General features: G+C 36.5%; 3 protein-coding genes across 4 annotated transcripts in view; all 3 read right to left on the bottom strand.

Moving 5' to 3' along the window:
• Positions 1-235, bottom strand: part of klhdc3l (kelch domain containing 3-like) — a 23,156-nt gene extending 22,921 nt beyond the window's left edge. The window contains exon 1 of one of the 2 annotated variants that reach the window (XM_028436088.1): positions 107-235. The gene's annotated coding sequence lies outside the window, so the exon portion shown is untranslated. The remainder of the gene's footprint in view (positions 1-106) is intronic. The other variant, XM_028436089.1, reaches the window with a different exon arrangement.
• A 10,198-nt stretch (positions 236-10,433) lies between these two features.
• On the bottom strand, positions 10,434-16,612 carry slc10a2 (solute carrier family 10 member 2). The gene is made up of 6 exons (XM_028435165.1): positions 16,154-16,612; positions 15,080-15,198; positions 13,224-13,312; positions 12,418-12,593; positions 11,439-11,596; positions 10,434-11,376 (listed from the first exon to the last, which is right to left on the bottom strand). The coding sequence occupies exons 1-6, from the start codon at positions 16,540-16,542 to the stop codon at positions 11,192-11,194; spliced, it is 1,116 nt and encodes a 371-aa protein (XP_028290966.1). The 5' UTR covers positions 16,543-16,612; the 3' UTR covers positions 10,434-11,191.
• A 20,066-nt stretch (positions 16,613-36,678) lies between these two features.
• gtpbp8 (GTP binding protein 8) lies at positions 36,679-49,479 on the bottom strand. Its single transcript, XM_028437010.1, has 8 exons — positions 49,370-49,479; positions 47,706-47,875; positions 45,439-45,592; positions 44,368-44,466; positions 43,991-44,121; positions 42,628-42,727; positions 39,352-39,470; positions 36,679-37,787 (listed from the first exon to the last, which is right to left on the bottom strand). Exons 2-8 carry the CDS (start codon positions 47,867-47,869, stop codon positions 37,694-37,696), a joined length of 861 nt encoding a protein of 286 aa, XP_028292811.1. The 5' UTR covers positions 47,870-47,875; positions 49,370-49,479; the 3' UTR covers positions 36,679-37,693.
• Positions 49,480-72,089: the final 22,610 nt, after the last annotated feature.

Genomic DNA, 72,089 nt, shown 5'->3' with positions numbered 1-72,089 from the left:
TGTGTGTCTAATACACAGTTTATAAAGAGTCCATGAGTCCGTAACGTGTGTGTTTGTCAGTTTAAAGCCGTTGTTTTGTAGAAAAGCAAGAGTTTTTTTTACTTACGTTGAGTTCACGGAACCTCATCCTCTGTGTGGCTGTGCTGCGTTCACTGCCGCCTCGGAAACAGTACCTTCTTCATGTGGAGCCTCGAACCAGCAGCTATTGTTGGTATGAAAGCAGAGATGAGCAGGGGCCACAACAGTGTGACTTTTAAGATCCAAGGGCCAAAATATCACCATTAATGACATTATTTATAATATATTATATAATATTACGGCTGTGAGTCTCTCTACTGTTGTTTTGTGTGTTTGTCTCTCATGTGTTGTTGTTGTTTGTTGTGTTTTTCTGTCATTTTTATCTATTTATGACGTTGTTTAATATATTTTTACTGTTGTTTTGTGTGTTTTTGGAGTAATTTTTTTGTAGTTATTTTGTATATTTTTCATTAATTCATTTGTAGTCATCTTGTGTGTTTTCTTGTGTTTTCCTTTTTGCATATTTTTCTGTAGTTTTCTACGTTTTTTGGAGTTATTTTTGCTGTTTTGGGTTTTTGGATTGAGGGCCACATGTGGCCCCCAGGCCAGGAGGTGCCGATGTCTCATATAAGGTTTGATTTTACAATAAAAATAATCATCACAAATGCAAACACAGTATAGTTTCTAAAAAAAACACAAAAACAAAAAAAAACTAAAAACAAAAAAACCAAAAAAAAAAAAAAAGTTATACAGACGAAAAAAGGGAATATTGAAATGTTTTTTGTTCATTTTTCCAATGATATATATATATAGCAATAAATAAAAACAGTTTTATTTTTGAAAATTTATAGCATCCTAACTACTGTTTTTTCATGTATTATATTATCAACATATAATATCTTATTAACATATTTTTTGTTTTATAATTTTTATGCAGCTTATTTTTTAAAAATCTATATTATTTGAATTATTTATGTTAAAAATGTTATTGTTTGTAACTTTTACTGTTTTTATGCTAATTTTGATGTTTTATACTTTTCTGCTTTTTCTGTTTTTTTTTTATATCTCTGACTCTTTGACAGATTGTCATCTTTTTAATGAATTTAATAAATGACATTTGTGTGCATTAATCTCTAAAGCTTTTTATTTTATCATTATTCTACTTTTTGTTAATCACTATAATTACGTTTGTAAAAAGGTGCAGTAGATTTTTTTTAAATTAAATTTAGTCTGATTTCACTGAGCAGTGTCTCCCAGTGAATAAAATACTATAGAGTGTTTAGCAAGTTTAATGGTTATTGATTAATTGGCAAATTGAAATGCATTTATTTTTCCCATTCACACATATTGGGACATTGAACACAGCGCCCTCTGCTGTTAATCATTATTAATACTGACTTAGAGCCCATCCATCCATCCATCCATCCATCCATCCATCCATCCATCCATCCATTTTCAGACCCATTTATTCCTGTTTGTCAGGGTCGTGGGGGTCTGCTGGTATCAATCTCTGGCTCTCATTGGGCGCTGGGCGGGGGTACACCCTGGACAGGGCGCCAGTCCATTGCAGAGCTGATTTAGAGTTGATTATTATAATTTTTAATACATATTTGATTCTTGAGGTGACTTGTGTGTTTTTGTGTAGAAGTTATTCTATCACAGAAACAACACAAAAACTGAAATATAATTCCACGTATAAATCATATATAAATGATAAAGTATCACTCCCTGCAGCTTCTTTACTTTAATTTCCCTCATTTTGGGAATTTGGGGAAATTACATAAAATAATTTGAGGAAAATTTCCCAGATTAAAAAAAAATTGGAATTCTTTAAACAATTTGAGATTAAAAATAACTGCCGTCATGTGATATAAAAACTGGAAAACTGAGCTCTGCAAATTTTGTGGATTTAAATTAAATTTGTGTGTTTGGAGGAGCTGAGATATTTACAACTGAATTAGATATAGTCATTTACAAAATCATTTTTACTTTACTTTTTGATGTCCTAAAGGGCCGGATTTGGCCCCCGGACCTTGACTTTGACCCTGGTTAATGTTTGTTATGTTTGCAGAGCGGTGCTGTGTGTGTGTGTGTGTGTGTGTGTGTGTGTGTGTATTATGATTACAGTGACCAGATTTTTTCAATTACAATTAAATTACAATAATTTTGTATCCTCAGAAAGTCAATTACAATTACATTCTCAATTACTAAAGTTCAATTACAATTAATCACAATTAGTGAGCATGAAATAAATAACCTAATAAAAGTTAACCTTCCTCTTGTGTTAGCATCTCTAATGCTAACAGGTCTTAAATCAGCTGTAAAATACACTAAAAACAAATATCTATCATCTAATTTATTTCCAATCTATTGATTACCTTGTTATCAATCAATCAATCAATCTTTATTTGTATAGCGCCAAATCATAACCAATGGTATCTCAAGGCACTTTACAGTAGAGCAGTCTTAAGGACGGACTCTTCATTTTATGGATACACACATATGCATATATACGTATATACACATATATATGTATCCCACACCCAACATGAATTCATCATGGCGGCAAGGAAAACCTTCTGTTAAGCAGCAGGAACCTTGTGTGGATCCCATTCCTATGATGAACAGCCATCCACGTTATGCTGTGTTGGGTTGTTAGACTTCCTAATTAATTAAAATATAGTTTTAATATTTATGGTGTGGACATCTGAGCCTTTTTTGTGTCAGTATACCCATAGATTTACAGTATATTTATATTTTAAAATGGTAAAAATAGGGAAAAGCTTGTTATGAAACATATTTAAATAATTATTAATTACATATGTGTAGAACTGTACATAGAACTGTAACGTGGTTCACCAGTTTAGCGTTAAATTATATGTGACAATTTTTATTTAATTTTCATGGCAATTACAATTACAAATTCAATTATCTAAAACCAATTACAACTTAATTATAGCAATTAGTAATTAATCATCAATTACAATTATAATTGATCCCAACCCTGGTGTGAGGGTGGGTGAAGAAGCTTCTAGTGAAGGTAGTGGGGATTCCTGCGGTCTATGAAGGCAGCGTTGAAGCCCTCCTTCCTCCTGAGGAGGAGTCCCTGGAGCAGAAGAAGAAGAACTCATGACTCAGCATGTTTATGAGCTCACAGTCACATGACCTGACAGCAGGTACAGACATGTGAGGACTTTAACCAGAGTTTGAACACAACAGAATGTATTCTAGTGCTATTAAAACTCTGTAAAGTTGTTCTACAGCTGATAAAAAATAAAGCCTGATGGCAAGTGTTAATTTAACAAAATCAACATCATAAACACCATTAAAGAAACATAAACAATTATTTAATATAGCCTCCATACTCTCCAACAACATATATCTCATGACACGGCAGCACATCTGTTGTTTGTGTTGGAAACACAGAAACATGGAGAAAAAGACAACAACAACAACTCAGAACATCCTCAGTGAGGAGCATCCACAAAGTCAATCCTTCCTTTTGTTCCATTCACTGTAGAAAATACCAGCAATGTTCTGACCTTAGCTTTGCTGAAGGTCTGGTAGCTCATGTGTTAGCGTAGCACCTGTCCAGGTGTTTCTCCAAGTTACTGCTGCTGTTTTTCACATCTCAGGTTAAAATGTGCTGTAACGTGCTTTACTGAGATTTGTTATGGGTATAATATTACCGAATGTTATTAGTAATGCGTTACATTACTGCGTTACAGCAAAAAGTAATACATTACTGTAATTGTGCTACTTTTGTAACGTGTTACTTCCAACATTGCTAGTGAAGTCAAAAGTGTCACTAATATTAAGCCTTATATGCTAATTAGGAGGTGAGAAAAAACAAACTTTACAACAAATCAGGGAGATGAATTCTAAGTTATTTATTATTTATTTTCATTTGATCTACTAGTTCTACTAATCAATCATTTGGCTTTACTAGTATTACAGGTAGACTAAAATCTGTCTACTAATATGATTTAAAGCTGATATCCGGAGTTTCTGAGAAACGTCTTGATGCCCCGCCCTAAACAGCTCCACTTCCTCCGCCAATCTACCAGAAGCCACGCCTCTACTTTTCTGCATGCGCATAGCGAAACATAACAATGTTCCTATTGATATATGTCAATGGGTCAGGTAAGAGACAAAACTCACATTCACTTTGATTGACAGTCAAATGTATATCAATCAATCAATCAATCAATCAATCAATCAATCAATCAATCAATCTTTTATTTGTATAGTGCCAAATCATAACCAATGGTATCTCAAGACACTGTACAGTAGAGCAGTCTTAAGGACGGACTTTTCATTTTATGGAAACACACATATGCATATAGACGTATATACACATACATACTGTATGTATCCCACACCCAACATGAATTCATCATACAGTATATGATCATATGAATGACCACCAGCAGTAGACCACAGTAAAAGAATAGTTAGGGATTTTTATGCATTTCAAAAGAATCATATAAACAATGATTTCTCAGAAACTTCAGATATTCTGACAACCCGCCCGTTCCTTTAATGCCAATGACACTTAGACTCTCGTAGCGAGCGCCAGAACATTTACCATATTTTCAAATCCAAAAATGAACAGATCTTATTGTATGGTTATTAATGACATTTGTTCCAAGCCGTGAAAATAACTGTCACGACCCAAAAAAGGTTGTGAACCACTGCTTTAAAATGTGAATGATCCTGGTGCCATGATCAGTATTATTGATCCATATCACAGGAGGATTTATGACTTTTGTTCATAATCGTATCTCTAAAGTTATAGAAATGTTACTACATATACAATCAAGTCAAATCAGTAAATGTAATAACCATAACCTCAGTCTTAGTTTATTAATAATAATAATAATAATAATAATAATAATAATAATAATAATAATAATAATAATAATAATAATAATACATTTTATTTCTCAGGCACCTTTTAAAACCTAAATCACCTTAAATTGAAAAAAAAAATATTCAACTATAAAATATGAATGAAAACAATGAAAACATGCTTTGCTATAGAGATCTGTTTAAATAGGCTGTAGATCATCAACATGTAACTGTAACTGATGAGGATTTTATGGAATCATCTACACTTAGAGGGTGTACCATGGTTTATACTGTTCAAATAAAAGATTTACTAAACTTTATATAAAATAATTATAGTTGCTCCAAAAACATTTAAATATACATCTCAGAGAGTTTATATTATATTATGTCCCTAAACTAAAGTGAGGAATGCTACGACTATAACAATTCTTCATCTGGTTCATAAAAATATTCAACATCTGCTTTAATGTAAAAATTCTTCATATGATTGAAAGATGTTTATTTTATTTCTGTCCTGTTTAATGTACGTCTCAGGTCTGACACACGTTGTGATATTCACTTTTCACGTATGCCTATGATAAATATAAATTTAAATGTTAAACCTAAATGTTTCACCTACTGGAAATATACTGGAAATGTTAAATATAAATCTAAGTGTTAAAAATATCTTGGTGGTGTTCGTCTGCATCAATTACCTTTTTAGTTTTGATACTTAATGATACTAAATGTGTTTAATATTCCACCAGTGATATTTAGATTTAAAAATGACATATTTTCACAAGAAAAAAAACTTCAAATATTGCTGTAAATCTAGTCAAAAGCAACATAAAAAACTCACATATGTTTTTTTTAGCATGAGCTACATTACAAACATCATCCCATGAAGCACGTGTCTGCTAAAACTGTACTTGTGACAGTAACTCGTGTAGAGAACCAATAGTGTCACCATCACCAGACGTCTGTCTCCCACTGTGACATGTGAACGTGTCCCCAGAAACACCTTCCCCCACTTCCTGTCTGAGCAAAACACAAAAACAGTAGAACCCAAGCAGAGTTACTGTATCATCTCTCTTTACCTTATGATCAAAAGGAAACTGTCGACCAATGTTTACAAGTTAGAGCCAAAATGAAAAGGAAATGCATGTGGAAATATAAAGAGAATCAATAATAAAAATGTGGAAATATAAAGAGAATCAATAATAAAAATGTGGAAATATAAAGAGAATCAATAATAAAAATGTAGAAATATAAAGAGAATCAATAATAAAAATGTGGAAATATAAAGAGAATCAATAATAAAAATGTGGAAATATAAAGAGAATCAATAATAAAAATGTGGAAATATAAAGAGAATCAATAATAAAAATGTGGAAATATAAAGAGAATCAATAATAAAAATGTGGAAATATAAAGAGAATCAATAATAAAAATGTGGAAATATAAAGAGAATCGATAATAAAAATGTGGAAATATAAAGAGAATCAATAATAAAAATGTGGAAATATAAAGAGAATCAATAATAAAAATGTGGAAATATAAAGAGAATCAATAATAAAAATGTGGAAATATAAAGAGAATCGATAATGAAAAAATATACAAATGTAGTTTATTCTTTTTCCATTTTGTCATTATTTTTTCTGTTTTGTCTTTGTCAACCACAACTCTGTCAATGCACGTCTGAACTTTATCACGACTGTAAATGATCCACGTTATAAAGATTATCTCTTGATTGGATTAAAATGACACCAGCAGTAAAAGACATGTACACAGAGCTGTGTGAGTGTTAGATGTTTGGATCATAAATAAAACCAAGAAGCTGAATTTCATTAATAACTTCAATGCACTTTGTGTTTTAATTAGATAAATTATTTAATGTATGAGTGAAATGAAATATGATGCAGGAGTTTCCATTAGGGATGCACCCACTTTATTTTTTTGGCTGAAACATCAAAAGAAATTGTTATTCAAATTATGGTAACACTCATATTGACTCTTAATTAGTGATTAAGTATTATTTATTTTTATTATTTATTAATGCCTTATTCTGAATGGCCTTAATATACAACTAGTAAACCATTAACTAAGAGTTTTCCCTCAATGACCTCAGAATTATTACTTATTAGTATTAAGTAAGGAAGTTATTGTATATGAATTACAATCTTAACTTATAATAAGGCATTAATAAGTACTTAATAATTACTAAGTAAGAGCCAGTATGTTACTAATGCTAATAAGCACCTAATTCATGGTTAATAGTGTTACCCAAATGATTATTCGCACATTGCATTTATGGCTCTGAATTTGTACTAATCACTCAAATTAAAACATTTCAATTGTATACATTAATATTAATGCTTAAAAGAATAAATCAATTCAAAATATTAAAATATTGATTTAGCACGGACATTCCAACAATGCACAATATAAAATAAGATAATTAAAAGTTTAACCTGACCCCACTCATACATTAAATAATATTGTACAGACCTATAACTGACCGAGAGTCACATTAAATATGTTATCTAATTAGAACACAAAGTGTTCTAATTAGTGTACACAGTGTACACAGCTCTGTGTACATGTCTTTTACACGCTGGTGTAATTTTAATCCAATCAAGAGATAATCTTTATAACGTGGATCATTTACAGTAGTGATAAAGTTCAGACGTGCACTGACAGCAGAGTTGTGGCACAAATATAACACCATACGTACTGTGCTTCAGATTGTTGTGTAGGGTTCCCACGGTACTACAGTGATGACGTGACAGAAACATAAAACACACGTACTGATCCATCAACTCTGCTTAGAAAACTCTTCAGTGATCAGATTATTAAATCCAGCGTACGGTGACCGTGCTGTTCACGTCATCACATTATTACAGTTAGTTTTACGTGTTCTTTTGTTGTGGTGAACTGTCGTTAAGTGTCTAAATGCGTGTGTGCACACTGTGTGTTGATGCACTGATGCATATTCTGCTTGATTTTAAAATATAATCCCCTGAAATAATTCCAGTTTTATACAAACAAAAAAAACCAATCTGATTAAATGTTTAATATACTGTCACAGATTACAGTTACATGTTTTTTGTATACTGATTATGTAACAGTGTTACTTGTAACCTGTTACTCCCTGAGCCTGTTAATACATAGCGACTGTAAGCAGAAATCATGTGAACAGGTATCGACTAGTCAGCCTGGACAGAAAGACCCGCCCACAGCAAGAGCTGTGGGCGGGTCTTTCTGTCCAGGCTGACTAGTCTTTACTTTGACATTGCTTTTACCGACTGCTTGAGTCATGAATTAAAAACAAAGTCAAAACACAAATGAAAAAGAATATACTACATTTGTATATTTTGTCATTATTAATTCTCTTTAAATTTCCATATTTTTTTATGATTGATTCTCTTTTTATTTACAAATTTGTATTATTGATTCGCTTTATTTTTCCACATGCATTTCCTTTTAATTTTGGCACTCCTGTGATTCCATACGACACCCTGTGGTGACCTTTCACCTCCAAAACACGAACCAGAGGTCCCACAAAACAAAGAAACTGTTACTATGTTTGAAAAATCACAAAAAAAAAAAACATTGGAATGGTTCCTGTAGAAATTATAAATATTGTCTGTCATATGGTTCTCTTTTCAGGTAATTCTATATAAACACAATACTATTTTAAATGTTTCATCAATTAAAAAGTGCTTTAAATACCAGAAAACTTCACAATGTTAGTTTTAAAGTATTTACTGTTAACTTATAATGAAAAGAAGAACATGATGTTTAATAAGAATATTTCACTATTAAAACTCAACCAATTTCTTAAGCAATATTTCTTTACGTCCTAGTGATCAATCACCAACCAATGACCGATGTGATCGGTCATTGGTTGGTGATTGATCACCAGGAGCTGGTGACCAGCAGGAGAAAGCTGCTGGGAGGGAGGTCAAGAGTTCCTGCCTGCCCTCCAAAATAAAACCCCATCCTATCAGTTTCACACATCCACCATGTCATATATGTCTGTATTTCCCTCGTTGTTTTATGAGCTCGCTTTAAGATTTTATTCTTTGATTTAATGATATTTTTTTCAAATAGCATAGTTACCTCTTTATACCATATTTAGTAGACTAACTTTCTTTAGAATTGCCTTTTCTCTTATTACGAATAAACCTTGTTCTTATTAGACTAGAAATGTATTTTATCATGATTTAATTATCCCATTTGAATTGATATTTTGGACAATTGTTGCATTTTTAAATAAAAGGTTTAAAGTAATCTTTGATTCCTCTTTATTAAAACTGTGTATTAAGGTGTAGATGTTGCTGTATGAATCTATTTCCCTGGTTTCAAATGAATGGGTTTAGTCTAAAAACATAGACATATTTCTCCTGTCAAAAGAAGTGGCATCCTTTGAGCTAATATTAATATTAATCATTCATATAAACTACACTGAAGTATTACTCTTGTCATCTGATCTCAAAGCCGTTAATTTAAAGATCCAGGAAGAACATTAGTAATTGATCATGTATTTCACCTTAGCTATCGTCATTAATGATGCAAAGCAGGAGTTCAATTACAAACAGGAAGTTAGCGTTTGTAGCATGTTTAAAAAAAAAAATAAAGCATTGGATTTTATACAGCACTTTTAATAGTACTATGCTCTGTACTACGAAGCTAGATAATTATACCAAACCAAACATTCAGACAGAAGCTGTCCTATGAATCTAGATATCAACACACTAAGTTAACCAGGTAATTTCAGCTTGGCTACGTGCGCGCTCTGGTGACAGGGGGCGGAGTTAGCAGCGTTAGACCAATCACAATCACTGAAGAACTGGAGAGAAACTTACATCACAATTGAGGAATAATTCTTTAAAAATATGAAGAAATAAAATCCATAATTCAGACCAAAAACAAAAAGTAATTAATGCAGGAATTGATGAATGTTAATGATTAAATTAATAAGAATATAAACAGATCATACAGATCTACATCATTAGGTGGAATATATTTATATTTATATTATCTACAGGACTGAGGCTCTCAGTGTCACCACACAATACATGAATTAATGAATTAATGTATCTGAAAGTGTCTAACGCACAGGTTTTATCAGCTGATTAATGTAGATATTAATCTCTGTGTTTCCTATAGGATGTGATGGTAAATAAATAAATATCAGCGTCACATCCACACAGAGACGTGTTCACTCGTTTTATAAGAGATCTGATTGGTCAGGAGGCGGGACTTTAGTTCTCGTTAAGATCCTAGCCAGAACAAAATCTGGTCCCGACTGGGTTGGTCGTTCAGCCTAAGTTACCATGGTGATATTAACTAAGTTACCATGGTGATTTAGCTCCATAAGTCGTTATCCAGCTTCGTAGTCCAGCATTCACTGATTCAATTATGGAAGTTAGCGCGATAAGAGGAAATCCATTTTCATAGTACAGGACCTTAAAGCTCTTTACACTGCATTATTCACCACTCCACACATAGTGGTGGTAAGCTACTGCACGATGCAACATCATGAAACATCACAAAGCAGACACATGGATATTAGTTTATTGTTTTCAGTGTTAGTGACGGTAAAGTCTTTATGGTGAAAAAACAGATGAAGATACAAATAGAAAATAACACAAAAACACAAAGTATTTTCCAAACACAAACATTTTTCCAGTCAAGATTAAAAAGAATCAGTGACTTCACAGAGTTCAGGTATAAACACACATTATTATTTATTTTACAACCAGTACAAAAGGAAACGACCCAAAGCAGCATTATGAGATCACATCTGGACTTCAAACAGCTGGACCTGCACACTGATGTGTGAGCTGAGCCTTATTAAGCTAGTGTTAGTGAAGCTAACCTTAGCTAACCATAGCTAAACTTAGTTAACCATAACTAACCATAGCTAAACATAGCTAACCCTAACTAACAATCACTAAACATTGCTAATCTTAGCTAACCATAGCTAACTATAGCTTACCCTAGCTAACCATAGCTTACCCTAGCTAACCATAGCTAACTATAGCTAACCATAGCTAACTATTGCTAACCATAGCTAACCATAGCTAACCATGGATAACCCTAACCTGCTTTAACCGTGAACGTACGTTCCAGCTGTGCTCACACACACCCACAGCAGTGGATGTTCCTGAATGCATCATTGAATAGTGGTTAAAGATAAATATTTAGACCTGAATGAATAAATTAACAGAGTAAATCTGTATCATCAGTCTCCTATCGAAGGCTCAGAACCTCGGTTTGAGGAGCATGTGGGGACACGTCCATCCTGCAGAGGGCAGTGTGTGTTCACGCCAAGCTGTTACATGTGAGTGTTCTTATCGCTGCTCTTCACGTCCACGCAGCTCTCTTTGCTGTCGAAGGCGACGTTCTCCAGGGCGTATTCTTTGTGTTTGGTCGGCTCGGGGCCGTCGTCGTCCATAGACGGAGCTTCACTGTCTGTGCGCCCCAGCTTTCCTACACAGTGCCTTTTGTAGATCTGGTAAGCTGTGGGAGAGGAACAGCAGTGGGTGGATGACTCTGGGTCTTAACATCTACTGGACCCTTACCTCCAACAAACATGATCGCCACCACCAGCTGGAAGATGCTGTAGATCAGAGGGAACGCAAACATCACCTCCAGCTCTTCTGGGCTGAACGACAGCTGCACTATGGTGCTGCACAGCTGGGAGTTCTGGAAACCAGTTTCTAACGCAATGGTCCGACACCTGGTTAGACAGAGAAGAAATCAATCAGATTTGGAAGAATGTTCAGCTTTAAAACAGAAGAAAAATAGTCAAAATGCATTAAAAAAATTAATGAAAAGCAGTAAAAATTAGGAAGAGTGAACAAATTTTCAGAAAGTAGCAAAAATGAGTAAAAAGTGACAAAAATGGTCCAAAAGTGGCAAATACTTTGTGAGAAATGTGACTGAAATTGGCAAAAATCCTTCATAAGTGGAAAAAAATGAGCAAATAAAGAGGAAACAAGTGGTATGTAAAGGCAAAAGGTAATATAAATAGGTTAAATATGGTAAACAATAGTGAAAAAGGGAAACAATATGGAACAAAAAGAGGCAAAATATAAGATGAAAAGGAAACAAGTTGTATTTATTTGGAAAGAAAACTGTAAAAAAAAAAAAAAAAGTGAAAGAAGGGCAAAAATAAGATAAAAGTGTCATGAACCACTTGCAAAAATGGACAAAAAAAGGAAGAAAAAATATATTTATTGGCAAAAGGAGCAAAAATTTAAAAAAGTGTCAGAAATGTGGAAAAGGGGCAAAAATGGGACAATAAAAAAATAGGTAAAAAGGGGATAAATTTACCCATTTTAAGGTTTTCTGGGGAAATAATTCTAATTAAGACATGAAGAGCTACATGAGTATTACTTAATAACAGCTTCATCACAGTTTTAGTAAATATTTGTAAAGTCTGGTCATGACATCACTTCTGATCTGATCTATAATCAATAATGATTGATTGATTGATTGATCAGTTTGAGTCATTGTGCTTTGATCATGTGATCATGTAGAGTAGGATCCATGCTGTACCTGTGCCAGGGCTGACCCACAAAACGGGCCAGGAGGAGACCCAAGCCAAAGCCAATGAAGGGGTAGATGGTACCAATGATCCACAGGGAGGGGGCGATGGTCCAGGAGGACTGGTAGAGGACTCCTCCCACCACTGCGATGATGACGATGAGACAAAAACCACCAATGGAGCCCACCTGTACACACACACACACACACACACACACACACACACACACACACACACACACACACACACAATATATTTAATCACTGGTCTTTATTCCTGTACCTTGTGAAAATCATTTCTTTATAATATAAAATGGAGTAGTTTATGTGGTGGGAAAAGAGTAATTTAAATATTTCCACATGTAAATGATCTTTATACAGTACAGGCATCAACAATAATAAGTGATACATGACAGGTATCAGTCCACGAAGGATCATAACTTCTGATTTTATGAACATTTTTTGTGTAATTTAAAATAAATTTGTGTGATTGTGATCAATAGCAGGATCAAAAAATAAAATAAACTAAAATAGTTCTTTGCACGATTTGCGATTAAAAAATGACTGTAGTCATAAAGTAATAAAAGCAAAATGAAAACTGTATATATTGTGAAGTGTAATTAAATCTGTGTATTTTGAGAGTATATTGAGAAATGTACAACTTAATAATTTGGTCATTTACACAAATATTCATGTTCTCTCTGATGATTTGGCCCTTGGACTTTGAGTTTCACATGCGTTCTACAAACTGAAAACAAGAAACACCAACAAAGAAAGAAAGAAAACGTATATAATTCAGTTAGTGTTGAGTTCTCTACCTTCAGGATCTTCTTAGCGTGGTGGGGCCATCGACGCTTCATGTATATTCCTGCAGCGATGGGGATGAGGAGGGCAGCTAGCGTGATACCTAGCATAGCAGTTAGCACAGTTAGCATTTAGCATCAGGTTCAACTCTTTAAGTCGCTCAACGACTTCCTTCAGAAAAACTACAGTAGATTCCTGAACCTCATTCATTGTTTGTTGAATGATTTGAATCATTAAAAGTTAATCAATCAGAGAGTTTGGGCCTTTATTTGGTGCTGGCTACACCACAGTTTGAGAAACACTGCTTTAAAACCATATGAAGATGAGTTAGAGCAGGGCTTCAACTCATTTTAGTTCAGGGGCCAAATAACGCCCAGTTTGATCTCAATAGGTCACAGATTTCAGGTGCGAGAAAAAAAAGAGTAATTTTAACATTATTGTGCTCTAGAGCGGTGTTTCTCAACTGGTGGGTCGGGACCCAAAAGTGGGTCGCGGCCCTGTACTGGGTGGGTCGCGGACAGCTGGTCAAAAATAAATAAATGCTTAATGTCTCTCATGTTGGACTTGTATTTTACTGTTAAATACATTTTTTTAACAGGCATGCTGTGAAATGCATGTTGCACAGGAAAATATATAGATTTATGTTTAAAAAAAGGTTATATATGTGTGTTTTCAACAGCTTTTTTTGAAAAACAAAATTTTGTTGGTTGAATTAAAAAAAAAAAAAAAGTGGGGTTGTGATATAATGTACTTGGCAAAATGTGGGTCCCAGGGTGAGACCAGTTGAGAACCAGTGCTCTAGATATCAGTCCCTGTAAGAACTGTTTGTGCAACTAAGTGGATTCGTGAAAAATTGCAAGATTTTTTTTGAAAAATTTCGATTTCTTACTATATATAAATATATGTGATTTAAGCGTGGGAAAATATTGTTGAGTGTCATTGAATTTGTGAATTTGAAATATCTCCAACTGAATATTTTGGCAACTTTCACAATAATTCATGAATTCACACATTGGATGCTCTAAAGCACATGTGTCAAACTGAAGACCGGGGGCCAAATATGGCCCATTAGAACATCCAGTTCGGCCCGCAGGAGAAGGTAAAAAACTGAAAAAACATAAATCATTGTGTAAATTACCAAATAATTCAGTTGTAGATATCTCAGCTCCTCTAAATACACAAACTCAATGAAACTTCACAATATTTGAAGATGGCAATTCTCCCAATGATTTTATCACATGGCTCCACTCATTAAAAATCTCAAATTGTTCAAAGAACTCAATTTCCCTCAAATTATTTTACATAATTTCCACAAATTAAATACAAATTGGTCACAAAATCAATAACATTTAGAAGTAAAAATCAGCAGGGACTGAAATCTGTTACTTATTGCTTGGATACAGTCAATGCTTTACATTACATTACAATTATATTAATCAGACACTTGTTTGTAAAGTGACGTTAGTATTTAGGGACTAGGTCAACATTTAACACCAGTTAGTTTTAGGAGGAAACGTCCATCTAATGTCTATAGTTGACTCTTTAAGTAGCTTTGTGAATAGACAGTTAGAGGAGGAGCAGTAGTTTTCATCTGTAGCACCAACATTGTTTATTTACTGTTTAATTCTGTATATTGTGGTTTCTTTTTGTATATTCTCTATATTCTGTACTTATATATTATTTCAACCCTGTTTGTTGCTTTTCTGTTCTTTCTGTAATGCTGCTAAAAAGTTAATTTTCCCAATGGATTAATAAAGTCTATCTGATCTAATCTAATGACAAAGAACGAGATGTCCTAACGCTCCAACCAACAGATGGAAACCTTTACCAGGTCTCACCAAGGACCTTAAAGCAGTCCTTCTCCACCTACCGATGCTGTCGTATGGGATCTGGATGGATCCACTGGAGGTCCAGACCGTGGTGTAGATGAGCAGACACAGAGGCATCATCCCCAGAGCCAGGATAGAGGAACAGGCCGTCATGCTGATGCTGGCAGAGCAAAGAAAACACACACACACACACACATTAATACAGTCGTTATAAAAACATGGGAACATTAAATATGTTATTAAACACTGACCACTGCAGAATATTAGGACCAGCTCTGATTCATAACTACAACATTAAAATAGATTTTTAATGATTTCACATTGTCTCATTGTGCACAGCAACACATCCTAAAACATTATTGATTATTGGATTTAAATACATCTGGTCACATGTCACCTCATGTTAACACATGTCTGACCTATGCTATGCTAACTAGCTAACTCAATACTCACTATCGCTCTCCATTCACTATTCTCTCAGTCCAACCGACTCACACAGAATAAAGAGTTCACAGGTGATAAAATGAAAAAGTCTCATAAAGAAAAATAGTTTTATATCCCAATAAAGACTAACCTTTATACTATAAAATAAAACACATCACATTTTATTACATTTCCACACGCAGTTATGCAAAGTATATGTTCATATTTCCAGAGTGTGTGAGTCTAGAACCAATGTATATCTGTGACTAATCATTAGTGATGTGAACAGTCTATGTTCATAGCTCTAAGCTGATCACATTACAGGGAGCTGAGACATATGCTAAGTAGTTTACTGAACATGTTCCAGACCCAAACACACACATTTAGAGGAGCTGACATGTCCACCAGATATGATGGATAGCAGATCTACTTCTATAGGTGGAGCTTATTACTATACCATATTTACCTTTATATGTGATGGACTTATGTCCATATCATTAATGTCCATATCTAAAGTACTGATCAGATCAAACTAAACATTTACAGTGTGAATATTAAATAAATATGGAACTTGTTAAAAATATCAGATTATTTTGAAACTAAAGTACGTGGGATGTCCTGAACATGTGTTTAAATGTCATGGAACAACCCTGAAGCTGTTTAGAACATTGGAGAATGGAGATGGTTCTTACCTCAGGTCCATGTCTCCATCCAACCAGTAGCAGATGATGTTGGATCCTGAGCCTCCAGGACAGCAGCCCATGATGATGATGACCACAGCCTGCACCGGCAGCACGTTGAAGGCCAGAGCCAGGGCGAAGGCCGTGAAGGGCATGATGCCGAACTGGCACAGGAAGCCGATGATGATGCCCCAGGGCCTCCTGATGTGGCCCAGCAGCTTGGAGGCGTCCACGGTGCAGCCCATGGCGAACATGACCATGGCTAGCATGACGGTGAGCACGGTGCTCAGAACCAGGCTCAGGATAGCGTTGAAGTCACTGGGCGGAACCAGACAGTCTGAACCTGAGCACCGCGTGGCCCTGGGGTCACAGCTGGAGGGAAGCATGGTGGTGGACGACATGGTACCGGAGTGGAGTGATGAGTGGGAGAAGCTCCTACACGGTTCCTCCTTATGTTCTCCTCTCTCCAAGCATCAAAAATTAACCAAGCACATGCACGCACGCACGCACACACACACACACACACACACACACACGCACACACAGAGAAGAAGGTTTGGAATAATGAGGCGATTGCACCACAGCTCAGAGCTTTGACAATGATTAAACTCTGTAAACTTTATTAGATGCTCATTGTTCCCAGCATCTTCATCATCACCATCATCACTGAGTCTGAAAATACCTCAACACACCTTGATCTTTTACAGGATGTTAAACTGCTGCTTCTGATCTACACCAGAGATTCTCCTCAACAGTTGTATGGCTTTTAAAAGATTTTAAGTTGAAATCTGCAGATATAAAGTCAATACAATTAAAATGTATTATTATTATTATTGATAAACATTAAAGATGCACTGTATGCTGGACGAGCAGATGAAACCTGACATCACAACCTCCAGGACTTGGATTTACTGCTGATAATTCATGTTCATATTTTTCCCTGCTAAGTTTGGCCCTATGTTAAGTTAGCCCTTATGCTAAGTTCATCCCTATGCTAAGCTAACCTTTATGCTAAGTTTATTTCTATGCTAAGTTAACTCCATGCTAAGTTTACCCCTATGCTAAGCTAACCTTTATGCTAAGTTTATTTCTATGCCAAGTTAACTCCATGCTAAGTTTTGCCCTATGCTAAGCTAACCTTTATGCTAAGTTTATTTCTATGCCAAGTTAACTCTATGCTAAGTTTACCCCTATGCTAAGCTAACCTTTATGCTAAGTTTATTTCTATGCCAAGTTAACTCCATGCTAAGTTTTGCCCTATGCTAAGCTAACCTTTATGCTAAGTTTATTTCTATGCCAAGTTAACTCCATGCTAAGATTACCCCTATGCTAAGCTAACCTTTATGCTAAGTTTATTTCTATGCCAAGTTAACTCCATGCTAAGATTACCCCTATGCTAAGCAAACCTTTATGCTAAGTTTATTTCTATGCTACGTTAACTCCATGCTAAGTTTACCCCTATGCTAAGCTAACCTTTATGCTAAGTTTATTTCTATGCTACGTTAACTCCATGCTAAGTTTACCCCTATGCTAAGCTAACCTTTATGCTAAATTAATCCTTATGCTAGATTAATGAAGAATAACAAACCTGTATTGTTGACTATGTGATGAATGTTGTTCTGCTGTCATTCAATGACACACACACACACACACACACACACACACACACACACACACGCACACACACACACACACACGCACACACACACACACACACACAATTTAAAATCATCAGGATTTTAAATTATATATCTCAGGTCTCTTCATTTGAATTAAATCTGTGAAATAAAAGCACTTTTCAATACTATTCTAATACATTAAGATGTACCTGTGTGCGTGTGTGTGCGCGTGTGCGTGTGTGTGTGTGTGTGTTAGCCCAGCATTAACCTAGCATCATATATGTTTACTTTATCTATGCTAATAATAATAAATTTGATTTATATAGCACCTTTTTGGACACTTATATTGAATAATTCCTTCACTCCAGACAGTGGTGGTAAGCTACTATTGTAGCCACAGCTGCCCTGGGGCAGACTGACAGACTGGGGCTTCTTAAAATAAGTGAACAGGAATTAATGAATTAATGAATGTTTAACGAGAAATCAAGACTGACTGAACACATAGATTTAATTAACTTGTAAACATATTAAGATGTGGTGGGCGGGGCCTATCAGAGCCAACATGTTAGACTCCTCCTCTGTTCAGCTCATTATTATTATTATTCTGTCAATCAGCAACTTTTTAAACATTGATCCATATACTGATCAATGTTTTAATGATAATCATTCTGTCAATAGTTCAATAACTCAGATTTAAACCTGCAAAAAGATTAAAACTATTGACTCAGCATTAAAACTGATTTAATTCTACTAATGTTAAACGTGTTTAAAGCTTAGAGCCAATCCTGGTCCTCTACAGCCACTATCCACATGTTCTAGATGTTTCCTCTTCCAACACACATGATTGAAATGATGACATCATCAAGCTCTACAGAATCCTGATAACCATCCTGGTCATTTCATCAGGTGTGTTGGAAGAGGAAACATCTAGAACATGTGGATAGAGGCCCTAGAGGACCAGGAAAACCCCTGTTTTAGAGCAGGTCATGTTGTGTCTCACTGACCAATGAGAGCACAGCGTGGACACAGCTGACCTAGCATAGCTAACGCTAACCACTGACATGAAACATAAAGTCATTAATAGGATACAGAACATTTTATAGAATTAATGTGATTTTAAAGTGTTCACAGCAGCATTTTATAATAATAATAAATGTATTTATAATAATTTGTTCAGATCTGAGAACAAACAATGATCAGATCTTACCTTGAAGCAGTGGAGAGTGTGTGTGTGTGTGTGTGTGTGTGTGCGTGTGTGTGTGTGTGTGTGTGTGTTTGTTAATGTGTGATCAAGTTAAAATTCAACCACTGAACCTCAGCTTTTCAAAGGAAACACAACAACTTTGGAGTGAAAAGCTGGAGATCATCATCATCATCATCATCATCATCATCATCATCATCATGTCTTTTCTCTGTTTGTCTGAAAACAAACATGTTCACTTACATTTGACCACATTTGTCTCCCTTTGATACAAAAACCAGTGAAAGTTTCATTGGACCAGTAAAGACTTCCTGGTCCTACTTCCTACTTCCTGTTGCTACTTCCTGTTCCTGATTCCTGCTCAGAGCAGCTTCATCACACCTGATCTGATCAGTCCTTATCACTGCTGAACCAAATCATCTGGAACATTCCTTTGTTTGGTCAAAAAGCTTTAGAGAAAGAAGCTACTTTTTAAATATTTGATGAGATGGAGGATCATTTAAAGAGAAACTAAAGCCCAAAACTAAATAAATTGTATATGAAATAAGGGTGTTTATTGATCCTGATCCAACTCTCATCATTTCAGTCAAACTATTTACATTTGTGTTATTTAGTTGTAAAGTGTCAGAGTTACTGCCCTCTATGGGTTGAAACCAAGTTATTACAATTGATTTTTGCTATTGGCTGAGAATGAGATCATGTGATGTTTTGGGAACAGGCACTGTTAGCCCCGCCCCTTTTATACAAACTATCACCTGTGGGCTCGACAACCTGTGTGAGTAGGTTGGACTGAGATCATACTGAATATAGAGCTATAGTGAGTAATGAGTAGCTAGTTAGCATAGCATAGATTGTTCATTGTTTATAGTATGGAGTGGGCGTGTCTTAACTCTTCCAGTAGCCCCACTTTTTGAATTTCCCTCCTAGTGGCAGGTCAGGAGAAAGCAGGAGTTTAGTTACTCTTTAAACACCCAGAACACGTGTCCAACTAAAGGCTTGGGGCCTGAATGTGGCCCTTTAGAGCACCTGACGTGGCCCGCAGGAGGAAGTAGAAATTATAGAAGACATGAATCATTGTGTAAATCACAAACTAATGCAGTTGTAGAGATGTCAGTCCCTATAAACACACACGACTACAGATGTGATGGAATAAGCAGAAAGAGCAGCATGGTGAAGGTCCTTCTAAACATCTACACACGCTGAGCTTCTCCATGTCTGAAAATGATCACTTTCAAGTGTTTGATGGTGTTTTTTACTTTATTTGTGCTGCAGCTGTTCGTCAGAGCGATGAATTCCATTATGGAATATAAATAATAAATAATGGTAAATAGACATGATTTATATAGAGCTTTATCACCACTGAAACAGTCCCAAAGCTTTACATATCAGCTCATTCACCCAATCACTCTCACATTCACACACCAGTGGGACAGGACTGCCATGCAAGGCGCTAGTCGACCACTGGGAGCAACTTAGGGTTCAGTGTCTTACCCAAGGACACTTCGACACATAGTCAGGTACTGGGATCGAACCCCCAACCTCTCGATCAGAAGACGACCCTCTACCACCTGAGCCACGGTCGCCCCGTAATAATAATAAATGCTGCGAGTTCGGCCAAAACAAACACTCTGGAATTGATGATCCGTTCCAGACTCCGTGTTCACACTGAGTCAAAGAGAACCAGGAGGGATTCACAGAGTAAACGCACATAATGGTTCTGTGTGAGAGAGGAAAGATTTAGAATAATTAAGAAAAAATAAAAACTACTAACTGGAGACAGATGGACAGACTCTTCTGCTGGAATAGAACACCTGTAGTTGAGGTCCTGGTAGGAGATGTGAGCGCTGATGCAGGTCAGCAGGTCATCAAACTGGACACGAAAGGTACAAATAAAACCAAGTCACTCTCTGGATAATGTAGAGCTGATGAACGGGGGTCAGAGGGGGCGTGTTCATCAAGGAACTCCAAACTTTGTTCTCCATTCACCCACACTTCTCTATAACCCTCTGACATCACAGTGAACACGCTGAGTCACACCTAAATACATCCAACCTGAAACAAAACGCTCTCTTCCCAACTTAGAGCATCTTTGATGCTGGAGACAAGTTTCTGATTCAATGAGAACAAGTGTCTAATTACGGTTAGAACGCGTTTAGTGTGAACGTGTCAGAACTCAGGTGAGAGTTTGAACGACCGCTGCTGCTGTGACGTGTCGTGACCACTAGGGTTGGGTAGGCAGGACGTTCCAAATGTAGACCACCAATGACAATTACATATGTTTCTGTTAATTCTAGTGTTAATTCAATTCAAATTTATTTGTATAGCGCAATTTCCAACAAAGTCATCTCAATGCACTTATCAAAATATAAAATTCATAATAATAAAGAAAAAACCCAACAAGATCCACATGAACAAGCATTTATCATCTAATAAAATCAACATCATAAACACCATTAAAGAAACAATTATTTAATATAGCCTCCATACTCTCCAACAACATATATCTCATGACACGACAGCACATCTGTTGTTTGTGTTGGAAACACAGAAACATGGAGAAAATAACAACAACAACAACTCAGAACATCCTCGGTGAGGAGCATCCACAAAGTCAATCCTTCCTTTTGTTCCATTCACTGTAGAAAGTACCAACAATGTTCTGACCTTATCTTTGCTGAAGGTCTGGTAGCTCAGGTGTTGGTCTCCATCTTTTAAAAGATGTAATTTCTTTATCGTTTCTAGCGCTGTCATCCTGACTGTAGTGTTATCCCGCTCACTAGCTAGAGAACGTAGCAGCAGCGGTCACATGGCATCAATTCACTAATGCACTGTGAACGTACGTATAGCATTTAGCATAGCACGGTTACGTCCAAAGGAAGCGTAGAGAGCTGCCTTTGGACGTAAATGGTTTTTATCTTGGGGACCTGACTGAGCATGTGCAAACACATAAAAACACACAATGAGAACAGAGGCAGATCAATCAATCAATCAATCTTTATTTGTATAGCGCCAAATCATAACCAATGGTATCTCAAGGCACTTTACAGTAGAGCAGTCTTAAGGACGGACTCTTCATTTTATGGATACACACATATGCATATATACGTATATACATATACATATGTATCCCACACCCAACATGAATTCATCATGGCGGCAAGGAAAACCTTCTGTTAAGCAGCAGGAACCTTGTGTGAATCCCATTCCTATGATGAACAGCCATCCACGTTATGCTGTGTTGGGTGTGTGCAGAGGAAAGGGTGGAGACAGAGTTGTTGAGACTCTGTAACTCCACACTGAGGATCCCACGGACCTGCAAGACAAAAGCCAGAAGGAGAACAGGAGCAAACACACAAGGGAAGAAGCAGACATAGAGGGAGTGTTTGAAAGAGGAATGGGACCCTCTCCGGTCCCTCTCTAACCTAAATGACCTCTCTCTTAACGCCCTCTCCAACCTCTCTCCAACCGAGCATGCCAGCCCCCCCCCCCCCCGGCAGTCTATGCCTATTGCATCTTAACTATGAGCTATGAGCTGGTTCCTAACTAAAAGCTTTACCAAAGAGGAATGTTTTGAGCCTAACCTTAAAGGTAGAGAGGGTGTCTGCCCCCCGAACCGTGGTTGGTAGATGGTTCCAGAGAAGTGGGGCCTGATAACTGAAAGCTCTTCCTCCTATACTACTTTTAGAGATGAATGGAACAACGAGTAGTCCAGCATTTTGAGAGCGTAGTGTTCTGGGGGGATTGTATGGCACTACAAGCTCCTTGAGATAGACTGGTGCCTGTCCATTTAGGGCTTTATAAGTGAGAAGAAGAATCTTGAATTCTATTCTATATTTTATGGGAAGCCAATGCAGAGAGGCTAATACAGGAGTAATGTGATCTCTTCTCCTAGTTTTAGTCAGTACACGTGCTGCAGCATTTTGAACCAGCTGAAGTGTCTTAAGCGACTTGCTCTGGCAGCCTGCTAAAAGAGAATTACAATAATCCAGTCTAGAGGTAACAAAAGCATGGACTAGTTTTTCGGCGTCGCTCTGAGACAGGATAGGTCTGATTTTAGCAATGTTACGGAGATGAAAGAAGGCAGTTCTTGAAGTTTGTTTTATGTGAGAGTTGAAGGATAAATCCTGATCAAATAGAACCCCAAGGTTTCTAACAGTTGTGCTTCGTGCCAGAGTAATGCCATCTAGGGCAGTTAGGCTAGCATAGGTTTCTCTAAGGTGTCGTGGGCCCAGTACAATGACCTCAGTCTTGTCTGAGTTGAGAAGAAGAAAATTTTGGTCCATCCAGGCCCTAATGTCCTTTAGACAGGCCTCAAGTTTAGATAGCTGATTTGTCTCACCTGGCTTCATTGATACATACAGTTGGGTATCATCAGCATAGCAGTGGAAGTTAACAGAGTATTTTCTCATAACATTACCAAGGGGGATCATATAGATACAGAAGAGGATTGGACCTAGCACAGAGCCCTGAGGAACCCCGTAGCTTACTTTAGTGTACACAGAAGACTTATTATTCACGTGTACAAACTGGTACCTATCAGATAGGTAGGACTTAAACCAGTTTAGGGCAGTCCCTGTGATTCCAAGTAATTTCTCTAATCTCTCTAGTAGAATATAGTGATCTATAGTGTCAAAAGCTGCACTAAGATCTAATAAAACCAGCACTGAGAGTCGTCCTTCATCTGAAGCCCAGAGTAGATCATTAGTTACTTTAACTAAAGCAGTCTCTGTGCTGTGTTGAGCTCTAAAACCTGACTGGAAGTCCTCGAACAGGCTGTTGTTTTGAAGAAATTCACAGAGCTGAGCCGCCACAACTTTCTCAAGAATCTTTGAAATAAAAGGAAGATTAGATATAGGCCTGTAGTTTGCTAAAGTGCTGGAATCAAGAGTAGGTTTTTTGAGAAGGGGTTTGATTACAGCTACTTTAAAGGACTGTGGCACGTAGCCTATTGATAGGGATATATTTATTGTCTCCAACAAAGATGGGCAGACCAGGGGAACAACTTCTTTAAACAGCTTAGTTGGGATCGGATCTGAAAGGCAGGTCGATGGTTTGGAGGATGAAATAATAGAGTTAAGTTCCTGAAGTCCTATATGTGTGAAACAGTTTAGGTTAGGTCTATTTACATTTAATGGTACAGCAGGCCCAGGTGAAGGCAGGGAGTGGCTAATTTTATCTCTAATCTTATGAATTTTATGGTTAAAAAATGTCATAAAGTCCTCACAGCTGAGGGCTAGAGGAATCATGGGCTCAATAGAGCTCTGACTTTGTGTTAGCCTGGCTACAGTGCTGAAAAGGTACCTCGGATTATTTTTATTTTCTTCAATTAGTGAGGAGTAGTATGTAGATCGACTATGTCGTAAGGCTGTCATGTATTTACTATGGCTTTCTTGCCAGAGTATTCGTGACTCCTCTGTTTTATTGGAGCACCACATTCTCTCTAATTTACGGGTTGTTTGTTTGAGTGTGTGAGTTTCAGAGCTAAACCACGGAGCTTTCCTCTGACGTTTAATAGTTCAGTGGGTGACTTGGGGTGTGTTCATGTGGATGGTGGCAGAGGGAAAGAAGATGTTTTTGTGTCTGGAGGTTCTGGTCCTGATGGACCGAAACCTCCTACCAGAAGGGAGAGATTGAAACAGTTTATGACCGGGGTGGGAGGGGTCGGCCACAATCTTTCCTGCACGCCTCAAAATCCTGGAGGCGTACAGGTCCTGGAGGGAGGGCAGATTGCAGCCGATGACCTTCTCTGCAGAGTGGATGATACGCTGCAGTCTGGCCTTGTCCTTGGCCGTAGCTGCAGGTACCAAATGGTGATGGAGGAGCAGAGGATGGACTGGATGATGGAGCTGTAGAAGTTCACCATCATCTTTGTTGGCAGACTGAACTTCTTCAGCTGCCGCAGGAAGTACATCCTCTGCTGAGCTTTTTTGATAAGGGAGCTGTTGTTCAGCTCCCACTTGAGGTCCTGAGTGATGATGGTCCCCAGGAAGCAGAAGTTCTCCACAGAGCTCACTGTAGAGTCTCCCAGGGTGAGGGGGGTGAGGGGGGCTGGGCTCTTCCTGAAGTCTGCTATCATCTCCACTGTCTTTAAAGCATTGAGCTCCAGGTTGTTCTGGCTGCACCAGGACACCAGCCGGTCTGTCTCCCACCTGTAGTCAGACTCGTCTCCATCAGAGATGAGACCGATGATGGTCGTGTCGTCTGCAAACTTCAGGAGTTTGACCGACTGGTGAGAGGAGGTGCAGCTGTTGGTGTACAGGGAGAAGAGCAGAGGAGAAAGAACACAGCACTGAGGAGATCCAGTGCTGATGGTCCGGGGAGCAGAGATGGTTTTTCCCAGCTTCACGTGCTGCTTCCTGTCAGACAGGAAGTCTGTGATCCACCTGCAGGTGGAGTCTGGCACGTTCAGCTGGGAAAGCTTGTCCTGAAGGAGAGCTGGGATTATTGTATTAAAAGCAGAGCTGAAGTCCACAAACAGGATCCTGGCGTAGGAGCCTGGGGAGTCCAGGTGCTGGAGGATGAAGTGGAGAGCCAGGTTTACAGCATCGTCTACGGACCTGTTGGATCTATAGGCAAACTGCAGGGGGTCCAGGTGGGGGTCGGTGATGTCCTTGATGTGGGAGAGCATGAGGCGTTCAAAGGACTTCATGACCACAGATGTCAGAGCGATGGGTCTGTAGTCATTAAGTCCTGTGATCCTCAGCTTTTTAGGGACAGGAACGATGGTGGAGGCCTTAAAACAGGCTGGTACGGTGCACGTCTCCAGTGAGGTGTTAAAAATGTCTGTGAACACTGGAGACAGCTGATCAGCACAGTGCTTTAAGGTGGAAGGAGAGACAGAGTCTGGTCCACAAGCCTTTTTTTGTCTCCTGAAAAGTCTATTCACATCTCTCTCTTTGATGGAGAAAGGTGTCTCTGTAGGAGGGGGGGAGGAGGGGGGGGTAGATAGGGGAGAGAGCCTCTGTAGGCAGCTGGGGTGAAACTGTAGCTTTGATGTGGGGGGTGAAGGTGTTGGAGTGAGGCTGGTCAGAGGTGTGAGGAGGGTTGGAGTCAGGTCTGTCCCATTGTCTGTCAAATCTACAATAGAACTCATTCAGACTGTTGGCCAGGCAGAGGTCGTTAGCAGCAGCAGGGGCTCTGGGCTTGTAGTTTGTAATTTACCTGAGCCTCTCCAGACAGAAGCCGAGTCATTTGCAGAGAACTGATGTTGTAACTTCTCTGAGTACAAACGTTTGGCTTTTCTCACCTCCTTTTCAAACGTGTACTTTGACTCTCTGTACCTGGCTCTGTCTCCACTCCTGAAAGCGTCCTCTTTGTCTGTCCTCAGCCCTCTGAGCTTAGCTGTGAACCAGGGTTTGTCATTGTTATAACTCACCCTGGTCTTTGATGGAATGCAGCTGTCCTCACAGAAGCTGATGTAGGACGTCACAGCGTCTGTAAACTCATCCAGAGAACTGTTCGCAGACCTGAAAACATCCCAGTCAGTCCAGTCCAAACACTCCTGGAGTTTCTCCACTGCTTCACTGGTCCACTGTTTAGATTCCTTCACCACAGGTTTACAGAGCTTCAGCCTCTGTCTGTATGAAGGAATCAGATGGACCATCAAATGGTCCGATTGGCCCAGTGCAGCACGGGAAACGGCGTGATAAGCACTGCTTAGTGTGGTGTAACAGTGATCCAGTGTCTTCTCCTCTCTGGTTGGACATTTAATTAATTGTCTATATTTGGGGAGCTGGTGTGAGAGGTCCCCTTTATTAAAGTCACCAAGCACAATGATAAAAGAGTCCGGGTAGGTCCGCTCCATGCACAGGATCTGGTCGGCGAGTGTGCGCTGTGCCTCGCGCACATCAGCTGACGGTGGGATGTACACACCAACCAGGATGAATGAAGTGAACTCACGGGGAGAATAGAAGGGTTTGCTGTTGATAATAAAGGATTCCAGGTGAGGAGAGCAGTGCTGGAGGATCACTGTCACGTCGTTACACCAGTTACTGTTCACATAAAAGCAGATTCCTCCACCTTTCCTCTTCCCGGTGAGCTCCGCGTCTCGGTCCGCTCTGTGAAGTTGGAAGCCGGCCAACTGCAGCGCAGAGTCCGGTACCGCTCCACACAGCCACGTTTCCGTGAAGCACAGAACAGAAGATGAGGAGAAGTCTCTGTTTCTACCCAACAGCAGCTGGAGTTCGTCCACTTTGTTACACAGTGAGCGCACGTTAGAGAGGAATATCCCCGGTAACGGTGTGCGCCGGCCGCGCTGGCGGAGGCGCACAAGCTCTTTTTCCTCTCCTCCGGCGCTTCACTGCGTGAGCAAAGGTGAGCGAACCTTTGAGTAAAATGTCCAGTAAATCCACAGAGGAAGCGATGAAAGTGGGAAATAAATCTCTCGGGGTTGTTGCCCTGACATTCAAGAGCTCTTCTCTTGAATAAGAGCAGCCAGTTGCGGATTTTACAACAAAAACAAGACAAAAAAGTGCGGACCAACACACCACAGCAGCCATCCGTGGCGCCATCTTGAGTTACTCTAGGATAATGTTAAAAGATATTAAAAAGTGATCTGATAGCAGAGGATTTTCAGGGTAGACTTTTAGTTCATTAATATCAAGGCCATATGTTAGAACAAGATCAAGAGTATGATTTAAACGATGAGTAGCTTCATTAATAGTTTGAAAAAAGCCAACTGAGTCTATTAGGGACATAAAGGCTGAGCTCAGGCTATCACTATCTTTGTCCACATGGATATTAAAATCTCCTACTATCAGTATTTTATCAGAACTGAGGACTAAGTTTGATATAAACTCAGAGAATTCTGATATAAATTCAGAATAAGGGCCTGGAGGACGGTAAATTATCACAAATAAGACTGGCTGGCAGGTTTTTGATTTGGTATGAGATAAATTTAGAACCAGGCTTTCAAAGGAAGTGTAACTGGCCTTTGGTTTAGGATAGATTAGGAGAGAGGAATGATAAATAGCTGCTACACCACCTCCACGGCCTATGTCTCGTGGCATATGAGTATTTAAATGACTGGGAGGAGTGGCTTCATTTAAACTAACATATTCATCTTGATACAGCCATGTTTCAGTTAAACAGAATAAATCAAAGTTATTTTCTGAGATAAGGTCATTTACTAGTAGAGATTTGGATCTCAGTGATCTAATATTTAATAGAGCACATCTAATGCTTTTATGTTTTGGTGTTTCTAGATTTGAGATTTTAATTTTTTTCAGATTTTTATAATTGATAGCTCTTTTATTTGATTTTATGTTAAAATCATTGTGAAATATGGGTCGAGGGACAGGCAGAGCAGCAATGTGCATTTGGGAGGGGGTGTGGCCTCCTCCTGGCTCCTCCTCCTGCCTTACAGCAGAGTGAGACTGTGCAGCGTCTCTGCCGTACTAGGAAATAGTGATGTTTAGTCATTTAGGCTATGAAACACACAAAATACTGACACTTTCAGACTTATAGGTAGTGTAGGATATTGGAAATGGAAAAATACATAATTTATAATTATAATATAATAAAAAAAAATAGAATAGAAAGAGTTTGATCCAGTCAGACTCAGTCAGGACATAAAATAAAATATTCTGCTGTAAAATTAAACAACAGTTATATATTTTATACGCTGGGACAGCTTGAACTTTCATAAAACCTCTGGAGCTCAGAGAGGAACTTTGACCAGCTGTTGCCATGGTAACCCAGTGTTTTAATGTACACACCCATAGCAGAGCAAGATGGAAGATGAGACCACATTTATGTCACATTTACATCTCTGACCTGCCCACTTTGTATAATTTATAAACATTTAGCTGTACACTTGACGATTGATTCAATATTTATATTTAGATTTAAATTTAACATTTTTATTTAACATTTAGATTTCACATTTACATTTAGATGTAACATTTACATTTAGATGTAACATTTACATTTTGATGTAACATTTACATTTTGATTTAACGTGTAGATTTATATTTACATTTATATTTTGCATTGAGATTTCCACTTAACATTTCCATTTACAATTAACATTTACATTAAATACTTACATTTAGAGTATTTTTCATGTGTGCACATTTTTAATAATGATATAAAACAAGCTGTTTTACATAAATTTGTCTCAAATTAAATGTTAAATGTTTGAAATATATCAGCTATGAAATGTTGAGTGAGTTTTTACGTTCGGTGCATCATAGAACGGTAGAACGTGTTTAACATCAACCTGTTTGTTTCTTTACTGAACCCAGTCCTCATTGTGTCCATTCTAGAACCTAAAACATCTAGAACCATAGTGTAGGAACCACAGGATGATGTTGGGTTAACAGAGGAGAATACTGTATACACCACAGATATAATAGGAACAATAAAGGCTCCTATTGGATCCTGACCTTTGGGTCAATGACATATTTCACTGCATGATATTTAATAAAATGTTCATCATAGCAAAAGTTTGCATAAATGTTGGGATGGAAATAAGTATAGAAGTATTTATAAATAATATAATAATAATTTATATATAATAGAAGAAAATACATGTGAATGGATTTAGAGTCATTTCTAAAGATGATTTTATTTGCGCCACATGACATTTGGACATTTTGAATAAAATACAGAAGTTTTAGTGACATTTAAAAAACAAACCAAAGTGATCATAATGTATTTACTGTTACTACATATTTGGAATCTTTTTATGCATTTAAAGCTTTTTTTAACTTAAATAAATGCAGTTGTACAGTATATGTAGGTGTTACGTCATCAACCCATGTTCAGCATAATTATCTGTGATTATTCGAGGAACATTTCTTTATTGCTTTATTTGTAATAATGTCTATGGTACATTTAAGTTCTCTTTGTAAACATTGGAAACTTTCAGTAAAAACAGAAACAAAAGCACTGATTGTGGTTGATTTAATCCTCCTTTATTAAACATGTCAGTGACATTTTATTCTGAAACTCAGACAGAACGTTTACAGCAGTAGCTCCTGTAAAGCATTCTTATCACTTCTTATCTCACTGTCCTTCAGTCTCTGCTATAAAACTTTACATGTGTGAATCAAGGACGTTATCTGGAACACACACACACACACACACACACACACACATACACACACACACACACACACACACACACACACACACACACACACAGAGAGACACACACACACACGCACACACACACACACACACACACACACACACATAGTGTTTCACAGCGTGACCTTGACCTTCTGCTCACATATGTCTATAAAAGTCTTTATTGCATCTTCATCTTTAATGTTCTTCATGAGCTCACATGTGTTGGTCAGATATGACGTCCTGTTAGCGACAGCTTCATAAAACACTAGAACACAGTGAGCCGTTGCATGTTCTCCAGATTCTATAAAAGCCTTATTTTAACCATTTCTAAACTGGACACGTCTCATTCTATAAAACTAGTTCTGATGAACTATGACCAATAGCACGTACCACATTCCTGAGCATTCAGTCAAATACTCGGTTCCACAGAGTAAAAAAAGGTCTCCTAGAGGTTCTAGACATCTGCTCATAGAACATCCATGTCATTTTACAGCCTGATTAAACCAGCATTACTGGAGGAGGAGTCATTTAAAAATGGGCCCCTGATGCCCCCATGGCACACATAGAGTAATGGACCACAGTTATATACTGTATGTAGCAATGATTCTGTACCATCTGTAACTGTTGTAATATTTCACTCACAAATAAATGAGAAAATGACTTTTGTGTATTTTTTTATTTAGATGCCCTGGAACATGAATGGGTTCACCTGAACTGTTCAGTATATCATAAACTTAACAATGAAATATTATTTTTCAAATAATAATAAAAAACACAACACTATTTTAAATGACTGTTTTCTACACTTTCTGAAATATAAATATAGTTTAACTAAAATACAGTGTGAAAATATGTGAGTTATTGTGTAACTTTGTGCATTAATCAGCTCAGCTGCATTTCCGGCAGCTGAGCTGACAGCAGCTAAAGAGCAGAGCGGAGCTCACAGAGGAATTTATTTACTAAACATGAACTTTTTCTTCTGAGAAATGATACGATACCTCAACATCAAACTCTATCATTTACCATCTGACTCTGGCTCTGAGGTAATCATCTACTGCTTTTTTATTTGCTGGCTCAACTGGAAAGCTAAGTAGCAAGCTAGCTAGCTACAAGTAGCAAGCTAGCTAGCTACAAGTAGCAAGCTAACTAGCAGAAGAATGGCTCTTTCCACAACAGAATACAGCAGTCTCCTCCAAAAGATTACTGAACTGGAGACTACAGTGCGAGGAATACAAGTAAACATGGACACTGTGGATATGATAATGATACGACTGTGTCACTGTTTCAAAACAGCGGAGTGGATAAAGCTAACTCGCTACCAGCCCGTGCTAACAAAGCTATCAGGCCTAGGGAGGATCCTGTTCCCGTTGATAAGCCAACAGGTGTGAGTCCTCCCTGGAATACTCTGGGAGCTAAGCCTAAGAAAAAGTCATATCCACTTCAAAGGCTAACGGGCCGAGCAAAGCGCCCTGATATCAATAATGAGACGGACTGGCCTGCACTCCCTTCTCAGACTGCAGCCTCAACATCAACTCCCTTGTCTGCCCAGGCACAAAAGTGGACATCTGCTAAAGGCAGGAGTATCACCAAGTCACAAACCCAGTTTCATGTAGAACTGGGTAATCGATTCGTCCCACTGCTGAATGACCAAGGATCTGCTCTAATGAGGTCAACACACAACCTTCTGGAACTGTGAAGACTGAAAGTGCTTCAGGAAAACAAAAGCGACATGGTAGGCCAAAGCAACAACCTCACACACTGATAGTGGGAGACGTTTCTGTTAAAGATGCTCAGAAGATGTTTAGCAGCAACGTGAAAGTGATCTGCTTACCTAATGACACAGTATCAGACCTGGCTGACAAAATCTTGCATATCGTTGCAGATTACCCACATTTGAAAAATGTTGTGATTCATTTTGGGTTAAATGATTTAGCCAAGGAGGAGTCTGAGGTGTTAAAGCAGGATTTCACCCATCTGCTAAAAACTGTGAGCTGTTTACAGCCTAAAGTGTTCATCAGTGGCCAGATACCTCCAGTCCACAAAGGAGATCTGAAATTCTCAAGGATTTACTCTTTGAATAAATTTCTGTCTTCGGCTTGTGCTGCCCTTTCACTAAATTTTATAGAAAATTTTCCTATTTTTTGGGAACGTGGTCATCTTTTTAGAGCAGATGGACTGTGTCTAAACAAGGCTGGAGTAAAACTCTTCACATCCAACTTGTTTTACTTCACCAGTCACACTGCTATCAGTTCTGATAAAGACAGAGGACAACATGTACCATCGGAGAACAAAACAACAAGGAAAGAACATGGAGTCCATGAGCTTCCAGCAAGAAATAAAAATCACCAAAATGAAGAGGTCAACCCAACCCCCGCATCTCAGGACCCACCTGCTTCACCCCAAAATTCACCTACTTCCACCTCATCCAGCTTCTCTCCTACCCCTGCCTTCTTGGATTTAACTGCCCAGATGAACGAGCTGGTTCTGGCTGGCACAAGACTGACACCCCACCCTTTACCCCACCATGGTCCCATCTTATCTCCTCTAAAGAACCAATCAGCACCACCCATCCCTCCTCAGTGATACCAGGCCCAGGATCACTCTTCTCCTCAGGCCAGATGTGTTCATCTTAGAGCGACACAGGTCTGATGTGTGCTGGGTCTAGACTGCAATAGCTCTATTTTTAGGAACAACCAGAAAAAGTCAGGGCCTTATGGAGTTAATGCAGCTTCTTTAATTCCTGTGGTGACAGGTAACACAGGTAAAATTGTGAAATTAAAGAAAAACAAAAAGCTTAATAGAGATAAAAATGTGACTCCTATAACATGTCATCCAAAAAGTCCACCAGTGTCTCCAGTAAAGTCTTTAAAATTAGCTCTTCTTAATGTTAGATCTCTTGTTAACAAGTCACTACTAATTAATGATATTATTTTAACACATCACTTGGACTTTTTATTTCTTAATGAAACATGGTTGAATGATGGTATCAGTAATACTATTCTCAATGAAAGTTCACCACAAGACTTATTTATTTCAATAAGTGTCGTACTTACAGGAAAGGTGGTGGAGTTGCTGCCATTTTTAAATCAATATTTCAGTGCAAAGAAATAATATTTGGTGATTTTATCTCCTTTGAATATATGTCATTCTTACTGAAGGGTGATTCAAGAGTTCTGTTTTTAGTCGTTTATAGACCCCCAAAATATTCTGGAGAATTCATGGATGAGTTTGCTGAACTGCTGTCAGTTGTATGCACTGAATACAGCTTTTTAATAATAACAGGTGACTTAAATATTCATGTAGACAATAACATGGACAATACTGCCAAAGAACTGTATGTTTTAATGGATACTTTTGGTCTTATACAACATGTGACTGGTCCGACACACACTCAAGGTCACACTTTGGATCTGGTTATCTCTAAAGGTGTTGATATCTCTGCTGTTGATGTAAGAGACTTAGCTCTATCTGATCATTTCTGTGTCTTTTTTGACCTAGAGACTGTAACATCTGTTCCCCCTAGTTATGTGTGTTTAAAGAAAAGGTACATAAACGAGAACACAAGTGCACAGTTTATGGAAGCCATAGCAATGACACCAACATTGAGTGCTGAGACAGTTGATGATCTTCTGGATGAGTATAATAGAAACGTCTGTAATGTCATAGATGTGGTGGCTCCAATCAAAACTAAGAGAAAACCAAACACACAGAAAACACCTTGGAGGAGGACTGAGATAATGCAGAATTTGAAATCTGACTGTAGAAGAGCTGAGCGTAAATGGAGATCAACAAAACTCCAAATTCATCTAGAACTGTACAAAATAAGTCAGTGTAAATTCAATGATGGCTTGTTCAAAGCAAGGCAGCAATACTTTTCTGAAATTATTGCCAAAAATGTCAACAACTCTCGCACGTTGTTTTCTGTAATTGAAAAGCTCACAACCCCCCCAGATCAGATAGCCCCTGAATTACTGTCAGCTGGAAAATGCAATGAATTTGCTGTATATTTCAATGAAAAAGTACAATCAACAAGGTCAAACATCAGAACAAACCAGCAAAATCACAAAAAGCTTGAACAGCTTCAACCACTGAGGGAGGAGTCAACTACAATGTTAGAGTTTATTACAGTGAACCCAAAAACAATAGAGGAAACTGTTCAGCAGCTGAATCCATCAACGTGTTGCCTTGACACAAAACCCTCAAACTTCTTTAAAACTGTTGTAAAGTCATTTGTCACTGATTAGTGTCAGATAATTAACTGATCATTCCAATCAGGCACCGTACCAAAATCCCTGAAAGTAGCTGCTGTTAAACCTCTGTTAAAAAAAGAGAACACTGGATGCCTCTATACTGGCTAACTATAGACCAATCAGCAACCTTCCATTCATGGCCAAGATCATTGAGAAGGTGGTCTTCAACCAACTGAGTCAATTCTTAACATTCAACAAAATATTTGATAAATTTCAGTCAGGTTTTGGTTCTCATCACAGCACAGAAACTGATCTGATCAAAGTGATCAATGACATAAGGTTGAACACTGATTCAGGAAAAGTATCTGTTCTCATTCTGTTGGATCTAAGTCTACATTTGACACTGTAGATCATACAATGTTGTTGCACAGATTGTAAACATGGGTTGGACTAAATGTTAAAGTAATGGTTTAAGTTCTACTTGGAGGAGCGAAGCTATTTTGTAAGTATTGGAAACTTTGAATCTGACAGATTACCAATGTCCTGTGGGGTTCCTCAGGGATCTGTTCTTGGACCTCTTCTGTTTAACCTTTACATGCTTCCTTTAGGACACATTTTACACAACTGTAAGGTTGATTATCAGAGCTACGCAGATGACACACAACTATATCTATCACTGAACCCAGATGACTATGGTCCCATTGAGGTGTTGTGTGACTGTTTAGAAAAAATAAACTGCTGGATGAGTGAAAACTTCCTTCAACTAAACCATGACAAGATGGAGGTGATTGTCTTTGGTAACAATGAAAAGAGGACTGCTGTCAGCAAGTATCTGAGTCTGGATCTTTAGAAGATAAAGACCAAGTCAAAAACCTTGGTGTTCTGATTGACTCAGATCTGACATTCAGCATCAGATCAAATCTATCACAAAAACATCTTCTACCACCTAAAGAACATCTCCAGAGTGAAAGGTTTAATGACTCAGAAAGATCAGGAGAAACTGGTCCATGCTTTTATCTCCAGCAGACTGGACTATTGTAATGGTCTTCATCAAACATCTACAGCTGGTTCAGAACGCTGCAGCTCAGGTCTGAACCAGAACAAAGAGGTCAGAACACATTACACTGGCTCCCAGTCAGCCTCAGAGGAGACTGTAAAGTTCTGCTGCTGGTTATAAATGTGTGAATGGTTTGGTCCAGAATACATCAGTGAGATGTTAGTCAGGTATGAACCCAGCAGGTCTCTGAGATCTATGGACACAGGTCAGATAGTGGAGCCCAGAGCTCACAGTAACCATGGTGATGCTGTGTTTAGTTGTTATGCTGCAAAGAAGTGGAACAAACTGCAGCAGAGCTGAAGTCAGCATCACATGTGAACATTTTTAAATCAAAGTTAAAGGAACTTTTTTTCTCTACTGTGTATGATTGAGAGAGATTTATGGTCATGATGATGATGTCATGATGATTTTACTGATGATTTTAATTGATTTTACTGATGATTTTAATTGATTTTACTGATGATTTTAATTGATTTTACTGATGATTTTAATTGATTTTACTGATGATTTTAAATGTTCTTATTGATTTTAAACAATTGAATGTTTTATCATGTAAAGCACATTGAGTTGCCTTGAGTATGAAATGTGCTATACACATAAATTTGCCTTGCCTATGGTAACACAGCAACACAAACATGATCAAAAAATAATTCTGGAGAAAAAAAAGTTTTTGGGATCAAATTAACTTTCAAGTTTTTAATTAAACAAATAACTACATTATTCATGTGGTCGTTACATCATAGACTCCATGAAATGATGGATTCCTCCTAAATATGTGGTCACATGATCAATGTTTTTACCGTTTCCTAGCAACAAGGGGTGGCTCTCCCCTACTTTATGATTTCCTTGTTCAGGATTTAAAGAATGTTCATAATATTGATCTGATTGGTAATAAATAGTCACTAATAGATTAACAGATACAATGTTTTACTAAAACATTTATTTCATTCCATCTTCACACATTTATACTTTTCTGATAGTTTCACTACGTTACATACGTATACGAGCGTCAGTAAAGCTCTTAAATAAACCATCTTTAAATGTTTATTTTCACTGAAACATGAAACGTTGATATGATTTTATTAAAGAAGCTGCAGATTGTAATGTTTAAAAAAATGCAAATAAAATATTTGTAAAATATGACAAAATTTGTAAACTGTATAAATGTTACATTTTGGTTAAAATATTGTTCGTGGCTGGTCAAATAGAAATATAATAAAAATGAAACGACTGCATGAATATATAATTAATTTGTCTTTTAATTAAAGTCAAACTGTGATCTGTGCTAAAGTCATAATAAAATATGTCTCAAAAATGATTTCTCCATAGTTTGTGTAAAAATGTACGATGACACATTAAACGCTGTTTAATGTCAGAATAATTTGACACTTTATGAATCTGATCATAAACCAAACATGCTTTTATTTTGACAGTTTACACAGAGAAGTACTTTATAAATACGACAGAATAAACTGATAAAAAAAGTCTGATTGTTTCCTCCAATAGAAACAGACCTCCCTGTGTTTCCATGGTGACTCAGTCTTCTTCTTCTGTGGTGTTAAACAGAGGAACTTCACTGCTTCATTGTGATCTCATTAGACCTTCGTTAGTCCATGTTTAACATCTGATCTGATCAGAACGTTCTGACTGATATGTGACATTCTTCATCTGATCATGGAGCTGTTTTCAGACATTGTGTCCTCGTTGTTCACTTTGGTATAAAAACATGACGTTTGGCTCAGATTCTCTGTAAAAGCCACTATTTTAGAAAAAGGCGTTCGTCACTCAAAAGTTCAATATGACGGCCATTTTTCAAGATGGCCGCCATTGCTATTCAATGGTTATATATAAACAAAAAATGCTCGGATCGGACTAAACGAGGTGTCAGCAGAAAGGTGTGGTCGTCCTGAGGCAGTGGAAGTTTAGTGTTTTCTTGCACCAGGGGTAACCTTAGAGGAGTATGAGCAACAGGGAGTGACTGATACCGCTTTCTCCCATTGACTGAGGTTACCCCTGGTGCAGGAAAACACTCAACTTCCACTGCCTCCTGTGGACACATTTCAGCCTCTATTAGAAAACACACCACATATTCAGACTCAGGGGAATAGAACACGTCTGCTGGTGCCACATTTTTTACAAAATAAGCAATTTTATTAGTGTTTGTCCTCTAGTGGGTGCAGTTCTAACTCTACACATCTATATCTACAGTATCTATGTTCAGACTCAGGAGGACCAGACCTTTCTGCTGACACTTAGTTTGGCCTGATCTGAGCATTTTTGGGTGGCCAACACCTTTTTCCTAAATAGTGTCCCTTAGAGAGTATCTGTGCCAAACGTCATGTTTTTATATCAAAGTGAAGTGAATCTGCTGCACAAACCCTGCTGAGAACATCATGTAGTTCTTCTTGTTCTTCACTCCTGTGCAGACGTGTCCTGTAAGGTGATAGCTCCTGTGATGTGGCAGATGAAACATCTCAGATGGTAGATCCCCTGAAAGCGCAGCGAGCTGCAAAAAATAAAAATAATAATAAAACACACTTTGAAAGAAAAGATTAAAAGCTAAAGCATGTGATGACGTACTGTAAATGCTGAGCCTGCGCTCCAACAGATAACTCAGAATAGGGCTGGGCAATATATCGTGATTCAACATATATCAAGTTTTCTACTTTACTGATATAGAAAATGATAATGTCACCTATATCTATATTGTTTTACTTGTTTTGATTTATTCAATCAATCATACAAGTATTATATAATAATTATTCACGGAGTACAGTCCTTTACAATATTTCTATATTTCTGAGATATATATTTTATAGCTTATTGTGTATTAAATAGTGCTTTCTTTCTCTACGTCTCAGAACATGTAAAGATCAGTTAAATGGTCTCGTCATCTACAGAACTCACTCACACGTGCTGTCCCTCAGATCAGAAACATCCTAAAGTGGAACATATTGATCAGATGTTTGTTAATAAATGTGTCTGTGACATTTATCATCAGCAAATTTAACCCAGAAATGTTTTTATGGTCAGACATTTATATCATAAATCACTGTTTTCAGAAATTATGAGTTTTGGTCCATATGGCCCATCCCTAGCTCAGCTTAAATATTGGTTTCACTGACAGAGAGAGAAGAATTTATTTAAAATAAAAATGAATGACTTTAAACACTAATAATCACAGTAATAATCAATAATAATCACAGAGATAATCAATAATAATCACAGAGATAATCAATAATCACAGAGATAATCAATAATCACAGAGATAGTCAATAATCACAGAGATAATCAATAATCACACTCTTTATTGGTCTTTGATCTAAAAAATTTAACAGTTTATTTCAGAACAAAGTCTCAGTCGGACTCTGTTGATATGTTTTGGCTCCACCCACTCTGCTAAGAACCAGGAAGTGATAACATCGTCTAGTTTACTGTAAATCTGTAACACTTCCTTCCTGCACTGGATCAATAAATGAATTAACACGAGCTGATGGAAACTCATTATGGATGTTTATGCAGCTTCATAAACCTCTTCCTCTATTTTTATATTTTATTTAATTTCATTGATTTATTTTTTATTCAAACAAACAAAACAAAAAAACACTAAAAATAACCACAAACAGTTATAATTATGAGACATTTAACATTTGCAGCTTAATTACACTTTGAATAATAAATAAATAAATATAAATATATTTTGTCTGTTTATTCAGTTTTTAGAATTAAACACAAAGATTCTGCAACATTTTTCTATGTTTCTTTGCAAATTTACATTAAAAACAATGTTCTCATAATTATGAATTGGCAGTGATTTTTTATTTATTTTTTAGTGATGTGTGTAACTGTGCTTACAGTAGATATCATATATTATTATTATTTATAATATTAGATTAGATTCTACTTTCTCTGCTCTGGATGTATTTACAGTATATCTATAATAATAATAATATTTTAGTGATATTTCAGCTGCTCTGTTAATAAAAGAAATCATTTCAATCCTTTCTGACAGATAAACACAGATGATGGTTAGAATGGGAGGAGCTATGAACATGAGTCATGTGACTGACCTGATGAGGAAAGGTTGAGGGAAGCAGCAGCTGGTCTGTGATTGGATCAAATCCCTCAGACGGATCAGGTTCTTCAGCAGTTCTCCACTTCCACATTTATCTACCTTTGTCGCCACAATCTGTCAAACAGGAAACAGGAAACAGGAAGTGAGTAATCTCACATGTTTCTCATCATTATAATGTTCTCTGACGGTAGAGAACATGAGCCACAAACATTAAAAAATTACTGAATAAAGGTTAAAATGTTATTATGTTATAATGTCAGGTTGTTGCTCAGGATTTATTGATCATTTTGTCTAAATGACTTTTATGGATCAAAGTTAAAATAAAAATGTTTTTTTCTGTTTTGTTGCTTTTGATCATCATGACTTTGATTATTTTACATTTTTGTCATTAACAGTAAATCACTAATAAGTCAGAGTTAATAACAGCTCACTGCTGCCCCCTGCTGGTCTACAACTCAAAGGTTACCAATCAAATCCTTTAGAACAGTGTTTCTCAAATGGGGGTACGTGTATCCCTAGGGGTACGCCATGGCACTACAGGGGGTACTAGAGAGGGGAAACAAATTAAAGCATTAAAAATATGAGCTTTTATAACATTTATTTTTAGTCTAAAAATTATAATCAGAATAAATATTAAACAGCAACGAGCAAAACAACAACAAAAACACAAAATAAGAGACAAATATACTGATTAATAAAAATAACAAACAACATAACACACAAACTGATGATAGAAATGATTTGATTAGAATGTTCTAATGTTGTAGTCGGTGAAGTTCGAGACCCACTGTCAAACTCAAGGCCCGGGGACCAGATCTGGCCCTTTAGAACATCTAATTTGGCCCAGAGGAGAAAGTAAACATGTATCATTGTATACATTTCTAAATAATCCAGTTGTAAATATATCAGCCCCTCAAAATACACATTTACTAATGTCTTACTTTTATATCACATGACGGTAGTCATTTTTTAATCTGAAATTCATCAAAAAAATTATATATATTTTTTTACATCCTGCAAATTTCCCTAAAATATTCTCCTAAATTAAGTTACAACTGTTGATAATATCAAGTAAATGTCAGTGTAAGGTCATTTATATATATTATACAGTTGTGTGCGAAAGTCAGGGCACCCCTTTAAAAACAGCATATTTTATATATTTAAAAAGTTATATTCATATTTACTGTCTCTCTGGTATATGTGAAAAAAAAGACAATATTGTCAGGAAACATTAATGCATAGTTACATTTTATTTTATAAATTGAACAAAGTTACAAAAATGAAAAACATAATTTTGGCATGTGCAAAAGTCGGGGCACCCTGAGAGTTTCAAAGTGTCAGATTCTTTTTACAAGCTCAGACCTCTACCAGCTCATTGGTCCTGAAGCATGTGTCAACAATTGTCATTAGGGAGTGCCAGTTGGTGAATATTTGAGGGTTTCTTAAATACGGCGACTCCACAAACCTTGTACAAACACTCAGCAACCATGGGTTCCTCTAAGAAGCTGTGTAAGACAGAAAAAATGAAAGTAATTGATGCCCACAATGGCGGGGAGGGCTACAAGAAGATAGCAAAGCGTTTTCAGCTTGCAGTTTCCACAGTGCGAGGCATAATTAAGAGATGGCAGGTGAGGGGAACTGTGGAGGTCAAGAAGAGATCTGGAAGACCAAGGAAACTCTCGGAGAGAACAACTCGTAGTCTGGTCAGAAAGGTAAACCAAAACCCACATTTGACTTCAAAAGACCTCCAGGAAGATTTAGCAGACTCAGGAGTGGTGGTGCACCCTTCCACTGTGCGCCGATACTTGCACAAACAAGACCTTCATGGAAGAGTCTGTAGAAAAAAACCTTATCTACGACCTCATCATAAAATACAACATCAAAAATATGCAACAGAACATCTACAGAAGCCTGATGACTTTTGGAAACAAGTGCTGTGGACTGATGAAGTTAAAATAGAACTCTTTGGCCACAATAAGCAAAGGTATGTTTGGAGAAAAAAAGGAGCAGCATTTCATGAAAAGAACACCTTGCCAACTGTTAAATATGGGGGTGGATCCATCATGCTTTGGGGTTGTGTTGCAGCCAGTGGGACAGGAAACATTGCTCGGGTGGAGGAAGAATGGATTCAATTAAATACCAGCAAATTCTGGAGGCAAATATCACAGCATCTGTAAAAAAAGCTAAAGCTGAAAAGAGGATGGCTTCTACAACAGGATAATGATCCTAAACATACCTCCAAATCCACCATGGACTACTTCAAGAAACGCAAGCTGAAGGTTATGGAATGGCCTTCACAGTCTCCCGACTTAAACATTATCGAAAATCTGTGGGTAGATCTTAAAAGAGCTGTGCATGCAAGACGTCCTAGGAATATTGCAGAACTGGAAGCCTTTTGCAAGGAAGAATGGGGAAAAATCCCAAATAATAGAATCCAGAGACTTGTTGTTGGCTATAAGAAGCGTTTACAAGCTGTGATATCTGCCAGAGGGGGTGTTACTAAGTACTGAAGGTACTGATGCTGTAGGGTGCCCCGACTTTTGCACATGCCAAAATTATGTTTTCCATTTTTGTAATTTTGTTCAATTTATAAAATAAAATGTAACTATGCATTAATGTTTCCTGACAATATTGTCTTTTTTTCCCATATACCAGAGAGACAGTAAATATGAATATAACTTTTTAAATATATAAAATATGCTGTTTTTAAAGGGGTGCCCTGACTTTCACACACAACTGTATATGTAATTAATAAAGTGTATTGCATCGTTGTAGAATAAAACAGTCTACTGTCTGTTAAATGTATACATCCTTTATTTATGTTTTTCTATATTTATATATAACTTCTATTATTGTATTGTTTATTTTATCTACTGTACTATTTTACACGTGTCTTTGGGGTTTTTCTGTTTCTTTCTGTTGTTTTTATTGAGCTGTGATAACTTCTACACTACAGTATGAATAAAGATCTTTTATATATACAGTAGGTGCTTTTAACCTCTTCTTAAATAGATATGTATGTGTTTGTAATATAAACTAGTCACATTAATGAGAAATCTCTCTATAATGTGTGGCCCACTTCAGATCAAAGTGGTGTGTGTTTGGTTCACTGTAGGAGTCAGACAGCACCAGTGCTAATGCTAAAGCTAATGTCTGAAGGTGTTTAATGATCGTGGATCATTAATAACAATCAGCTGTACCTTAGTGTGAACACATGATGGAGGATGACTCAGCACTACGCGATACACATCTATCTTTGATCTGATCGTACCACGTATGGAGATCTGATCTCCTCACACATCTCCAGGGCAACCATGTCTGCTTGCTGTAGTCCAACGCTGGCATCCATCAGCAGGAAGGTTCTCACCAGACTGACACACCCACACACACACACACACACACACACACACACACACACACACACACACACACACACACACACACACACACACACACACACACACACACACACACACACACACACACACACACACACACACACACGCACACACACGCACACACACGCACACACACACACACACACACACACACACACACACACACAATTCAGTTGTAAATTGTTGTTTTTCCAAAATCCTGCATTTTTTTCTCAAATTATTCCACAAAATTAAAAAAATGGTCAAAAATAAACATATAAAAGGACATTTAAGTAAACTTTGTTACATTAATGTTGAAATAGTTCCTTTTCCCATTTGTAATTGAACTGGTTTGTAATTGAACTAAAATGAGTTTAACGCCCCCCTGCTCTGCAGTATTCTGCCCCCTAGTGGTGAAATAACTGATTTATTTCGTCTGATCATTACCATCTGAAATGATGTCATCAGGATCATTTAAATGAAGTTGATTAAAAGTGAATAAATCTGATCAGATTCAGTAAAGTATTGATCCCTGAGTGGTGGTATTAGTGTTGCTCTCATACATTTGTATATGACATTAAACAACTTATATATACCTTTAAACTGGAGCTTACACATGGTTTTCAATGACATTTTCATGTTCAAATATAGTTTTCTTTTAATTTATTCTGTTTCCTTACAGGAGTTAAAAACTAATATTTAAAAAAAAATAGATTTTTTTTTCTAAAAAAAGCACAATTTTAAAGAATTAATGTGGAAAACATGGAACAAAATAAAACAGATTTTAAAGGAACCTAAAAGAAAATGAAGAATCCAATGTGTGGGTGATTTTAAACTGATGATCAAACGTATTTACATTATTTTATTGATTTCATGTTTATGTCAGTGTTTGGTTCTATAGCTTCATCATCTACTTCATCATACACACACACGTTCAATAATAGAGATAATAACCCATGATTATTTATTACCACCTGTATGTACCGACTGTACCTAAGGAATAAAGGAAGTAAACGTGCTCCATGTTATCTTTATTTAGTTCAGTAGTTATAAATAAATAAGTGGTTTTCACATACATTTGTGTTAAATCATGCTTTTTTTATTATTATTTATTTTGTTTGCTCACAGAAGTTGAAAACCACTAAAAAATGATCAAATATTTGTAAAAAACAGAATTTTAAGAATGTGTGAAAAATAGAATAATGTATATTAAAAGAGCTGCTGTGAAGTGTTTGAAATGAATGAACAATGATTTACTTGGTCCTGGTGTAGAGGTACGACTCCACAATGTCTACAAAGTCTTTGGGGGCTCGGTATCCGTATCCTGGCATGTCCACCAGGGTGAAGGCTCCGCCCACTTTGAAGAAGTTCATCTTCTTAGTGTGTCCCTGTTGAGGGGTGGGTCGTAAACAGATCAAAGAGAGAGGAGTGACACGTTGTTTAACGTCTGCTACGTTAAAACTCTACGTTATGTTTATCTCTGAGTGGAGGAAAAGTAATCAGAGTATATTAATGATGTCATCATAGATCTATTATGACCAGGATCAGTCTGTTCTACAACACATTTATTTAATGCTGATTACAGTGTTAGCTTAGCAGTTAGCATCATTGAAGCGTCATCATGAAGCACTTACTGGGGTCTTGGAGACCCTCACCTCCACCTCAGGACTCAGAGAGAACAGAGCTTTGATGAGAGACGACTTCCCCACGTTGCTCCTACCAATGAAACACACCTGGAACACACACACACACAGAGAAACAGAGACACACACATGCAGACACACACACACAGAGAAACAGAGACACACACACGCAGACACACACACACACACACACACAGAAACAGAGACACACACACACACACACACACACAGAAACAGAGACACACACACACACACAGAAACAGAGACACACACACACACACACACACACACACACACACACACACACACACACACAGAAACAGAGACACACACACACACACACACAGAAACAGAGACACACACACACACACACAAAAACAGAGACACACACACACACACACAAAAACAGAGACACACACACACACACACACACACACACACACACACACACACACACACACACACACACACACACACACACAGACACAGACACACACACAGACACACACACAGACACACACACAGACACACACACACACACACACACACACACACACACAGTTTTAAACCAACAACTTTTTGATTAAAGTTTGGGATCAAATTAAGGTCATAATAAAGATTTTGTGCTTAAAAAAATTCTGTGCAAAAAAATATTTGTATTTGTAAACACATTTTGTGTGTGTGAGAACTTTAAATAGGACATGGGCGTGTCTACCGTAATTAACAATTAAACTTCACCTCTACGTCCCTTATTAAGAGACTCACCATGTTTCTTCACACTATGAAGGAGGAAGGGGGCGTTTCCAGTAGGAAGCCCTCCAATGGTGTTTTGTAAGCTGAGTGCTGATTGGCTGCTCCACTAACGCATTTAAACCAGGGTCACAATTCGTCTGTGAATTTGGTTTTGGACTTGGAAGAGAAAAGTTCTCACACTAAACGTATTTTACAAACACAACATGTATTTTTGAAGCACACTGATTTTTTCTTGGCGCACACAAATTTTTATGACCTTAATTAGATCCAATACACTGTCTCTGTGTGTGTGTTTGTGTGTGTGTTAACCTCAGGCTGCTGCAGCCTGGGTGCATGTTCCATCCTCTCTGCAGACGTGTAATAATCAATCCTGTGAGTGGAGGAGGAGATAAAGAGTTTCTCTGCCTCAGCAACGTCCTCCAGTCTGGGCTGGAACAGATGGAAGGAAGAAGTGTCCACGGACCTGATGGAAGGAACAGAACAGAACAGAACAGAACAGAACAGAACACTTTAATGTCATTGCACAAAGTAAAATGACACGTCTCTACTAACAACACTTCAAAGACTCAATCCAAACAAACACAGTAATCATAAAAACAGCTTCAGTCAAATTCAATTCAAGACTTTTAAGACTTTTTAAAGCTGTTTGAATTTAAATTTAAAACCCACTTCACAATAAACACAATTGGAAAAAAAAAAGCCCCGTCAATTACATAGTTAAAGGTCAAGGTCTATTTTTCCATTGTCTAGTGCAGACGTGCAACTGACGGCCCCCCAAAATAAACACACAAAAATAGATAACATGACAATAAAATACACACAAAAAAACCCAGACTAAAAAAATATAAATCACTCAACACACACTAGAAAAATGTGTGTGTGTGTGTATATATGTGTGTGTGTGTGTATATATGTGTGTGTATATGTTTGTGTGTGTGAATGTGTATGTATGTGTATGCGTGTATGTGTATATGTATATGTGTATGTGTGTGTGTATATGTGTGTGTGTATATATGTGTATATGTGTGTGTGTATATGTATGTGTGTGTATATGTATGTGTGTGTATATATGCGTGTGTGTATATATGTGTGTGTATATGTGTGTGTATATATGCGTGTGTGTATATATGTGTGTGTATATGTGTGTGTGTGTGTATATGTGTGTGTGTGTGTATATGTGTGTGTGTATATGTGTGTGTATATATGCGTGTGTGTATATATGTGTGTGTATATGTGTGTGTGTGTGTGTATATGTGTGTGTGTGTGTATATGTGTGTGTGTATGTGTGTGTGTGTATATGTGTGTGTGTATGTGTGTGTGTATGTGTGTGTATGTGTGTGTGTATATGTGTATATGTGTGTGTGTATATGTGTGTGTGTGTATGTGTGTATATGTGTGTATGTGTGTGTGTAGCACATATTTCCTGACGCTGTGTCTGAACGACCTGAAACTTTTTTAACAGCATGCACATAGAGTGTGTGTGAATGCAATATTTTGGACTTATTTGTGTTGCAAAATGTTCATTATAATTTTATTTTGAACATGGGTTAAATCAGACATGAGGGGGAGGGGCGTTGGGTCACAGCTGTGTGCTCCATAACATGGCCACAGAGAGGCGTTAACCAGTGATGGTTATGGAGCAAAACTGGCAACAACCAGATGAGCCACAGGTTGAAGATGAAATGGGGAGGGCAGCACAAGTACGCCAACGGATCAATGATGGGCATTTTTAGGCATGTTCACTATATTAAAATGAACACCAGTTAAAGATGAGACACAACATAAATGTATATCATTTATTATAATAACTATGCTGGTGCACAGTGTGAAAAGGCAGTTTGTCCTTTTATTTGGACAGAAAGCACTTAAGGGTGACCCTCGGGAAACAGCTTTGATCTGGGGAAAAAACCGTACATGATGTAGCAGCTGTAGGAAGTTGTACTCACAAAAGGTAAAAAATACCATTTCACACTGAGCACATCCACCTCCTCTGTGTCAAAGTTTGGTTTTGGTTTCAACATCATTACTCTGATGCTCTGCTGACAATAAACTGCTTTTATATATATTAGAGTCAGACTCCTCCCTTTAAATCCATTTATATCTGGTGTGTTAATCTGTAACAGGTGAAGCTCAGTGATTTTAATAAAGTCATATTCATTCCTTCCTGATGGAAAAGCAAAAGTACATGTTCAGTTTGTACAAGTGAAACAAGGAAGTCAGAAAGATACACATGTTCATATCACTATGACAACACACACACTTAAGTCCAGATGAGAGAATAGACCCCTATATGAATACAGACTTCTGACAGGTACTGTAATAGTGTGTTAAAATATAAGACTTATGAAACATTGATTTAAGTCTTTTAATGACAATTAAGGCCTTATTTTTAGATTCATTAATTTAATGCCTTTTTAAGGATCCACAGGAACTCTGAAAAACAACATAAGGTACAGTAAAAATAACTAGTTAATCTGTATAAAAGTTAATGGGATGGACAGACAGACAGACAGACAGACAGACAGACAGACAGACAGACAGACAGACAGACAGACAGACAGACAGACAGAACGTACCTGTGCAGGTAATCTTCCAGCGCTGTGAAGGGGTTCAGGAGGCTCTGTAACTGTTTTGGGGGCAGGACCGTAGCTTTGTGGACAGATGCTAATTTATGGACCAGTTTATGGAGAACAGGACGAGCTTTAGTTCTCGTCTGAAGACACACACGGAACCCCAACATCTTCAGCTGCTCCAGGTTAGAAGATAGGGACACAGGACTTTAGTTACCTCAGTAGGAGTTACAACCATGTGCTAAATGTTTGGTTCTAGCATTAATGTAGCATATACATTCCATTAAATACTAAGAAGGTACCTGATAAAGAACATTTTTATATACTTAACTTATTTCTACATCAGCGTAATGTGCCTGTGTTTATTCACCATGTAAGGATAGCTGAGTGGTCTGACGCCCCTGACTCAAACACTCTTCCTTCCGCTACCGTTGGTTCGATTCCCACTTTTGACATATGTAAATTTTATATCAGAACTAAGTAAGTTTTTCAGCTTAATAAACCTTCTCATAAACCCAGTGAGGGTAATACAAGTGTTAATGGGGTGATTGGGGGTCTTTCTCATATGCTTTTGTTCATGTACTCTTATCATGCAACAAAAACAACCACTATAGGTAATTATTAAGCATTTTTAACTTGTACAAATACTTTGCAGTTCATAAAAATATCAATATTAAAGTATCGCGATATTACCCGTAACCGTGATACTTTGTCTGGTATAGTATCGTGGTTACTCATTTTGGTATCGTGGCAACTTTAGATCGGTTGCTACCGTCTTTGGAGAGCAAAGGTGCACATGTAGCTGTTAGCGCTATGGTTAGCTGAGTTTTTACAACAGCAACAAAACCAAAAGAGACCTTTAATAATAATAATAATAATAGTAATAATAATAATAGTAATTCAATTTTATAGAGCACTTTATCATAGACACTCAAAGTCACTTTACAGAATCACTGTGACCACTGTGGCCCCTGGAATTGTCAGTGGTCTCCATCATCTACTGACCAGGACCAGACCTGCTGATCTTCACAGATCTAACGTGATCAGCCAATCACAGGCTAGGATGGTCTTTAGGGTTAGCGCCACGCACAAGTTACTTAGTTCTGCTTTTAGGGTATTTTCTGGGTTAGGGTTAAAATAAAAGGGTTAGCAGGGTAGCTAAAAATAAATATGAGCTAAAAATAAAACTGACGAAACTTTAGGTGAAGTGATGCACCAATCACATGACCTAAACTGGCCAATGAGGGGCGCTGCAAACGGACAGACTGTCCGTATATAGATACGTATTACGTACTGATAGCCACTGCCTTTAAAATACGTCATAATATTTACCCTGTTTGTAATTTCCGAAACAAACGATTCAAATTTGAAAAAAAAAAAAAAAAAAAAAAAAAAAAAAACAAACAAAAAAACATAATGTGCCTTTTGAAATCACGCAGAAAGTAGAAAGTACCGTGTCTGATATTATGTTCCTCTATGTCATTTCTCTGTTTTACATTGTGTGTTTTAAGGTGTTTTGTTTATAGTCTATTTGCTGTGGTTTGTTATATATTTACTGCTGTTACCTCTGAGACTTTGTATCTTGTTGTTGTTTAAATAAAGAAAACATACAAACAAACCCGCGTATTTTCCTCCGTTAAATACATTTAACAGTTAATAAAATCACTCACCGACACGTTTACAGTTCACATGTAGAAGCTGTTTGACTTCCAGCTAGCATGTCCGCTAGCATGTCTGCTAACTTCCGCTTTGCTCCGTGTTGTGTGCAGCGCTCAAATACGTCCGGCTCATTTCATTACCGCCACCCAGCGGATAAATAATGTTATATAAATAATAAGATAATAGTAATATAATGATAATATAAGATTAATATAATATAATATAATATAATATAATATAATATAATATAATATAATATAATATAATATAATATAACATAACATAACATAACATAACATAACATAACATAACATAACATAACATAACATAATATAATATCATATCATATAACATAAAATAAATAATGTTTTAGAGTTCATATATGCATCAATAATTAGAACCTGAAAATGCTATATTTCAAAAATAATTGTACATTGATACAAACTTTTTATTTTATATAGATGCTTTTGTGGTTTTAAGTTTCTACATGAAATGATTAACTTGCATTTACTATTTCATTGAGCTTATTTTTACTTGTTCTTGAGTAGATATATCACTACTCTTTATACCTCTGTGTGTTGGTCAGTTTTTGTATTATTTGTTATTTTTAAAGAAAAACTAAAAACATTATAAATATTGTATGAGTACAGCCTTACTTTAAAGTCTAAACTCAATCATTGCCTCTAATAGCAACCAACCAATTTCCTCTCCTGTAATAATTAGACTTAATGATCATCTTCATCAGGGTGCTACTGTGTTTACTGATGGAACATCTAACATCTATATATATATCTATATCTAACATAAAACAATGAAAATGGAAATGAGCAAAAACCAACATTAATACACACAATTACTCAGAAAAATATACAACATTACAGAAAATGACAGCAAAAATACACAAAAAGATAGAAATACACAAAAATTAATCCAAAAATGCGAAATGGCAGCATAAATACACAATATGACGGCAAATAAACATATATTTTACAGGAAAAATACACAAAAAGACTACAGCAATGCACAACATTTCTGACAACAAACATACACAAAATAACAGAAAGACACAAAATTACTATAAAAACTTTTTGTTCTTTCCTGTATTAATGCTCAGATCACTTATTATTCTAATGCTAACATGAATGTTGATCATGTGACCCTCTGAGCAAACAAACACATTTTGTGGCCCCACTATGATAGATGTTATAAATATATTTATAAATACTTATTTATTACTTATAATGTTGTTTGATGCATTATAACAGTACATGTACAAAAACATATAAACAATAAAAAACTAATAAAAGTTAGAATTTATATGGTTGAAATGAAATAATCATTCCGTTTCATTTACACATTTAACTATATAAATAATCAATTTAGGATAACAAATCCACTGTCTTTTTATAATAATCATGTTTATTCTTTAACATAATAAACTATAAATGATAAAATACAATAATCAGGAAGTGATTCCCTGTGAAAACTATACTTTTATGTAGTTTTATACAGTGACATCCTTTAACTAATATTATCCAATGAGATCATAAACAGGGCATATTAACCTGGTATTAGATATAAATGTGTGTGACGACACGGCAGGTGTTTATCCTATAGCTTAATGGAAGCTCCTCTTTACCATCTCTACCTTGTTTGAAGACAAAATAGTTCTAAATGTGACTTTTGGAGTTTGTTTTTTTGAGCAAAATTAGTGATGTCACTGACGATCAACGCTGCAGTAAATTCTCCGCTCAGGTACGGCGCTTCAGCCATGGTGAGTGTGTTGTTTAGTCCATAACCTGTCGAGTTTTGGATTTGAAAATAAGGGAAATTTTCAGGCGCCCACTAGCAAACGTCCTACCACCTAACCAAGTTCCAGTATCCCTTATATTTTAATATAGAATAATAAATCTAAAATAGCCACTTATCAACCACTTACTAAATACAATTATGTGATTATAATCTGGTAGGTCGACCTTTATTAACATTAAAATACTGTGAACATTCCTACTAGGGCTGTTGATATGGACCAAAATTCATTTCTCAATATATTTTATCAAGATGGTGATAAATGATATAAATCTAGATAATTTTATCAAATAAAGTCTGACCAGAAAAAAACAATTCTGAGTTAAATTTGCTGATGTAAAATGTTACACAGACACATTTATTAACAAACAGCTGATCAATATGTGACACTTTTGGCTTTTTCTCCTGTGAGGGACAGCACGTGTGAGTGAGTTCTGTAGTGTAGCTTGTTATGGGGAAGGTCTGTGTTAGAACACACTCATTAATCACACTAATGTACACTAAAGTAAGCTACGGGGTTCCTCAGGGCTCTGTGCTAGGTCCAATCCTCTTCTGTATCTATATGATCCCCCTTGGTAATGTTATGAGAAAATACTCTGTTAACTTCCACTGCTATGCTGATGATACCCAACTGTATGTATCAATGAAGTCAGGTGAGACAAATCAGCTATCTAAACTTGAGGCCTGTCTAAAGGACATTAGGGCCTGGATGGACCAAAATTTTCTTCTTCTCAACTCAGACAAGACTGAGGTCATTGTACTGGGCCCGCGACACCTTAGAGAAACCTATGCTAGCCTAACTGCCCTAGATGGCATTACTCTGGCACGAAGCACAACTGTTAGAAACCTTGGGGTTCTATTTGATCAGGATTTATCCTTCAACTCTCACATAAAACAAACTTCAAGAACTGCCTTCTTTCATCTCCGTAACATTGCTAAAATCAGATCTATCCTGTCTCAGAGCGACGCCGAAAAACTAGTCCATGCTTTTGTTACCTCTAGACTGGATTATTGTAATTCTCTTTTAGCAGGCTGCCAGAGCAAGTCGCTTAAGACACTTCAGCTGGTTCAAAATGCTGCAGCACGTGTACTGACTAAAACTAGGAGAAGAGATCACATTACTCCTGTATTAGCCTCTCTGCATTGGCTTCCCATAAAATATAGAATAGAATTCAAGATTCTTCTTCTCACTTATAAAGCCCTAAATGGACAGGCACCAGCCTATCTCAAGGAGCTGTAGTGCCATACAATCCCCCCAGAACACTACGCTCTCAAAATGCTGGACTACTCGTTGTTCCATTCATCTCTAAAAGTAGTATAGGAGGAAGAGCTTTCAGTTATCAGGCCCCACTTCTCTGGAACCATCTACCAACCACGGTTCGGGGGGCAGACACCCTCTCTACCTTTAAGGTTAGGCTCAAAACATTCCTCTTTGATAAAGCTTTTAGTTAGGAACCAGCTCATAGCTCATAATTAAGATGCAATAGGCATAGACTGCCGGGGGGGGGGGGTCTGGCATGCTCGGTTGGAGAGAGGTTGGAGAGGGCGTTAAGAGAGAGGTCATTTAGGTTAGAGAGGGACCGGAGAGGGTCCTATTCCTCTCTCTAACACTCCCTCTATGTCTGCTTCTTCCCTTGTGTGTTTGCTCCTGTACTCCTTCTGGCTTTTGTCTTGCAGGTCCGTGGGATCCTCAGTGTGGAGTTACAGAGTCTCAACAACTCTGTCTCCACCCTTTCCTCTGCACACACCCAACACAGCATAACGTGGATGGCTGTTCATCATAGGAATGGGATCCACACAAGGTTCCTGCTGCTTAACAGAAGGTTTTCCTTGCCGCCATGATGAATTCATGTTGGGTGTGGGATACATATGTATGTGTATATACGTATATATGCATATGTGTGTATCCATAAAATGAAGAGTCCGTCCTTAAGACTGCTCTACTGTAAAGTGTCTTGAGATACCATTGGTTATGATTTGGCGCTATACAAATAAAGATTGATTGATTGATTGATTGATTGATCATCTAACTTAGCTTTACATGTTCTGAGAAGTAAAAGCAGTGACTCCTAAAGCTAGTATTTTGATACATAATAAGCTATAATATATATATATATATATGCAATATTATAATTTTCTATATCTCCAAAATAGAAAACTCGATACATTTTAAATCTCGATTATCGCCCAGCCCTAATTCCCAAATTATAAAACAGTCTAAATAAAAACATAAATGTGTATATGAAGCACATGTGTTTATTTAATATACTTATAGTTTATATACAAGTCAACACGTTGCATATTTACTGTTAATTTCACATTGTTTGTCTTTAAGTTAAACATTAACATTTTATTTTATTACATATTTTATTATAATTTCTCATACTCACTCATGTGGTTCTCTGATATTCACTAATGACTTATTAAACACATTTATTACAGACTTTACATTATTTAACACTTTATAAACAGTGTATATTTATGGAGCTTGTGATTGGATGATTTTTCATGGTGACTTACGTGGTTCCTTCTGCTGTGGTAGACGTTATAATATCAGTTATTAATCTAACAGAACGTGTAACTGTGTCACATCCTGATGGTCTTTATGAAGATAAACTCTATGTTATATTTTACAACATATTTACACCAGTTCTTGGTTTTTATCACCAGAACGTCTTAATTCATCATCTCTGTTCTGAGTTTCAGGTGGAAGTTCTCGCGAGGCTAGTGACGGCGTTCAGTTTAGTGAGGCATCTTTTAATTATTATTACATTAAAATACAGGATATTTACGGGAATATACTAATACGGGAAGATGGCGGGAAAGAGGGTAAAATACGGGAGTTTCCCTCTAAAATGGGATACTTGACAGGTATGGTCTAGTGTTTGTGACTGTGTGTGCGTTTGGGTGAGACAGAACTTTAGTTTGTTTGTTCTGAACCATAATTCTATATTATTGTAGCTGTCTTCATTCAGCACGTGTTCCTGTCTGTGGTTCAGCCATGGAAACACACTAACAGAAAATCACCAAACAGATGGGTGGAACCAGCGTGTGGAAACAGCCTATCATATCCCTGTACGTCACCAGTGACAGACAAACACTAATCATTCAGCAGCTGTGTCGTTTGGTTGCCATGTTGGTTTGTTTTCAAGTAAGTATCATGCAGTGAGCGCAGACTGTGCATTAAGAAGCCAGGAGGACAGTAGAGGCAGTCGCTATGACGAGGACGACTGGGATTGGTTATCTCAGTCAGTCAATCAGAGTTACTAAAACTACGACAAGCTGCGAGGACCAAAGTTTATTATCATTATTGTGAAAAAAAAAAAAACAGTATTGAATGGGTCAAATTGCGTGACTGTCACACTCAAAGGGTGATGCTTGACAGCTCCCTAGTCTATATCTATATCTATATCTATATCTAACATCTACATCTAACATCTATATCTATATCTATATCTATATCTATATCTATATCTATACCTATATCTATATCTATATCTAACATTATTTCTATATATACATCTAACATCTAACATCTAACATCTAACATCTATATCTATGTCTATGTCTATATCTATATCTATATCTATATCTATATCTATATCTATATCTAATATCTAACATCTAACATCTATATCTATATCTAACATCAAACATCTAACATCTAACATCTAACATCTAACATCTAACATCTAACATCTATATCTATGTCTATGTCTATATCTATATCTATATCTATATCTATATCTATATCTAACATCTAACATCTATATCTATATCTAACATCAAACATCTAACATCTAACATCTATATCTATATCTATATCTATATCTATATCTATATCTAACATCTATATCTATATCTATATCTATATCTATATCTAAATCTATATCTAACATCTAACATCTAACATCTAACATCTAACATCTATATCTATATCTATATCTATATCTATATCTATATCTATATCTACATCTTACATCTATATCTAACATCTATATCTATATCTATATCTAACATCAAACATCTAACATCAAACATCTAACATCAAACATCTAACATCTATATATCTAACATTTATATCTATTTCTATATCTAACATCTAACATCTAACATCTAACATCTATATCTATATTTAAATCTATATTTATATCTATATCTATATCTATATCTATATCTATATCTATATCTATTTCCATATCTATATCTTATCTATATCTAACATCTATATCTATTTTTAAATCTATATTTATATCTATATCTATATCTATATCTATATCTATATCTATATCTATTTCCATATCTATATCTATATCTATATCTATATCTAACATCTACATCTATATCTATATCTATATTTATATCTATATCTATATCTATATCTATATCTATATCTATATCTATATCTATATCTATATCTACATCTAACATCTATATCTATATCTATATCTATATCTAACATCTAACATCTATATCTATATCTATATCTATATCTAACATCTATATCTATATCTATATCTATATCTATATCTATATCTCTATCTATATCTAACATCTATATCTATATCTATATCTAACATCTAACATCTAACATCTATATCTATATCTATATCTATATCTATATCTTTATCTATATCTAACATCTAACATCTATATCTATATCTATATCTATATCTATATCTAACATCTAACATTTATATCTATATCTATATCTATATCTATATCTAACATCTATATCTATATTTAAATCTATATCTATATCAATGTCTATATTTACATCTATATCTATATTTATAACTATAACTATATATCTATATCTATATCTATATCTATATCTATATCTATATCTATAACTATAACTATAACTATATATCTATATCTATATCTATATCTATATCTATAACTATAACTATATATCTATATCTATATCTATATCTATATCTATATCTATATTTATATCTATATCTATACAGAAAGTATTCCCAGTGCTTTTCTTTTCCCACATTTCATTATGTTACAGTTTTTTTCCAAAATTGATTAAATACTTTTTCCTTTAAATTCTACACATAATAATCCATAATGACAACTTAAAAACGTTTGTTTGAGATTTTTGGTAAATTTATTAAAAATAAAAAAGGAAGAAATCACTTGTACATAAGTATTCACAGCCTTTGAGATCAAGCTCTAAATGGATCTGAGGTGCTTTCTGTTTCTACTGATCATCTTGAGATGTTTCTACAGCCTAACTGGATGGAGTCCACCTGTGGTAGAATCAGTAGATTGGACATGATTTGGAAAGGCCCACACCTATCTATCTATAGAAGGTCCCACAGTTAACAGTGTATGTCAGACCACAAAACAAACATGAAGTTAAAGGAATTGTCTGTAGACCTCTGAGACAGGATTAGGTCTGGAGAAGGGTACAGAAACATTTCTGCTGCTTTAAAGGTCCAATGATCACAGTGGTCTCCATCATCCATAAATAGAAGAAGTTTGGAACCACCAGGACTCTTCCTAGAGCTGGTCGTCCCTCTAAACTGAGTGATCGGGGAAGAAGGGCTTTAGTGAGGGAGGTGACTAACAACCCGATGGTCACTCTGACAGAGCTCCAGGGTTCCTCTGTGGAGAGAGGAGAACCTTCCAGCAGGACGACCATCACTGCAACACTCCACCAATCAGGTCTGTATGGTAGAGTGACCAGACGGAAGCCACTCCTTAGTAAAAGGCACATGGCAGCCCACCTGGAGTTTGCCTAACAACACCTGAAAGACTCTCAGACCATGAGAAACAAAGTTCTCTGGTCTGATGAGACACTGATTGAACTCTTTGTCGTGAACGCCAAGCGTAATGTTTGGAGGACACCAGGCACCGCTCATCACCTGGACAATACCATCCCTACAGTGAAGCATGGTGGTGGCAGCATCATGCTGTGGGGATGTTTTTCAGCAGCAGGAACCGGTTGAGGGAAAAATGAATGCAGTAATGTATAGAAACATCCTAGAAGAAAACCTGGTCCAGAACGTTCTTGACCTCAGACTGGGACGATGGTTTATCTTTCAACAGGACAACGACCCTAAGCACACAACCAAGATATGGAAGGAGTGGCTTCAGGACAACTCTGTGAATGTCCTACAGTGGCCCAGAGCACACACATGAATCCCTTTGAACATCTCTGGAGGATCTGAAAATGTCTGTGCACCAACGTTCCTCATCCAACCTGATGGAGCTCCAGAGGTTCTGTAAAGAGGAATGGACCAAAGTGTCCACAGACAGATGTACCAAGCTTGTGGCTTCATATTCCTAAAGACTTGAGGCTGTAATTACTGCCAAAGGTACCACAACAAAGTACTGAGCAAAGGCTGTGAAGACTTATGTACATGTTATATTTTCATTCTTTATTTCTAATACATTTAGAAACATTTAAAAAAAATGTTTTTCATGTTGTCATTATGGGTTATTATGTGTAGAACTTTGAGGAAAAAATGAATTTAATCCCTTTTGAAATAAAACTGTAACATGATGAAATGTGTGAAAAGCGAAGCGTTGTGAATACTTTCCGTATGAACTGTATATCTAACATCTATATGTACATCTATATCTATATTTCTAACCTGTTGATGTGAGAGGAATGAATGTACATGTGGGAGTTCAAACAAAGATGATGTCATTCCATTCATGTGTCACTGAAACATAACTAATGATGCTGAGCCTCTTTTAGACTCCACCACATTCCTCATGTACCACAGAACATTCCTCTTCCTCTTCCTCTTCCTCTTCCTCCTCCTCCTCCTCTTCCTCTTCCTCTTCCTCTTCCTCCTCCTCATCTTCATCTCCAGGATCAGCTCCTACAGTCACATCCATCCTCCATCACCTCTACTCAGGATTACTGAAGATAACTGATGTTTAGTCTGTGTGTGCCAGAGAAATGTCTTCATAAATGTATTTAGTGGAGGTGACAGTGAGAAGAACATGTTTAAACACAATTATTAATGAAGAATGTTGAATATTAGCTGATTACGAGAAGATTAGATGCTTTTATTGGAGGTTTTTTCAGGTTTTTCCACTGGGTGTCAGAACAGACTGAAGAATGGAACCAATTTAATAATCAGATAAATCTGCTGCTAATTCTGACTCTGTGAATCAATCAATCAATCAATCAATCAATCAATCAATCAATCAATCAATCAATCAATCAATCAATCAATCAATCAATCAATCAATCAATCATTATTAGTACAGCACTTTCCATACAAAATGCAATTCAAAGTGTTTTACAGAGTTAAAACCACACACACACACACACACACACACACACACACACACACACACACACACACACACACACACACACACACACACACACACACACACACACACACACACATATATGTGTGACTGAATCGTGTGATTCTGCTATGACTGATGATTGAGCTCAGGTTATTGATCTGCTCTTTATTCTGGTAAAGATTTAATATTATTAATATACTGTATATATTTAATTAATGCGACTGAACCAACGTTCATTAGATGTGTTTCATTTACAGTTTTTCTCTAATTCTAAGTAATATTTGTAAAGTTTCCACAAAGTCTAATGTGTGTCTGAAGGTGTTTCCATTGAAGGTTGTTTTGGGGGCGGAGCCTGGTAACTGTGGTGAAATCTCATTCTGTGAGACTTCTCTGTAGGAAGATGTACGTTTAGAACCTTCTTAGAACATTCTGTATTCATAGGTTGTTTCACGTCTAATAATCACTATTTATTATTAAGTCTAATAATCACTATTTATTATTAAGTCTAATAATCACTATTTATTATTAAGTCTAATAATCACTAATTATTATTAAGTCTAATAATCACTAATTATTATTAAGTCTAATAATCACTAATTATTATTAAGTCTAATAATCACTAATTATTATTAAGTCTAATAATCACTCATTATTATTAATAAATCTAATAATCACTCATTTTTATTAAGTCTAATAATCACTAATTATTATTAAGTCTAATAATCACTAATTATTATTAGGTCTAATATTCACTAATTATTATTAAATCTAATAATCACTAATTATTATTAAGTCTAATAATCACTCATTATGATTAAGTCTAATATTCACTAATTATTATTAAGTCTAATAATCACTAATTATTATTAAATATAATAGTCACTGATTATTAAATATAATAATCACTAATTATTATTAAGTCTAATAATCACCAATTATTATTAATAAATCTAATAATCACTAATTTTTATTAAGTCTAATAATCACTAATTATTATAAATCTAATAATCACTAATTATAATTAAGTCTAATAATCACTAATTATTATAAATCTAATAATCAATAATTATTATTAAGTCTAATAATCACTAATTATTATTAAGTCTAATAATCACTAATTATTATTAAGTCTAATAATCACTAATTATTATTAAGTCTAATAATCACTAATTATTATTAAGTCTAATAATCACTAATTATTATTAGGTCTAATTATCACTAATCATTAATATCATGTTTATTCAGAGAGCAGTGGTCATGTGACCAGGTATGTCATGTTCTATAACGTGTAATTGTGTAAAAACTGTTTCTATTGATCTTTAACCAAACATTAAATAAAAACTAAAAATCTCCACATGAAAGAAAACAGTGTTTTTTTCTAAATTCAGGTGTTTCTATTACCAGTGTTTATTTATTTTACACATGTTTATTAGAAACACAGCTAATGATATTCTATTTCATCCAATCGTGTTTATCAAATCTGATCATTTCACTCATTGATTTCCAGGTTTTTAATTCCATAAAGACATTTCAAATCTTCAAACAATGATGTGTTAGATAAGTGACGCTCCAGGAGCTGCTAACACTCTGCATGCTAACGTTATGCTAACGTCGTGCTAACGTTGTGAGAACACACACACACACACACACACAGTGTTTGATGACTTCACTCAGACACAGATTAATGAGAACACTAAACACTGGTTAGATTCCCGTGGACAGCACGGTTGTTCCTTTAGTCCTGTCTGACCATGCTTTACACACTTCTTAAATAATGAATAATGAATAATTCAGAGGAAGGAGTTGAAAACCTTCCAGCTGCAGTGCACACACACACACACACACACACACACACACACACACACACACACACACACACACACACACACACACACACACACACACACACACACACACACACACACACACACACGTCCCGTCTCACTGTGAATGATCACAGGCTCTGACCTCTGACCTCTGACGAGTCCATAAACAGTTCATCTGTATGTTAACCATGAGGCCCCACCCCCCCAGCTGTGAGGTGACAGTGCCACAAAGGGGCGTGGTCAACCTGAACAAAAGCTCCTCCCATCATTCGTGGCTCTTTGTTTGAGCAGGAGAATGAAGTAGAGATGGTTTATGTAGTCAGAAGGTCAAAGGTCAAAGCATCAACACTCCTCAGCCTTCACACATCATTAGCATGGGCTGTGTGTGCCCTGACAGTCGTCTGACAGTTATTGATTATTACTGATTATTACTAATTATTACTGATTATTACTCATTATTACTGATTATTACTGATTATTACTGATTATTAATAATTATTACTGATTATTACTGATTATTACTAATTATTACTGATAATTACTCATTATTACTAATTATTACTGATTATTACTCATTATTACTAATTATTACTGATTATTACTCATTATTACTAATTATTACTGATTATTACTCATTATTACTAATTATAACTGAATATTACTGATTATTACTAATTATTACTGATTATTACTCATTACTACTAATTATTACTGAATATTACTGATTATTACTAATTAATCCTGAATATTACTGATTATTACTAATTATTACTCATTATTACTAATTATTACTGAATATTACTCATTATTACTAATTAATCCTGAATATTACTGATTATTACTAATTATTACTCATTATTACTAATTATTGCTGATTATTACTCATTACTACTAATTATTACTGAATATTACTGATTATTACTAATTAATCCTGAATATTACTGATTATTACTAATTATTACTCATTATTACTAATTATTAGTGATTATTACTCATTATTACTAATTATTACTGATTATTACTCATTACTACTAATTATTACTGAATATTACTGATTATTACTAATTATTACTGATTATTACTCATTACTACTAATTATTATTGAATATTACTGATTATTACTAATTATTACTGAATATTATTGATTATTATTAACTATTGCTGATTATTACTCATTATTACTAATTATTACTGAATATTACTGATTATTACTGATTATTACTGAATATTATTGATTATTATTAACTATTACTGATTATTACTCATTATTACTAATTATTACTGAATATTACTCATTATTACTGATTATTACTAATTTTTACTAATTATTACTGTTTATTACTAATTAATACTGATTATTACAGATTATGACTGTTTATTACTGATTATTGCTAATTTTTAGTGATTATTACTGATTATTACTGATTTTTACTGACTATTGCTGATTATTGCTGAATATTACTGATTATTACTAATTATTACTGATTATTGCTGATTATTACTAATTATTACTGATTATTACTGATTATTAATGATTATTACTAATTATTTCTGTTTATTACTAATTATTACTGATTATTATTGATTATTACTAATTATTACTGTTTATTACTAATTATTACTTATTATTACCAATTATTACTGATTATTATTGATTGTTACTAATTATTACTGATTATTACTAATTATTACTGATAATTACTGATTATTACTGATTGTTACTAATTATTTCTGTTTATTACTAATTATTACTGATTATTATTGATTACTACTAATTATTACTGTTTATTACTAATTATTACTTATTATTACCAATTATTAGTGATTATTATTGATTATTACTGATTATTACTGATTATTACTAATTATTACTGATTATTACTCATTTTTACTGATTATTACTGATTATAACTAAGTATTACTGATTATTACAGATTATTACTGTTTATTACTGATTATTGCTAATTTTTAGTGATTATTACTGATTATTACTAATTATTACTGATTATTACTGATTGTTACTAATTATTACTGATTGTTACTGATTAGTATTCATTATTACTGTTTATTACTAATTATTACTGTTTATCGCTAATTTTTACTGTTTATTACTGATTATTACTAATTATTACTGATTATTCTAAATGTTGCATTTAAATATAAATGTTATATGTAATTGCTAAAAATGTTATATTAAAGCTAAATCTAAATGTTACATTTAAATATTAATGTTAAATCTATAAGTTAAAAATGTTAAATCTAAATTTCAGTGTTAAATCTGAATGTTAAAAGTTGAATTTAAATGTCACGTGTGGAACTAAATATCTAGCTAAACTCACCAGAAGTACCAAAATAAAATATAACAAACAGTGAAAGGCCTCCACCATCGTTCCTGTCCCTAAAAAGCTGAGGATCACAGGACTTAATGACTACAGACCCATCGCTCTGACATCTGTGGTCATGAAGTCCTTTGAACGCCTCATGCTCTCCCACATCAAGGACATCACCGACCCCCACCTGGACCCCCTGCAGTTTGCCTATAGATCCAACAGGTCAGTAGACGATGCTGTAAACCTGGCTCTCCACTTCATCCTCCAGCACCTGGACTCCCCAGGCTCCTACGCCAGGATCCTGTTTGTGGACTTCAGCTCTGCCTTTAATACAATAATCCCAGCTCTCCTTCAGGACAAGCTTTCCCAGCTGAACGTGCCAGACTCCACCTGCAGGTGGATCACAGACTTCCTGTCTGACAGGAAGCAGCACGTGAAGCTGGGAAAAACCATCTCTGCTCCCCGGACCATCAGCACTGGATCTCCTCAGGGCTGTGTTCTTTCTCCTCTGCTCTTCTCCCTGTACACCAACAGCTGCACCTCCTCTCACCAGTCGGTCAAACTCCTGAAGTTTGCAGACGACACGACCATCATCGGTCTCATCGCTGATGGAGACGAGTCCGACTACAGGTGGGAGACAGACCGGCTGGTGTCCTGGTGCAGCCAGAACAACCTGGAGCTCAATGCTTTAAAGACAGTGGAGATGATAGCAGACTTCAGGAAGAACCCAGCCCCCCTCACCCCCCTCACCCTGGGAGACTCTACAGTGAGCTCTGTAGAGTACTTCTGCTTCCTGGGGACCATCATCACTCAGGACCTCAAGTGGGAGCTGAACATCAGCTCCCTTATCAAAAAAGCTCAGCAGAGGATGTACTTTTTGCGGCAGCTGAAGAAGTTCAGTCTGCCAACAAAGATGATGGTGAACTTCTACAGCTCCATCATCCAGTCCATCCTCTGCTCCTCCATCACCATCTGGTACGCTGCAGCTACGGCCAAGGACAAGGTCAGACTGCAGCGTATCATCCACTCTGCAGAGAAGGTCATCGGCTGCAATCTGCCCTCCCTCTAGAACCTGTACCCCTCCAGGACCTGTACGCCTCCAGGATTTTGAGGCGTGCAGGAAAGATTGTGGCCGACCCCTCCCACCCCGGTCATAAACTGTTTCAATCTCTCCCTTCTGGTAGGAGGTTTCGGTCCATCAGGACCAGAACCTCCAGACACAAAAACAGCTTCTTTCCCTCTGCCACCATCCACATGAACACACCCCAAGTCACCCACTGAACCCCCCCCCCCCCCACCCGATCACCACCTCCGCCAGCTTGATACCTGCTGCAATGTATATATATATTTATATTTATCCTATTTATCATTTATTCTCTATCTATCCTTTATTTATCCCTCATCCTTTATATTTATCATTATTATTATTATTATTGTTGCTGGGTTGTTCTATGTTGTGTTGTTTTTATTTCTTTTGTTTCTTTTTGTTGCTTGTTTTGTGCACCAACCACCAAGTCAAATTCCTTGTACTGTCCTCAAAACTGTACATGGCAAATAAAACATTTCTGATTCTGATTCTGATTCTGAAATGCTTCTGTCTGAGCCTCTGTTTCCTGCTCAGATCTCTCTCTTTTATCGCTGACGTCTGTTTCACATTGTGATAAAAGTGTGTTTTACGTTGTGATCAAAGTGTTTTACATTGTGAATCAAAGTGTTTCATGTTGTGATCAAAGTGTGTATTATGTTGTGATCAAAGTGTGTTTTAAGTTGTGATCAAAGTATGTTCTACGTTGTGAATCAAAGTGTGTTTTATGTTGTGCTCAAAGTATGTTTCACGTTGTGAATCAAAGTGTGTTTCACGTTGTGATCAAAGTGTGTTTTATGTTGTGATCAAAGTGTGTTTCACGTTGTGATCAAAGTGTGTTTTACGTTGTGATCAAATTGTGCTTTATGTTGTGATCAAAGTGTGTTTCACGTTGTGATCAAAGTGTGTTTCACGTTGTGATCAAAGTGTGTTTTATGTTGTGATCAAATTGTGTTTCACGTTGTGATCAAAGTGTGTTTTATGTTGTGATCAAAGTGTGTTTCACGTTGTGATCAAAGTTTGTTTTATGTTGTGATCAAAGTGTGTTTTACATTGTGATCAAAGTGTTTTACATTTTAATCAAAGTGTTTCATGTTGTGATTAAAGTGTGTTTCACGTTGTGATCAAAGTGTGTTTTATGTTGTGATCAAAGTGTGTTTTACATTGTGTTCAAAGTGTTTTACATTTTAATCAAAGTGTTTCATGTTGTGATTAAAGTGTGTTTCACGTTGTGATCAAAGTGTGTTTTATGTTGTGATCAAAGTTTGTTTTATGTTGTGATCAAAGTGTGTTTCACGTTGTGATCAAAGTTTGTTTTATGTTGTGATCAAAGTGTGTTTTACATTGTGATCAAAGTGTTTTACATTTTAATCAAAGTGTTTCATGTTGTGATTAAAGTGTGTTTCACGTTGTGATCAAAGTGTGTTTTATGTTGTGATCAAAGTGTGTTTTACATTGTGTTCAAAGTGTTTTACATTTTAATCAAAGTGTTTCATGTTGTGATTAAAGTGTGTTTCACGTTGTGATCAAAGTGTGTTTTATGTTGTGATCAAAGTGTGTTTTTTACGTTGTGATGAAAGTGTGTTTCACATTGTGATTAGTGTTTTACATTGTGAATCAAAGTGTTTCATGTTGTGATCAAAGTGTGTTTTACATTGTGATCAAAGTGTTTTACATTTTAATCAAAGTGTTTCATGTTGTGATTAAAGTGTGTTTCACGTTGTGATCAAAGTGTGTTTTATGTTGTGATCAAAGTGTGTTTCACGTTGTGAATCAAAGTGCATTTCACGTTGAGATCAAAGTGTGTTTCACATTATGATCAAAGTATGTTTCACATTATGATCAAAGTATGTTTCACGTTGTGAATCATAGTGTGTTTCACGTTGAGATCAAAGTGTGTTTCACATTATGATCAAAGTATGTTTCACATTATGATCAAAGTATGTTTCACGTTGTGATCAAAGTGTGTTTTACTTTGTGATCGAAGTGTGTTTTACGTTGTGAGCAAAGTGTGTTTTATGTTGTGAATCATAGTGTTTCACGTTGTTATCAAAGTATGTTCTACATTGTGAATCAAAGTGTGTTTCATGTTGTGATCAAAGTGTGTTTTATGTTGTGAATCGAAGTGTGTTTCATGTTGTGATCAAAGTGTGTTTTATGTTGTGAATCAAAGTGTGTTTCACGTTGTGAATCAAAGTGTGTTTTACGTTATGAATCAAAGTGTGTTTTACGTTGTGAATCATAGTGTTTCATGTTGATATTAAAGTGTGTTTCACGTTGTGAATCAAAGTGTGTTTCACGTTGTGATCAAAGTGTGTTTTATGTTGTGATCAAAGTGTGTTTCACGTTGTGATCAAAGTGTGTTTTACGTTGTGATCAAATTGTTTCACGTTGTGAATCAAAGTGTTTCACGTTGTGATCAGAGTGTGTTTTATGTTGTGATCAATTTGTGTTTCACGTTGTGATCAAAGTGTGTTTCATGTTGTGATCAAAGTATGTTCTACGTTGTGAATCAAAGTGTGTTTCACGTTGTGATCAAAGTGTGTTTTACGTTGTGATCAAAGTGTGTTTTATGTTGTGATCAAAGTTTGTTTTATGTTGTGCTCAAAGTGTGTTTCACGTTGTGATCAAAGTGTGTTTTATGTTGTGATCAAAGTGTGTTTCACGTTGTGATCAAAGTTTGTTTTATGTTGTGATCAAAGTGTGTTTTACATTGTGATCAAAGTGTTTTACATTTTAATCAAAGTGTTTCATGTTGTGATTAAAGTGTGTTTCACGTTGTGATCAAAGTGTGTTTTATGTTGTGATCAAAGTGTGTTTTACATTGTGTTCAAAGTGTTTTACATTTTAATCAAAGTGTTTCATGTTGTGATTAAAGTGTGTTTCACGTTGTGATCAAAGTGTGTTTTATGTTGTGATCAAAGTGTGTTTTTTACGTTGTGATCAAAGTGTGTTTCACATTGTGATTAGTGTTTTACATTGTGAATCAAAGTGTTTCATGTTGTGATCAAAGTGTGTTTTACATTGTGATCAAAGTGTTTTACATTTTAATCAAAGTGTTTCATGTTGTGATTAAAGTGTGTTTCACGTTGTGATCAAAGTGTGTTTTATGTTGTGATCAAAGTGTGTTTCACGTTGTGAATCAAAGTGCATTTCACGTTGAGATCAAAGAGTGTTTCACATTATGATCAAAGTATGTTTCACATTATGATCAAAGTATGTTTCACGTTGTGAATCATAGTGTGTTTCACGTTGAGATCAAAGTGTGTTTCACATTATGATCAAAGTATGTTTCACATTATGATCAAAGTATGTTTCACGTTGTGATCAAAGTGTGTTTTACTTTGTGATCGAAGTGTGTTTTACGTTGTGAGCAAAGTGTGTTTTATGTTGTGAATCATAGTGTTTCACGTTGTTATCAAAGTATGTTCTACATTGTGAATCAAAGTGTGTTTCATGTTGTGATCAAAGTGTGTTTTATGTTGTGAATCGAAGTGTGTTTCATGTTGTGATCAAAGTGTGTTTTATGTTGTGAATCAAAGTGTGTTTCACGTTGTGAATCAAAGTGTGTTTTACGTTATGAATCAAAGTGTGTTTTACGTTGTGAATCATAGTGTTTCATGTTGATATTAAAGTGTGTTTCACGTTGTGAATCAAAGTGTGTTTCACGTTGTGATCAAAGTGTGTTTTATGTTGTGATCAAAGTGTGTTTCACGTTGTGATCAAAGTGTGTTTTACGTTGTGATCAAATTGTTTCACGTTGTGAATCAAAGTGTTTCACGTTGTGATCAGAGTGTGTTTTATGTTGTGATCAATTTGTGTTTCACGTTGTGATCAAAGTGTGTTTCACGTTGTGATCAAAGTATGTTCTACGTTGTGAATCAAAGTGTGTTTTACGTTGTGATCAAAGTTTGTTTTATGTTGTGATCAAAGTGTGTTTCACGTTGTGAATCAAAGTGTGTTTCACGTTGTGATCAAAGTGTGTTTCACGTTGTGATCAAAGTTTGTTTTATGTTGTGATCAAAGTATGTTCTACATTGTGAATCAAAGTGTGTTTTACGTTGTGATCAAATTGTGTTTCACGTTGTGAATCAAAGTGTTTCACGTTGTGATCAAAGTGTGTTTTACGTTGTGATCAATTTGTGTTTCACGTTGTGAATCAAAGTGTTTCACGTTGTGATCAAAGTGTGTTTTATGTTGTGATCAATTTGTGTTTCACGTTGTGATCAAAGTGTGTTTCACGTTGTGATCAAAGTTTGTTTTATGTTGTGATCAAAGTATGTTCTACATTGTGAATCAAAGTGTGTTTCACGTTGTGATCAAAGTGTGTTTTACGTTGTGATCAAATTGTGTTTCACGTTGTGAATCAAAGTGTTTCACGTTGTGATCAAAGTGTGTTTTATGTTGTGATCAAAGTGTGTTTTATGTTGTGATCAAAGTGTGTTTTATGTTGTGATCAAAGTGTGTTTCACGTTGTGATCAAAGTGTGTTTCACGTTGTGATCAAAGTATGTTCTACGTTGTGAATCAAAGTGTGTTTCACGTTGTGATCAAAGTGTGTTTTACGTTGTGATCAATTTGTGTTTCACGTTGTGAATCAAAGTGTTTCACGTTGTGATCAAAGTGTGTTTTCTGTTGTGATCAATTTGTGTTTCACGTTGTGATCAAAGTGTGTTTCACGTTGTGATCAAAGTTTGTTTTATGTTGTGATCAAAGTATGTTCTACATTGTGAATCAAAGTGTGTTTCACGTTGTGATCAAAGTGTGTTTTACGTTGTGATCAAATTGTGTTTCACGTTTTGAATCAAAGTGTTTCACGTTGTGATCAAAGTGTGTTTTATGTTGTGATCAAAGTGTGTTTTATGTTGTGATCAAAGTGTGTTTTATGTTGTGATCAAAGTGTGTTTCACGTTGTGATCAAAGTGTGTTTCACGTTGTGAATCAAAGTGTGTTTTATGTTGTGATCAAAGTGTGTTTTATGTTGTGATCAAAGTGTGTTTCACGTTGTGATCAAAGTGTGTTTCACGTTGTGAATCAAAGTGTGTTTTATGTTGTGATCAAAGTGTGTTTCACGTTGTGATCAAAGTGTGTTTTATGTTGTGAATCAAAGTGTGTTTTATGTTGTGATCAAAGTGTGTTTCACGTTGTGATCAAAGTGTGTTTTATGTTGTGATCAAAGTGTGTTCTGTCAACGGTTACGGTAAAATCTGAACCGTGGGCATTACATCATCACATCAACGATAGCATGTGTCATCAACGTTTTACAGCCTTTGGCTCGTTTTAGTGATGTTTAATTTGTCCATCTGTTAGAAGTTTAAATATAAGCAATATTTACAACAGTTAATGATTAACCAGTTTGGAGCGTGGGCCGAACTGTGATGAACTAATGACCATCTCTGGGGCCACTGCTTCATCAGCTCTGAACTCACAAAGAATCGTCCCACAGAGAAGGTCCTCTCTCTGTGTGTGTGTGTGTGTGTGTGTGTGTGTGTCTTGTTAGGCCACTGATAGATGGAGGATGCTGGTTCTGATCCCCTGCTTTGTTCATTTGTTACGTCCAGACTTCATAATCCATCTGCTCTCTCCTCTTTGCTTCTCGTGATATTTTTCTCCTCCTTTTGTAACGATGAAGACGTTTTTCATTTTTCTCCACAGCAGGTGATGAAGTGTTTATTGTGTGTGTGTGTGTGGGAACACACACACACGTGTTTGTGATTAAAGCGTGAGAATATCTCACCATCACTCAGCGTCCAATCAACGCCTTATGTTAGAGGAGGTGAACGAGTCATATATCAGCCAATAAAACATCCTCACCTTCATCATCTTCATCAGTGTTGTTCACCACCAGCAGGGGGCAGTAGAGCTCCACACATCAGGGAACAGGCTGAGTCATCCAGAGGTTAACATCTGTTGATCTGCAACATGCGGAACCATTTAATAATAATAATAATAATAATAATAATAATAATAATAATAATAATAATAATAATAATAATAATAAATAAAAATAAAATATTATTATTTTTGTTATTATTGTTAATAATAATAAAACTAAACCAAACTTTATGTTGTTTTTCAGTCTAACAGGACTCTGACTGAAAACAAAGTGTTAAACATCATTTTCTGTTTTTCTAAATCAAATCTGAAGAATTTTCCAAACACAGAATTCTACAATTGGTGTGAATTATTTCTACAGAAGGTTTATTATTGCAGCTGTATTTAAATAAAGCTAATAAAGCAACGTTCAAACATCAGTGATTTCATAAAGGTTGATTATTATATTTCACTGAAACTACAACATGTTCAGACAGTGACTCATTAAAAAGTTTGCTCAGCATTTCTGTCACGATAAGTTTGTTTTAACATACGAACACATGAGCAGCTCACACAAGATAATCACTGTACACACACGCACACACACGCACACACGCACGCACGCACACACACGCACGCACGCACGCACACACACACACAGTTTATGTAAGTGTGTGTGCACTCATGCACCTTTTTAATTGAACTTCTTTAACGATGAACACAACTGTAACAACTTTAAACAGCGGAGCAGCAACAAAGTGTCATAGTTTTAATGTTTAATGTTTTCACGTCGTAGTCGGTATCATTTCTCTTTGTCACTTTTATATTGATACTATTGATATTTAGAAAAAAACAATGAATAGAAACATTTTACAATATGAAACATGAAATAAATAAATACCAGAGGTATGAAATACAGGAATAATTAAATACATTTATTTAACTATTTTTTTCTTTTTTTCTTTGTCTGAACATGTTGTCAAAGATCAACACTTCAAAAAGTGAAATCTTTGTAAGACATCAATGCATGTTTTGTTATTGCAATTAAATAAATGAATTTATTGTATTGTATAATTGTGACCATCACCCCCCCCCCCACCCGCCCCCCAAGGAAGGGTAAGAAACACTTTATTATAGGGAGAATATAAAAAGAGAGAGCAGTGTTACACCTGGGTGATGGTGTGGGGGGAAGGGAGCCCAGGCCACCCCCCCATGGCCGAGCAGCCCTCCAGATGCCCCATAGACCCCAAGCCGAGAGGGAGCCACCGCCCCCCACACACACACCCGAGGGGGGTGTGTTGAGGTGTGATTAAAATTGGAGGGATTGGTAGGGCAACTTGAGGTGGGAATGCCGCCCCCGTGCCACTACTTAGTAGCACAGGTGGCAGCCCCCTCCACCCCCAGCCCCACCATCCAGCCCCCCAAGGGTTTGGTATGGGTGTGTGGTGCACCAAGTGAGTGAGCCAGACCAGCTGGGAGTGAAGTGAGGTGTTCATGTAGGAGGCCTGTCTGGTGTGAGCTCGGCCAGTCCACATGGCGGGCCACCGCAGACGGGAACGCGGCACCCCGGGCCCCAGGGATGCATCGAGCAGCACAGCTCGAGACCCACCCCGTGGCACCCCCCAAACCATGCCGGCCCAAAGTGGTCCGCCTTGCCGCAACAAGGAGTGGCCGAGCTGGAGAGAAGCCCGCTCCCGCACCAGGGCCAGCAAAGGCCCGCACTGTTAGGTTCTGTTTATTTTAACCCTTGGGTCCTCTTTTTGTTCTGTCTTTGTTTATTTGGTTTGTATTAAGTCTTGTCTGTGTTTCAGGGATTCCTGTTTGTGGCTCCACCCCTCAGTGATGTCTGTGTGCTTGGTTAGTGATTGATTAGCTCCCTCGTGTTTTCACCCAGGTGTGGCCCATTCCCAATCAGGCCTCCTCTACTATTTAGCTGAGTGTTTGGACACAGTATGACTGCTGGATCATTGTTTGTGTGTCTGTGTGATGTCAGGGTCGTTATCTGCTTCCTCGTGTCTGGTCTTGCTCCCTGTTCCAACTCCCCTAAGTTGGATTTGAGTTTTGATTTTGGATTTTGGATTTTTGAATTAAACATGGACTGGTTCTGAGAACGCTATTCCTGCATCCTGCCTCCTTCTTCCCCTGCATTTGGGTCCACACCAACACCCAATCATGACAGAATGATCCAGCCACAAGTGGATCCAGCGGAGATAGATTTGGCAGAGATGGACCTGGCTGAAAGGACTGCCTACTGGCAGAGCTACCTACTGGAGGCCAGGGAAGATCTGTGGTATGGATGGGAGAACGAGCCTGTTAGGGATCCCTACAAGGGAACTCGACTGGCTTTGGGAGGACCCCGGAGCCTACAACGAGGTAAAGGTCGGTCGAGAAGGAAGGGTCAGCCCCGCCAGTCTCCTAGCTCCCAGGCTAGCGTCCCTGTCTTACCTAGCTCCCAGGCTAGCGTCCCTGTTTTACCTAGCTCTCAGGCTAGCGTCCCTGTTTCACCTAGCTCTCAGGCTAGCGTCCCTGTTTCACCTAGCTCTCAGGCTAGCGTCCCTGTTTCACCTAGCTCTCAGGCTAGC

The sequence above is a fragment of the Gouania willdenowi genome, chromosome 21 (assembly GCF_900634775.1).
Source record: "Gouania willdenowi chromosome 21, fGouWil2.1, whole genome shotgun sequence".
NCBI classification, from domain to species: domain Eukaryota; kingdom Metazoa; phylum Chordata; class Actinopteri; order Blenniiformes; family Gobiesocidae; genus Gouania; species Gouania willdenowi.
Note: the sequence above shows the minus strand (reverse complement) of the source record. Positions and strands in the feature narration are given on the sequence as shown.

What these genes read in the sequence shown, in the direction of transcription:
- gtpbp8 (XM_028437010.1), bottom strand. Translation starts at nt 47,869, where the DNA reads ATGTTGGGGTTCCGTGTGTGTCTTCAGACGAGAACTAAAGCTCGTCCT. An exon ending in CTGGAAGATTACCTGCACAG is followed by an intron (nt 45,593 to 47,705) that starts GTACGTTCTGTC and finishes TCCTTCCATCAG; the next exon opens with GTCCGTGGACACTTCTTCCT. An exon ending in CCAGGCTGCAGCAGCCTGAG is followed by an intron (nt 44,467 to 45,438) that starts GTTAACACACAC and finishes TGTGTGTTCCAG; the next exon opens with GTGTGTTTCATTGGTAGGAG.
- slc10a2 (XM_028435165.1), bottom strand. Translation starts at nt 16,542, where the DNA reads ATGTCGTCCACCACCATGCTTCCCTCCAGCTGTGACCCCAGGGCCACG. An exon ending in GATGGAGACATGGACCTGAG is followed by an intron (nt 15,199 to 16,153) that starts GTAAGAACCATC and finishes TTGCTCTGCCAG; the next exon opens with CATCAGCATGACGGCCTGTT. An exon ending in GTGGGTCAGCCCTGGCACAG is followed by an intron (nt 11,597 to 12,417) that starts GTACAGCATGGA and finishes CTGTCTAACCAG; the next exon opens with GTGTCGGACCATTGCGTTAG.